Raw genomic sequence first — 72,089 nt, 5'->3', positions numbered from 1 at the left:
TATCAAGGTTCAATATGAACAATCCTCTTACATTGGGTGCATGACCATAAAAGATATTACTCATAGAAATAGAATAACCATTATTCTCTGACTTAAATGAGTAACCGACTCGCAATAAACAAGATCCAGATATAATGTTCAAGCTTAATGCACACACTAAATAACAATTATTTAAGTTCATAACAAATCCTGATGGTAACTGAAGTGAAACTGTGCCGACGGTGATTGCATCAACCTTGGAACCATTTCCCACGCGCATCGTCACTTTATACTTTGCCAACCTTCGCTTATTCTGCAATTCCTGTGTCGAGTTGCAAATATGAGCAACAGAACCAGTATCGAATACCCAGGCACTACTACGAGAGATGGTTAAGTACACATCAATAACATGTATATCGAATATACCTGATTTTTCCTTGGCCGTCTTCTTATCAGCGAGATACTCGGGGCAGTTGCGCTTCCAGTGACCCAGTCCCTTACAATAATAACACTCTATTTCAGGCTTAGGCCCAACCTTGGGTTTCTTCGTCGGATTGGCAACAGGCTTGCCGCTCTTCTTGGAGTTACCCTTCTTGCCTTTGCCGTTTCTCTTGAAATCAGTGGTCTTATTGACCATCAACACTTGATGCTCTTCCCAGAGTTCTGACTCTGCGAGTTTCAGCATCGCGAATAATTCGCCAGGTGACTTGTTCATCCCTTGCATGTTATAGTTCAACACAACGCTCGTGCAGCTAGGTGACAGTGATTGAAGAATTATGTTAGTGATAGCCTCTTGTGGGATTTCAATCTCCAGCTCAGTTAGACGGTTTGAGTACCCAGACATTTTGAGCACATGTTCACTGACAGACGAATTCTCCTCCATCTTGCAAGCATAGAATTTATCGGAGGTCTCATACCTCTCGATCCGGGTGTTCTTCTGAAAGATAAACTTCAACTCATGGAATATCGCAAATGCTCCATGACGGTCAAAGCGACGTTGAACTCCTGGCTCTAAGCCATACAAGACTGCACATTTAACTACTGAGTAGTCCTCCTTACGTGTTAACCAAGCGTTCTTAACATCTTGGTCAGCCATAGTGGGTGGTTCATCTCCTAGCGCAGCATTAAGGACATAATCCTTCTTTCCAGCTTGCAGGAGCAACTTAAGATTACGAGCCCAGTCTACAAAGTTGCTTCCATCATCTTTCAACTTAGCTTTCTCTAGGAACGTATTAAAGTTCAGGTTGACTGTTGTTGGGTAACGTAGCATAAATTCAAAATTTTCCTACGCATGTTCAGATCTTCCTATGGAGAGACCAGCAACGAGAGAGGGGTAAGAGCATCTTCATACCTTTGAAGATCGCTAAGCGGAAGCGTTTGTTAGAACGCGGTTGATGGAGTCGTACTCGTGGCGATTCCGATCTAGTGCCGAACAACGGCACCTCCGCGTTCAACACACGTGCAGCCCGGTGACGTCTCCCGCACCTTGATCCAGCAAGGAGGAGGGAGAGGTTGGGGAAGAAGACCAGCAACACGACGGCATGGTGTTGGTGGAGATACGAGGTCTCCCGGCAGGGCTTCGCCAAGCGCCGGTAGAGAGGAGGAGGAAGAAGTGCAGGGCTGCGCCGAGGGAGAGGAAAAACCGTGTCCTCCAAAGGCCAAAAGTGCCCACTATATATAGGGGAAGGGGAGAGGGGGTGCCACCCCTAGGGTTCCCACCCTAAGGGGTGCGGCAGCCCTCCCAGATGGGGTTTGTGGCGGCCAGATGAGGGAGGAGGGGTGGCGCACCCCTCTGGTGGGCCTAAGGCCCACCTAAGTTAGGGTTCCCCCCTCTCCCCTTTTTTCTGGTGCACATGGGCTGGGTGGGGGGCGCACCAGCCCACTTAGGGGCTAGTTCCCTTCCCCACTTAGCCCATCTAGCCTCCCGTGGTCGTCACCCCCTTTCGGTGGCCCCCCGGGACCACCTCCGGTGGTCCCGGTGGTCCCGGTACGTTACCGGTGATGCCCGAAACACTTCCGGTGTCCGAAACCATCCATCCTATATATCAATCTTTACCTCCGGACCATTCCGGAGCTCCTCGTGACGTCCGGGATCTCATCCGGGACTCCGAACAACTTTCGGTAATCTCGTATAACAATTCCCTATAACCCTAGCGTCATCGAACCTTAAGTGTGTAGACCCTACGGGTTCGGGAGACAGGCAGACATGACCCAGACACCTCTCTGGCCAATAACCATCAGCGGGGTCTGGATACCCATGGTGGCTCCCACTAGCTCCACGATGATGTCATCGGATGAACCACGATGTCAAGGATTCAATCAATCCCGTATACGATTCCCTTTGTCTGTCGGTATAGAACTTGCCCGAGATTCGATCGTGGGTATACCTATACCTTGTTCAATCTCGTTACCGGTAAGTCTCTTTACTCGTTCCGTAGCACGTCATCGTGTGATTAACTCCTTAGTCACATTGAGCTCATGATGATGTTCTACCGAGTGGGCCCAGAGATACCTCTCCGTCACACGGAGTGACAAATCCCGATCTCGATTCGTGCCAACCCAACAGACACTTTCGGAGGTACCCGTAGTGCACCTTTATAGTCACCCAGTTACGTTGTGACGTTTGATACACCCAAAGCACTCCTATGGTATCCGGGAGTTGCACAATCTCACGGTCGAAGGAAAAGATACTTGACATTAGAAAAGCATTAGCATACGAACAATACGATCTAGTGCTAGGCTTAGGATTGGGTCTTGTCCACCACATCATTCTCCCAATGATGTGATCCCGTTATCAATGACATCCAATGTCCATGATCAGGAAACCATGATCATCTATTGACTAACGAGCTAGCCAACTAGAGGCTTGCTAGGGACACATTGTGATCTATTCATTCACACATGTATTACTGTTTCCTGTTAATACAATTATAACATGAACGATAGACGATTATCATGAACAAGGAAATATGATAATAACCATTTTATTATTGCCTCTAGGGCATATTTCCAACAACTGTCGCGTGAGCCATTGATCTACAACACTAATATTTCAAAGTGGACTTAGACTATGTTCAAGATAATTAGAGTTTAACTAAGCAAATTACTTGCTAAACTCCCACTCATAAAGTACATCTCTCTAGTCATTTGAGTGGTACATGATCCAAATTCACTAACTCAAATCTGATCATCACGTGAGTTGAGAATATTTCAGTGGTAAGCATCTCTATGCTAATCATATCAACTATACGACTCATGCTCGACCTTTCGGTCTCATGTGTTCCGAGGACATGTCTGCACATGCTAGGCTCGTCAAGCTTACCCCGAGTGTTCCGCGTCTGCAACTGTTTTGGACTCGTTGTATGTGAACGTTGAGTCTATCACACACGATCATCACGTGGTATCTCAAAACGACGAACTGTAGCAACGGTGCATAGTCGGGGAGAACACAATTTCGTCTTGAAATTTTAGTGAGAGATCACCTTATAATGCTACCGTCTTTCTAAGAAAAATAAGGTGCATAAAAGGATTAACATCATATGCAATTCATAAGTGACATGATATGGCCATCATCTTGTGCTTCTTGATCTCCATCACCAAAGCACCGGCATGATCTTCTTGTCACCGGCGCCACAGCATGATCTCCATCATCATGATCTCCATCAACGTGTCGCCATCTAGGTTGTCGTGCTAGTTATGCTATTACTACTAAAGCTACGACCTAGCAATATAGTAAACGCATCTGCAAACACAAATGTTAGTTTAAGGACAACCATATGGGTCCTGCCGATTGCCGTAGCATCGATGTGCAAGTCGATATTAACTATTACAACATGATCATCTCATACATCCAATATATCACATCACGTCATTGGCCATATCATATCACAAGCATACCTTGCAAAAACAAGTTAGACGTCCTATAATTTGTTGCTGCATGTTTCATGTGGCTGCTATGGGTATCTAGTATGATCACATATTACTTTCGCAAAAACCACAACGGAGATGTGAAAATTGCTATTTAACCTCTCCAAGGACCGCCTCGGTCAACACTTTCACGTTACTTGTAGACCCCTGAGATGAGATTTGTACTACAAGTCCTCAATTAGGGAACTTATTGTGCACCAATTATTTTATTTAAAACCTATTATCAAAATGTCTTCCGAAAACCACAATATTATTATTTTAAAATTTATTTTATTATTTTATTTAAATGCCTTTCTGTGAGGCCAGAAATGGTCTCTTATGAAGGAAAGTTATTTTTATTGCTTTCAAAATATTTAGGAAAATTTAAGGAAACTCAGTGGATATATTTATTCCATATATATGAGTTTCAACACATGGTCATGTTCAAAATATTGGGCAAACCCCTCTAAAACCATTCCTGCCTATTTTAATCTTTTGGAATATTTCTATAAGAAATATTCTCAATAAATTCGAGTAAAATTCCAGCATGTCACCTATGATATGTTTGATGATCTTGCCAAGTTTCATCTCAATCCAAGTTGATTTGAGTCCCCTAATTATACTAGAACCCTATCTGTCTAGATTCAAATTTGAGCAACCCTACATTGTAAAGTGTCTCCAATTGTGCTAAAATTTGGTGGGCATGTTCTAATACTCCAATAATGCATCCGAACCAAGTGGTGCATCAAGGAGAATAGAAGAACTTGTCCCAAAACACTCAAAACCCTCTCTATTGATTTCTCACTTTGGGAAATAAAGTTTCCCCAAATGAGCCCAAACTTTTTGTGCATGCCTTAATGCTCAAATAATGCCCCACACCAAATATTGGATTTGTGGGAATTGATTTGGATGGATTGGTAAGCAGAATGCCATTTCTGCCCATTTCATGGGTTTTCCAAGTCTACATTGGAATCTTTGTCCACCAAATCCCAAATTTGGTGTCCAAGCTTATTTTCATCTATTTGATCCTGTTAAGTTTCATATCCATTGAAGTCCATATGATTGCTCTGCCACTTATCAAACACCTTGTGTGCATTCACTTTATTGGCTACTTCGGCCTCTTCCACTTTAACCCTTGAGCTCAACTTTCTACCACAGCTTCATATAGTTACATTTTACCTCGAGTAACATTTCCATGGCCACTTGTCAATTATTGGAGAGAGGCTCTATGTAACTATCTCTCATTATATGCTTGGAATCACTATTTTTTCCCCTCTTGCCTCACATCTGCTTAAGCCAAAGCCCTCGTATGTTTCCAGAGGGTACCTAACATCCCAAAGCATTGTCTCAAGCCAAGAGATAGCATGCTCATGTGGAGAAAACGAGCAGCACAACCTCAAGTTGATTTATGGCTAAAAGGTAGCTTTGTATAGCAAGTGCTGGCTACACTTCTTTGCTTGAGCTGAAATTTTGAAGTGGTGTAGTCCTTCCATACCTGATGCTCTAGGGCATAGTTTGACCACAATCCCTGGCTGTGAAAACCACTTTTATCAGCCCCTAGTTTCCTGCTGGAATGTTTACCTCAGTCAAAATCAATTCAAATTTGCTCCACTTCGGGCCAAACATCACCAATGCATTGTGGCATGCATGCCTTGCATGTTGGACACATTGTCCTGGCCAAGGAGTGGCCCACGACATCAAGTAGGGCGGTGACCACCTCCCTGGAGTGTAGAAATGGTGCTCTACACTTTGTCTCATTCCTCTAGTCCATCTCTAGCTGGTCCGAGATGTCCCAGTGTGTCTCAGAGCTTCCTCTTTACCATTCAAACTATCCCCCTCACTAGCTAGCTTCCAAGGTTCCTCTGGAACATGGGGCACCCATGCCCACGGGTGCACCCGAGAGCTTCCAAGCTCTCTTCCTCCCTCCAACTCTCTTATTCCCATTTCTCCGAGTCCCTCTTCCTTACCCTTCCTTGTGAGCATCCCATGCTCCTTTTTGAGCCTATGCTCTCTCCCCAAGCCCCCCTCCTCCTCCTGCCATGCCACGGCCGAAGCCCACCAGGGGTCTTCGCTCAAGACAGGCCAACGAGGAGGGTTTCTCTTTGCCTCTAGCTTCCCCTAGGCTTCTCCTAGTTGGCGCTGCTCTTTCCGAGAACCTCCGGTTCCCTCCCTTCGCTGCTGGTGCCAAAACCTGGGAGATCGACGGTCTTCCTGCAGCCGCCGTCCCCCGCCCCCTTGCAGCCTCTCTGCGGGTGCTCTATTTGGTAATGGGCGCGGTGTGGTCTCGTGAGCCCGCCGGTGCTCTCGCCAGGGCAAGGGATGGCCGGAGGCGCAGCTCCCGCGTAGCTACCTTCCTCCCTCGCGGTTCCTCGATGCCGGCGTGAGGAAGGGGATGACCCTGCGAGCGGGGCCCCCTTGTCAGCCACTCCAGCCGGCCTAACTAGATTAAGTGGCCGCGCCCGGCTGGCGGGCGTGTTCCTCGCACGGAGGCGCAAGCCGGGCAATACGCCTTCGGCAAAGTCAGCGCTCGCGGCTGGAGCCGTTGGGCCGGCCCATTTGCCTATCTAGCGCCGCGCGCGCAGTATTGCCTTAGTAAGAACATTTTTCCATTATTCTTTTATCACGAGATTCATAAATCCACATATATTTCATTTTAACTCCAAATTAATTGATTCGAACTCCTGCAGGTTCCTAAAATCAAGGCCTATCCAAATATGTGCCTTGCACATTTTTCCAAGCAACATTTCTGTGGTGTTTTTATTTAAATCCAATTATGGATGATTTAGACCCCACTTTGTGAAATTCCTAGCAGATTCAAATCAACTCCAATTGGAGTGATACCAAATTCTAGAGCCATCTAATATCATGCCCTATTTTTAGAGCCTTGGTTAACATTTTTTATCAGGGTTACTCTATTGTATTAAATAAATAGCTTCCTATTGCTATTTATTCCATATTAGAAATTTTCTAGAATATTCATTTCAACTCCAAATCGAGTGAAACAACTTCCTAAATATTTCTAAAGTTGTTCTCTGTTAAATGAGTTCCTCCACTCATTTTTATCATAATATTTTCTGTGGGCTTCATAAAGAATCCCCTACTCCTCCTTTCCTCCATTCAGAAATCCCTGATGATCCAAACCTCTTATGGAAAGCTTCAGGTATTTTTCTTATGAGTAGAGAGGTCCAAGAAAAATATAACTTCTATTTTTGTAGAACTTTTATTTCTGCCTGCTGTGTGGCTTACCGTGGTTGTTTGCGACGATAGTTGGCGGGTAGACGGATTACTCGAAGTTGGAGTGAAAGACTTCGAAAACCGAGGACTTATGTGAGCAAAGGCAAGAAGCCTTTTGACCATGACTAAGCATATGTTATATTGCATGTTAAGATAGCAAGTATTTCCGTTGCATATGATCATAAGTGCCGGTAAATCATTTGATATGATGTTACTGATGGCTCCTCCGGAGCACATGCATTGAGCTTGATCCTACCCTTTTGAGGATCACGTTATTATCATGATGACAAGTAATACTAGAAAAATAGCATGAGCATCTTGTTGACATAAATCAAAGATTTATGAAAACCCCGTCGGGTGCCACTAATGCCCGAGGGTGATGATGAGTTAGGTGGCCACTTTTGGTGAAGTGGTGCACCCCATATTTGTGTGAGTATGGTTTCGGAAATGGGATTAAATTTATGATGTGTCGACCGTCCCAACCTTACCAGTACGACCACATTACCCCTTATGGGACGGGGCTATGTTAATTACTCTGGTCGGTGCTAGCAAAGATCCACATTACTAGTGGCGGGAGTGATGTGTGGTCACTCTTGTGATGGGGTCGTGCCAGGTAGGGCGACTATGCCATTTTTATGAGTTGCATGCACACCGTTGGTCCCTTCATGGTTGATATTGTCCAGAGTCGGTGCTCGTAAGACGTACAACATGTGGGCCGGGTACCAACCGAGTGGACCTCTTTGTCTAGTATCGTCAGGGGAAAGGCATTGATCGGGTACTTACCTCGGGTATGTTATATACCGCGAGTCGTGGATGACATGGAAGTTTCCCGGATCTCGTGGGTCCAGCGTACTACCTCTACAGAGTGTAAAACTATTCGAATAGCCGTGTCCACGGTCAAGGACGGTTTGGTGATCCTGCTTAAACTACGTCCAGTTGTTTCCGCATAAACCAAGTGTGTGTGTGTGTGGTGATAAAAAGGTGTTGTTATGAAAGTAATGATATGACCAAGTTTGGTGACTTGGCATATAGGGTGAACTCGGATGGTTGAGCCCTCGACACATATATTGATATCTTTAACCTGTTCTTCAAAAGTAATTATTTAACTTGTTGCACATTCCATGTTCAAACCACCATGATGAGTTCCACCAAAGATGCATATTATTATTCTTCACTTTCATTGTTCATATCATGGGCTGTTTGCGAGTACAATCAAAAGTACTCTTTGGCTTGCCACTGGTTATTTCATTAACCAGGTATGAAAGAGCAGAATATGGTGAAGAGTAACTCGGTGATGTTCTTGCGAGCTAGGACGCTTCCTAGTCAGAATGCTTGTAGGTTAAGGCTGATGGCATGGGTTCAGGATTTCAACCAATAAGACCGCTATTTGTCCAGTTTGGTGTGTTGGCCTTTAAGGCCCTATATATGTAAGATTCGACCGCAATGGTCATTTAATGTATCGAACGGTATGTATGGATATAAGACTCTTATTATTCAGTTTCTGTGTGTTCGGTGAGCATTGATCTCTGGGATTGCTGAGCACGATCATTCTGCGATCTCGACTCGTAAGTCGGGGTCCCCACAATTTGTTGTTGCATGTTTTACGTGGCTGCCATGGTTATCTAGTATGATCGCATATTACTTACGCAAAAACCACAATGGAGATGTGCAAATTGCTATTTAACCTCTCCAAGGGCTGCCTCGGTCAAAACCAATTCAACTGAAGTTGAAGAAACAGGCAGCCGCCGGTCATCTTTATGCAACGAGGTTGCATGTCAATCGATGAAACCTGTCTCTCGTAATTGTACGAGTTATGTCGGTCCGGGCTGCTTCAATCCAACAATACCGCTGAATCGAGAAAATACTAAGGAGGGCAGCAAATCGAACATCACCATCCACAAAACCTTTTGTGTTCTACTCGAGATAACATCTACGCATGAACCTAGCTCATGATGCCACTGTTGGGGAACATTGCATGGGAAACAAAAATTTTCCTACGCACATGAAGACCTATGATGGTGATGTCCATCTACGAGAGGAGATTTGGATCTACGTACCCTAGTAGATCGCACAACGGGAAGCGTTAAGAAATGCGGTTGATGTAGTGGAACGTCTTCACGTCCCTCGAACCGTCCCACGAACCGTCCCGCGACCCGTCCCACAAACCGTCCCGCGACCCGTCCCACAATCTATTCCGCTGAACGGACAACACCTCCGCGTTCAGCACACGTAGAACTCGACGATGATCTCGGCCTTCTTGATCCAGCAAGCAAGATGGAGAAGTAGATGAGTTCTCCGACAGCGTGACAGTGCTCCGGTGGGGTGATTATCTACTCCTGCAAGGCTCCGCCCGAGCTGTACAGAAATCCGATCTAGAGGTAAAACTACGTCATATAGGTTTGAGTTGCACATGGCAAAGTTGTGTCTCAAATCAGTGGAGGGGGAGGGCTAGCCTTGAGGCACAAGGCCTCAAGGGTGCGCCGGCCAAGGGAGGAGGAGGACTCCTCCAATTCGGTTTGGGAAGGAGGAGTCCTCCCCTTCCTTCCCACCTCCCTCTTTCCCTTTTTCTTTTATTTTCGTTTGGTATTTTCTTATGTGGCGCCATGGGCACCTTGGGCTAACTCCACCATCCCACTAAGGACTTGTGGGGCCACCCTAGTGCCTTAGGCTCACTCCCGGGTGGGTGGGGCCCTCCTGGTGAACTCCCGGAACCCATTCGTCACTCCCGGTACACTACCAGAATTGCCCGAAACTTTCCGATGACCAAACAAAACCATCCTATATATCAATATTCGTTTCCGGACCATTCAGGAAACCCTCGTGATGTCCGTGATCTCATCCGGGACTCCGAACAACATTCGGTAACCACAAATATAACTCAACTATACTAAAACATCACCGAAGCTTAAGTGTGCAGACCCTGCGGGTTCGAGAACTATGTAGACATGACCCGAGGCACTCCTCGATCAATATCCAATAGCGGGACCTGGATTCCCATATTGGATCCTACATATTCTCCAAATATCTTATCGGTTGAACCTCAGTGTCAAGGATTCATATAATCCCGTATGTCATTCCATTTGTCCTTCGGTATGTTACTTGCCCGAGATTCGATCGTCGGTATCCGCATACCTATTTCAATCTCGTTACCGGCAAGTCTCTTTACTCATTTCGAAATAAAATATCATGTGACTTACACTTAGTCACATTGCTTGCAAGGCTTGTGTGTGATGTTGTATTACCGAGTGGGCCCCGAGATACCTCTCCATCACACGGAGTGCCAAATCCCAGTCTTGATCCATACTAACTCAACAGACACCTTCGGAGATACCTGTAGAGCACCTTTGTAGTTACCCAGTTACGTTGCGACGTTTGATGCACACAAAGTAATCCTCCAGTGTCAGTGAGTTATATGATCTCATGGTCATAGGAATAAATACTTGACACAGAAAACAATAGCAACTAAATGACACGATCAATATGCTACGTTCATAGTTTGGGTCTAGTCCATCACATGATTCTCCTAATGATGTGATCCAGTTATCAAGCAACAACACTTGCACATAGTCAGAAAACCTTGACTATCCTTGATCAACTGGCTAGCCAACTAGAGGCTTTCTAGGGACATTGTTTTGTCTATGTATCCCCACATGTATCTACGTTTTCATTCAATACAATTATAGCATGGATAATAAATTATTATCTTTAAACAGGAAATATAGTAATTACTATTTATCACTGCCTCTAGGGCATATTTCCAACAAGGGGTAGAGCTGGTGTCCATCGCGGGTTGTTGTGGCTACCATTCCGTTGGAGAAAATCCCCAAAATGTGGCGAAGCTCCTGAGGGGAGATAGGCGCATGATTTAGTTCGGCATCTGGGACATACCTCAGGAGCTTAATCGGTCTCCCAAACAACACTACAGGGTTGCTGGCATCAGGCTCCACTTCTCTCTGCCTCGGGTCAAGACGAGGCAGCTCTTCACGAGCTGCAAGCACGTCGAGGGTGACCTGGTTGTACAGTGCCTTTTGCGCTCTCAGGTAGAGCACGAGGTGCAACAGGGCGGGGTCAGTCTCATGGTCTCCGCTCAGGACTTGGAGCGTCCTACCATAACCTTCACTGCTAGGATAGTAGTAGAACAAGCGTCAGTTAACTCTTGGCGACAGGTGCCTGAGTTCAACTAATGCCTCTTGAGCTGCCAGCTAGATGGCTTCGGGCTCATAGGAAGTTGTCCTTCCGGTGAACCGATGGGGATGCTCTTGGGTGACACTCATGCCCTAGATGTGTACCGTGGCCCAGAAGTAATAGATGGCATCACTTGTGTGCTCTTGATACACAACATACTCTGGAGGCTCTTCCATGGAAAAGGCACGAGGCGTTAGGTTGGCCAAAATGGCTACAAAACCTCCTTGGTCTGCAGTAGTGGTCTCATTGTGAACAATGGGGCGTGGCATCTTGTGACGTGTTGTGCTGTGCAATCGCTCCCTTTATGGAAAAGGAAAACAGAGTCTTCCCTCGCAAGATCGCGAAAAAGGACAACTTGGTCGTCGGTCTGTGGCGTGTGACCACAGGGCTAGCGTGATAGGTTGGGCACGGACTTCTAAAAGGTGTTGGCTAACACTATTTGCGCTACTGGTTTGGGAAGGCTTGTCTAGGTGGTTACCTAGGGTTTTATTGACCCGGCTAAGATAGGATTAGCCAATGGTCACCCTGGCTCTAATACCAAGGTTGTGAGCACCAGATTTTCGGGGATTTTAATTTCCCTTCAAAATGTCCCTTGTGCATGCCAGCCCCAGGAATACTGTTAGCCGGTGCACAAATCCTTGATACATTTATCCAAGAAAAAAAATACAAACTTAAAGTACCAGACCGAGGTGGTCCATAAAGTACATCAAAAGGTTTCTAATGGTTGATGACGGAAGTGGTTCGCAGATCTCCAACGTCTACGGGACTCCATTTCCCACAGGAACAACTGACCTAGATAATTCCTATCTCACACGGCTGCTGTCCTTGGTGCCTATGTTCGAGGTTTATCGTCGAGTTCCTCCTCATCAAGAATGCAATCTGGCCAAGACAATAGCAAGGAACAAGCCAGTGAGTACTTTGAATGTACTCACAAACCTCATGAAACAAACATAAATTGGCAGGGTTAATAAACACTGATAATAATATCACAATACTTCGTCAACCATGATGTACTTCTCAAGTATTAGTAATGAAAATATAATCATACTGAGAAAGTAATAAACAATCAATAAGAGTAAGATTAACAGACCTGATATAAAACATTCCTCCATCGGGCATCTCAGCGACACCACATACAAGGTTTATTTGAAATAATAAACATGCCACAGTTGGGCATCTAAGCGACACCAAATACAGGCCTTATATGAAATAATAAACATGCAACAGTGGAGCGTCTAAGCGACACCACAAAAAGGGCTTATATAAAATGATTATAAATAATGAATATCCAGGAGGTAGAACCGTCCGAGGCATATTCAACCATCATAATCATAAGGGTTAGTCCACAGAAAATAATGTTTATGACCATCCAACACATTTACTCATTAGTCTCATAATTCCTTTAACAACCTCCGAAGACAAAAACTCCGACCAACACTTGACTAGTCAACCAATCGTCCTTGACCATGGACACGACTACTCGAATAGTTTTGATTCTGCGGAGGGTGTACTCTTTACCCACAGCCCACGGGTTTCAATATTCACTTGGACTAATCGAACATACGGTATTTTAGAAGTAAACACTGAGAACCATTACACACCCATTTTTCTCCCGCGAAGACCGATATCACTCGGACTATGCTGCGAGAGAAGAACCATAAGGTGGGGAGGCTGCAATCTCGACTAGCATGGGATCAAATTTATACCGCGCACTACAAGGGAAGAGTTATTCCCTCTTGGTCCCAGACCGGAAACACCCATGCCCCCTCACCGGATGACTGGATTTAGTCCAGTGCCCCGGATACCTTCATCCCGGCCTCTCTACTTGGTGTGTACATGGTAATAGGTTTACGACCTACTGAACCATACTGCCTTTCAGGAAGACCTCTGCACGCATGAAGGGTTAACATTACACACTGACAAGACTCGATCTACGGTCGACTCAGGAGGTTTAAATTATTCCCTGCATGATTAGCACAACCAAAATGTTTAATCACCACAGACAGAGTCACTACCTGTCGTACCCCAACATGCCTCGCTGACCACTCTCATCACACGAAATGTCAGTCCCAAGGTCATGTCTCCACATGACATCGCCTCTCATCGGATCCTATCTGGTAGGCATGTGTCGTATGAAGATGTGACTATTGTCCATGCATCTCAATCATGTAACAATTGTACTTCCAAAGCATGAAGCCACATGCATGATTGTCACATGAAATAACACCACTTGTTTAACATAACCATAATGTTATTATCATCAAGCAACCGACACACAACCAAGATACATGTAGGTTCAAAATGCTTGCCTTCCAAGTGTAGAGAGGTAAGCTACACCAAATCTTTTGAAGTTTTTGCTCCTCTCTCCAAAGCCTAGTTTGAAAAATATTCTAATTACACACAATTTAAAAATAGTACAGAAAATTATTTTTGAAAATTTTCAAAATAAATACTAAAATAAATGAGATGAAATTGGAAATAGGTGACAAAAAGAATCAACTCGTTTGGACTATTATTTCAGAAACTAGAGCGAGTCAAAGTTCTGTTTTAAAAATAAATCAGCAAAACAAACGTTTTGGTTCAAATACCCTTTCGCAAGGGGGAAACATACCAAGCCAACTATGCCTTCCCTAAAGGGAATCACACTCACAAGGTTGTGTGGTAGAGGGAACCGCCCCACTTACAGACAGATGGGACCCATCTATCGGGTTCTCCTTCCTCTCCCTGCGCACGCTGACAAAGAGAAGGGGAGTGCACTCCAGCGGCGATTGTCGGTGACACGATGCACCATTTGCAACATTCCGTCTATGCATCTAATTGGAAGGGTGAGACGCATCCATTTTTGAGGCTTGGGGACGCGGCGGAGCTTGAGGGCGAGCAGCCTTTCCTCCATGGCGGAGGATAGCTTCGGCTTAGTTTGGATTCGGGATAGGGTGGTTGTAGGTAGGTTACGAGAAGTGGGGTAGCTCCGTGGGGTTGAGGAGGGGCCGAGGGCTGGCTCAGGTGGGGCTATGATTCTTCGGCTTGGCCGAATCGATCCGAGGCGCGGCGGCAGTTGAGGTCATCGAAGCTGGAGAAGATGTAGGTCATGTTCCGAATTGGGTGGAGGGTTGGTCTCCTACGGCTGTGCAAATGAGTCTGCCATTGCTAGGAGGGATAAGGGGTGCCTACTTATAGGGCCTCGAGGTCGGTCCAAGGCGATGGCGATAAGATCTCTGGCCGAACACCATTGGAGCTTCAGGGACATGTGGCGACACAGGGGGTGAGTCAAGCGGGGTATGGCTGGCGGTCTTGATTGGCTGACGTGAAAACTTCGGTCGCACGGGAGAGCTGGCGAGCAGGGGTGGCTTGGGTGGTGCTACACTCGCTGGCTCAGCCGTTGCTGTTATCGATGACCAACACGGCTGTAGGAGGTGCAGCAATCGCCAACAGTGTCAGCAATGAGGAGCTGCAGGCTACCACTGCACTGGTGACGGTGGGAACAGGGCAGGTGAGCGCGGTGTCTACCGCACAACACGTGCAAAACGCGTGCTCCGGGCGTGCTCTGGGTTTGCACTGCACGAGCCCGACCGAATGCCACTATAGGCTAGAGGTCTTCTCTTGAGGTGCAACTTAACAGGATGGCTAGGCTGGTTATCCAAGCTCTACTAGACATGCTGGTTTGGCAGGTAAAGAACTTTCACAATGCAGTTTAAAAGGCATGCTAGATCAAGTCATGCACCTAGAGTGTTTGGTAAAATGCTAGGGGCCTCTAGGTATTCTTGATAGCCACCAAACTTTCCAGGCTGAGGTCTCCTTTGAAGCTAACAAGGATGGCAAGGTTAAGTTTTGCAAAGCAGAAACATTCTAGTGCAGTATTCGCAAAAGAGCATTCTTGGACAGAAACAGAATGATGCTGCAGCATGGTCTCAACCAATGCCACTTGAGCTGAATCTCTGGACTTAAGAGTTTTGCAGGATTCTCTGCAAGTAGTAAAATTTTCAAAAGCTTTGGGTAAGAAAAAAATATGGTTGCAGTGCCAATTGCAAATCTGGTCTCGAACAGAAAATAAGAAGTGGTGCTCAAAATTTTCAAAGCACAAAGTTTTTTTTGCATAAAAGTGATTTATATAAACTCCTTGACAATTCCAAATTTTTGTAATTTTTTTGAAGAGTTTTAACTCGGGGTTGTAGTACAAATATCAAGTGGGATCAAAAATGGAAAAAGATATAATGCGCTTACTCATTCCAAAACACTTGGTTAGATTATTTCACAAAATTGATTCAGAAACATACTAGGTCATTTACAAGTTTTTGTGGATTTTTTAAAAGAAATTATCAAATGGTTGCAGTTCAAATATGGCCATAGAAGTAATTTTTTGAATAAATGATCCCTAAAGAAAGTATTGACGAAAATGCCTTCATTTTATTTGGAATTAATTGGAAAAATATTTTAGGCAACACTCAAGTCAAATATCATATTTCAAAAACTCCTACTTAAGAAAGAAATCTTTTTTATAAAATAAAACAAAGAAGTGGTCTTAAAGCAGCAGAAGACCCAAAAATAAAATTTTAAATTACCTTGGATAATTTTAAATACATAAAAAGCATGACCAAAATTTTGGGGTGTTACAAATGTCTAGAAGGAAGAATGTGGTGTCGTTGCCATGTCTGTGCCCGAAGCACAACCTCATGGTTCAAAGGGTGTCAAAGGAATTGCCGCCAAATATGAGCCTTGGGTATTCGCTAAGGACGTGTCCCAATGCTTCTACGTAACTGACCCAGCAAAGCCGAGCCATGTTGTCGTCACGAGATCCAGGAGATGCATCATCGGGATGAACGAAGTGGCCAACGAGGATGACTATGATCAGTTTGGCGTGGACCCAAAAGAACAGGAGAACTATGATGACAATGAAAATTACAGCACTAGAGGGAGCAGAACTACCTTGCCTAAGAGAGGATGTCCTTTCTTACGAATCAGTCATAATGCGGGCCGGAAGTATTCAAGCAAGATTAAAAAGACCCAAACGGTCGTTGAGAGGATTGTCAAATGACGTCATACTACATGATTTGTGTACTTAATTATTCATGTTGTCCTTTTCCATACTTTTATTATTGTGTAATACTTCACACATTAATTTGTGTACTTCATTGGTGTGTACCACCTAAATTGTATTATTATATACTTCGACCGACAATTCTTAAGAAATATGCATTTTCGCAAGCCATCAGTCGATTGGAGCAGACCTAACAATACAACACCAATTACTGTTGGTGTTGACCACATAATTGGCGCCAGCACTAACACCAACTCGCACTTGAGCTACACTGCGCTATGAGAACCACCCATTTTCCCATCCCCCCACCGTCACCGAACAATACTCTCTGGCGTTCCTCGCCGAGTCGCGCCCCCACCTAGCACCTGTCGCGTCGCGCACCGTGCTGCCCAGCCATTCCCCTGGACCACCTACTCATCATAGAGCATCTCCCTCCTTTGACTAGTCAGGCCACACTCTCATTCGGTTGGCCTGTCCAGCCTGCCCATCTGCCCCGCACCCCCAGCCCATCGTGTGGTCTTCACGGGCGACCCCACCCCCCTCGCGCTCTCTCGATTTGTATGGTACAAAACATCCTCAAACCACTTGATGAAATGTGTTATTTTTTGCATCGTATCTTATTGCGAATTGTCTCACATTATGTTTTTTTATGCAGGGAATGTCAAGAAAGTTTCCAATGTTCTAGCGAAACGTGGATTCAATTTTGTATCTTCGAATTTTTAGCACTCAATATGTCCATTTTTATCAATGTTCATGCCGATTTTTCCATATTTTGGTAGATCACTCATATTTTAGCTCTGCTAATTAGAAAGGATTTACCAAACCTTACGGATGCACGATAACTGCCACTAGTCCATACCTTAAAAAAAGGCAACATTTATAGAAAATGCATGGTAAGAGTTACGACTCTAGCATGTTTTTGACATATATACATTCTCTTACACAAGTCAAGTGTGGGTTATTGCATTGCTTACTATGTTACTATTTTGTTCAAGGACAGAAGCTCCCAACATGTGTTGTGCCTCTGGTGATGGATGATCACGAGGGTGATATGATAATTATTTCCGCCGACAAGATATATTTTAGAGGTACATACTTTATTGCACCAGATGGACAAATTGAAATAAAGGAATGGAGGATACTACTGAGTGACTGCGACTTCAAGTTTGGAGATTGGTGGATCTCCGTACTCCACTATGGAGATGCAAGGGTTTTTCTATTCTTCAAGATTGTTCCTAAAGGAGAAAAGTTATGTTCTAGTAGTTACGACGATTAATGTATGCATATCGTATGTTGTACATAAACATACATGTTGTCATATCTTATTGTAATCAATGTGGGACGTGTCGTGGGTACGAGCATGACAGTAGAGGTTATGGGTACATAAGGAGAGTGCAGAGTTCTAGCTACGGCGATATTGTACACACAAATGTATGAGTTCAGGCCCCTCTCATGGAGATAACAGCCTTACGTATCAGTGCTCGGGAGCTTCTGTCGTGTGGAATGTGTAGGTTACAAAGGGCGTGAACCCTTGGGCTAGAGGAGAGGGGTGGATTATATAGAGTACAGTGCCCCTCATCAATAACTGGCAACCAAGGGTTCGATCACGGTAATAAAGGTGAATGTTACTGATAACTTTTGGACTCCCTGGAGTGTCTTCTAATGTTCTGCGGTTGACTAACTTCTGGTTCTTTCGACTGGATGTTCTGTCGAGTGACTCATGCGCCATGGTGATTTCAGTCGGAGTCTTCCTTGTAGTCTTTAAGTCCGCGAATGTAGTGTCCTTAGGTAGGGCTTGTATGTCAATCCTAAGACCCTACCCTAGGTACATGTCCCCATCATTAGGCCCCAAATGGATGAGGTTCGAGTGAAAAGGGGTTGATGCATATTTTGATAGGACACATAGATCCCGAATGCACTTTAGGGCTTCACAGAAGTATGCGTCGATTGAAGTCTTCATCATTCACCCTGATCGATTCTGTCTTGAAATGCGTTCGAGTGAACTTGAGTAGAGAAACTGATTAGAGCAATAAGTAGGGTCCCTTGCTGCGACGGGTTGCTTTGTCAGGTCCGGACTTCACGGGATACGAAAATTTGGTAAGCGTGCGTCGTGCGATGATGAAGGAACAACCGTAGCAAGTGGGGGCATGACGCCTCGATCTTTGCTCCGCCTTTAGCGCCACATACTGAGCTTCCTCTAATATCGGGAGACACACGGATCACGCGACCACATAGGTCAGCGACTCACTCGGACAGTTATAAAACGGGACGGTGCTAGGGCTGGAACATACTCCTCCACCATTCCTCTCTTTTCCTCCACCCCTCTCTTCTCCACACGCGCCGCTCAGCTCCGCCTCGACAACCGCCGCCGCGATGATGAAAGGGAAGACGTAGAAGATCGAGTGCGCCAAGAAGGGTGCCAAGGGGTATAAGCTGTCGACGCCCGGTCTTCGGCACCGCCGTGGTGGATCTAAGGAGATTTCATTCGGTCGACCGTCACGCAGGAGGACGTCAAGAACCTCATCGCTGATGGGCTGATAGCCGATAGGTCGTGGAGATTACCGGAGGGAGAGACAGAGCCGGAGCAACGCGAAGGTCAGCAGGTCCTCCTTCTCTCCCATGTCAAGTGAGGTTTTTCTCTGCCTCCCCAGCTGTTCTTCCATGTGTTCTTGAATTTGTTTGGCGCACAACTTCATCATTTCCCTCCGAATGCCATTCCATACATCTCTGCGTTCATAACATTCTCCGTATGTGTCGGGAAAACGACACCCATAGGAAACTCTAAGGATCCCTTGATCGTTCGGCGGAGGGAGAGAGGTGGCGCCAAGAGCGGAACTAGCGATCAACACCGGCAAGGTCGTTTACCCAGGTTCGACCAGCTTAGCGCATAAAACCCAACTCCTACTTTGTTTGTATTGGGTGCTTACTATAGGGTTATTTTCTATAGTAATTTAGCTGGTGATCAAAGAGTCTTCCCAAAAGGTCCAACCCCTAGAAATGAGCTTTGGGCCTCCTTTTATAGGCAAAGGGCTCACCAAAGTGTGCTCACGGGTTGCATAGTGAATAGGGTTCACAACTTATCTTTCTAGTGTGGTGTCAAGGCAGTAAATGCCCTGTCTGGCCCCCCTGACCTGCATCAAGGTGGCTTCGACACGTACCCAAGTGTATTGACACCTCGGCTTTGTGCTGGAGCATGGGGGATGCGGTGGAGCGGTGGCGTTCGGTGGCATTATGGCAGGAGGGACACCTCGCGGGCGAAGAGAGCCTGCCGACCTGGCATCTTTTCCTGTGGCCTAACCCATCTTCCCATCAAGGAAGGCTTGCCGGGGACTTGGACATCTTCCTGGCAAGGAGGTCTTGCCGGGGGACTGGGAGTCTTCTCGACAAGGAGGGCTTGCCGAGGCCTCGTGAGTCTTCCCGGCAAGGAGGGCTTGCCGGGGCCTTGTAGCCTGGGCTGGCTCTACAGACCTTTGGTGGAGTGTGGTCTTGGTGAGCCTGGGGATTATCTTCCCGTCGGCTCTCTCAGTTTATTATCGCCGAGGGTGCTACTGGTGCCTGATACGTCTCCATGGTATCTACTTTTCCAAACTCTTTTGTCCTTGTTTTGGACTCTAATTTGCATGATTAGAATGGAACTAACCTGGACTGACGCTGTTTTCAGCAGAATTGCCTTGGTGTTGTTTTTTGTGCAGAAATGAAAGTTCTCCAAACGTCCTGAAAATTTCGGGGAATATTATTGGAAAATATGAAAAATATCTGCGCAAAGATCCACCTGAGGGGGTGAGCCAGTGGGCCACAAGCCATGTAACCGCCACCACCCCCCCGGTGGTGGTGGGCAAGCTTGTGGGGCCCACAAGGCTCTCCCGCCCCCAATCTCAGCTCTATAAGTTCACTTTCCTCCCAGAAAAAATAAAAAGAGAATATTTCGTCGCGTTTGCGATACGGAGGCGCCGCCACAACCTGTTCTTCAACTGGAGGGCATATCTGGAGTCCGTTTTGGGCTCCGGAGAGGGGAAATCGTCGCCATCGTCATCATCAACCTTCTTCCCTCTCCAATTCCATGAAGCTCTTCGTCGTTCGTGAGTAATCTATTCGTAGGCTCGCTGGGCGGTGATGAGTAGGATGAGATCTATCATGTAATCGAGTTAGTTTTGACGGGGATTGATCCCTAGTATCCACTATGTTCTGAGATTGATGTTGCTACTACTTTGCCATGCTTAGTGCTTGTCACTAGGGCCCGAGTGCCATGATTTCAGATTTGCAAGTTGTAGTTACCTACTATGTGTTATGATCCGGCAACCCCGGAGTGACAATAACCAGAACCACTCCCGATGATGACCATAGTTTGCGGAGTTCATGTGTTCACCAAGTGCTAATGCGTTGGTCCGGTTCTTTATTAAAAGGAGAACCTTAATATCTCGTAGTTTCCTGTTGGACCCCGCTGCCACGGGAGGGATGGACAATAGATGTCATGCAAGTTCTTTTCCCTAAGCACGTATGACGGCACACGGAATGCATGCCTACATCACATTGAAGAACGAGAGCTAGCCACATTTCTCTCAGTGTTATAAGTGTTGCATGATGAATATCATCCAAACAAATCACCGACCCATTGCCTACGAGTTTGTCCTACTGCTGCTCTTACTTGTCTTGCTCTGCTGCTGTTACTTGTTTTGCTCTGCTGCTACTGCTGTTACTTGCTACTGCTGTCACTACTGCTGTTCCTTGCCACTGCTATTTCTCGTTACACTGCTGCTACCTGCTACAATCTTGATTTGCTCTACGTTGACGGGAAAAGACAATTTCCGTCAATGGGTAACTTGGCGCCATTGATACGACAGTTTGAAATAGTATGCCGTCAACAAATCGTTTCTAACACCATTGTTATCATACTACTTTGTTGTTACTACTTTGCTTGCAGATACTAATCTTTCAGGTGTGGTTGAATCTGACACATTCAGCTGCTAATACTCGAGAGTATTCTCTCACCTCCTGTTTTGCGATCAACAAATTTGGGTCGAATACTCTACCCACGAAAACTGCTGCGATCCCACGTGGTGGTGGGCTGTCAACAACATTCTTCTAGTTTCGATTGCCGGAGAGTGATAGCAGCATTTTTCTGGTGCCGTTGCAGGGGAAGGTCTGCTGTCACAGAATCGACATTCGTCTAGCTATTGCCAGAGAGTGCCAGTCAGCATTTTTCTGGCGCCGTTGCTGGGGAGGTATTCCTATATTTTCTGAGTTACTTGGGATTTATATCTGCTGACCACTATGAAGAATCTGAAGGATCCGAAAACCAAAGTCTTGCCCTCAATTACGAGGGGAGGTAAGGAATTGCCATCTAGCTCTGCACTTGATTCACCTTCAGTTATGAGTAAGTTTGCGACATCACCTCCTGCTAGAAATCTTGATATGTCGCCTGTGCTTGATGATGCTTATGATGCTACTGCTAGAGATTCTATGCTTGATACTACTTTGCCTGATACTGCCAGAGATGCTATGCTTGATACTACTAGAGATGCTATGCTTGATACTGATTTGCCTGATGATGCTAGATATGCTATTTTGCCTGATGATGCTATGCTTGATACTGCTAGAGATACTACTTTGCCTGATGTTCCACTAGGGGTATTCCTTGATGCTCATATTGCTAGAGTTACTGCCAATGCTCGTGATGCTTCTAAAACTGTCGATACTTTTGATATAGAACCTGCTTTTGCTAATGCTAGATCTAGCTCTCCTTTATATGAATTTACTGATGTACCTGAGGGTTATGTTATGGAGGGAGAGATAGCTGAGGATTTTCTTGTGTGTAAGGATGCCTATGACGCTGAGAAATTACTTCTCAAGTGGAAGGAAAAATCTCTAAAAGCTAGGATGAAATACGACCCGAAGTTTGCCACTTCACCTATCTTTATCACCGATAAGGATTATGAATTATCAGTCGATCCTGAGATAATCTCTCTAGTCGAATCTGATCCTTTTCACGATTATGACTCTGAGACAGTCGTAGCCCATCTTGCCAAACTACACGATATAGCCACCCTTTTCACTAATGAGGAGAAGATCCGCCATTACTATATCCTTAAGCTGTTTCCTTTCTCTCTAAAGGATAATGCTAAAGCCTGGTTCACTTCTCTTGCTGCTCGATGTGTGAGTAGTCCCCAGGATATGGTCTATTACTTCTGTGAGAAATATTTCCCTGCCCATAAGAAGCAAGCTGCCTTGCAGGAAATATACAACTTTGCTCAACTCCAAGAAGAGAGTCTCCCACAAGCTTGGGGGAGGCTCGTCCAGCTACAAAATGCTTTGCCTGATCACCCTCTTAAGAAGAACGAGATACTTGATATCCTCTATAACGGACTTACCGATGCCTCTAGAGACCACCTAGATAGTTGTGACGGCTGTGTTTTTAGGGAACGAACTGTCGAACAAGCTGAGACCCTACTGAATAACATCTTGATCAACGATAATACTTGCACTATTCCCGAACCGCCTCCTAACACTACTGGATATCAGTTTTTTGCCATCTGCCAAATCTTTGCCGTCAGCTAGCTGATGGCAAAGAGTATCTTTGCCGTCAGCTGCCAAAAAGCAGACGGCAAAGAATTGGCTGATGGCATAGAAGATCTGTGCCATCAGCCACTTCTTTGCCGTCAGCCACAGACGGCAAAGGGTCGCACAGCAGACGGCAAAGCTGTAGGGGGGCCACCTGACCGCGGGGACGTTAGGTCAAACTGGATTCCCTTCTTTGCCGTCTGCTAGCGGACGACAAAGAGGCCAGAGGCAGACGGCAAATAGTTTAGACTCTTTGTCGTCCGCCAGCTGACGACCAAGCCCTAACGTCTACTAACGGCCATCCCGCCCCCACCATGGCCTCTCTCTCTCTCACACACACCCCGACGCCCACCGCCACCACCACTGCCCCCAGCCGCCGCACTGCCCCCACCGCTGCCACCACTGCCCCCCACCGCCGCCACCACTGCCCCCGCCGCCGCATTACCCCCCACCGCCGCCACCACTGCCCCCCACCGCCGCCACCACTGCCCCCCGCCGCAGCACTGCACCCCACCGCCACCACCACTGCCCCCCGCCACCACCACTGCCCCCGACGACGCCCCACTGCCCCGTCGCGCCCATCCTCCCCGCCGCCCCACCGCCCCAGCTGCCCCCACCGGTGAGTCCCCCCATTTTTTATTTTGTTCTTCCTTATTTTTATTGATGTTAAATTAGTTAGGTTAGTTTTTTAGTTTATTAGGTTAGTTAGGCTAGTTAGTTAGGTTGTTAAATTAGTTAGGTTAGTTAGTTAGCTTGGTTAGTTAGGTGGAGGAGGAGAAGAGGAGAAGAGGAGGAGGAGGACAAGAAGAAGAAGAGGAGGAGGAGAGGAGAAGAAAGAGGAAAAATGATAAGAAGGAAGAAGAAGAAGAGGAGAAGAAAAAAATAAGAAGGAGAAGAAGAAGAAGAAGAAGAAGAAGAAGAAGAGAAGAAAAAATAAGAAGGAAAAGAAGTAAAGAAGAAGAGAAGAAGAAGAGAAGAAGAAGAGAAGAAGAGAATAAGAAAAAATAAGAAGGAGAAGAAGAGAAAAAAGAAGAAGAAGTAGAAGAAGAGGATAAAGAAAAATAGAAATAGAAATAAGAGGAGGAGGAAGAAGAAGAGGAGAAGAGGAGGAGGAGGAGAAGAAGAAGAAGAAGAAGAAGAAGAAGAGAAGAGGAGAAGAAAGAGGAAAAATGAAAAGAAAAAGAAGAGAAGAAGAATGAGAAGGAGGAGGAGGAGAAGGAGCCCTATTTCTTCTCCTTCTTCTCCTTCTTCTCTCCTCCTTCTTATTTTTTAGCTTGTTTAGCTAATTATCCTCCAAAATGACATAATAAGCTAAAAACCTTGGTTAGCTCATGAATACTATATTCTTAGCTTGTTTTCCTAAAAAATGACATAATTAGAATATTTGTGTTGATCGGGTGGATTTACATGTGATAGTTGTCTCGTCGCCGTGAGGTATGTTGTGCGAAGACCTCCCCGTGCGTTGTACGAGCTCCGCACCTGCATTCGTGGGTCAGTACAAATTTCATCTCCTCCTCGCCCCTTCATTTACTGTGGCTTGGTTTCCGGATAAAACTTTCTAGATTTATCTAATTAAATTAATTTATCAGTATGCGTGACCAGTATGCGTCTCCCGTTCGAAAGGGCGACATCTATAAATATGCATGTCTTTGCATATTTATAGCCGCCATCCTTTCGAATTGTCCAACATTATCCATGGACAGCCCGAGTATGTGTAGATTGGGTTCATTTTCCCGTATGCTGTGCTCTGGATCCGATGCGGAATTTCGTCAGTGCCTCCCTGTTGTTCTCCGGATGCACATCCTCTCTGTTTATTGCGGAGACGTGTATCAGGAGAACAGCGGGGAGGTGCTGCCGAAATTTTGCGTTGGATCCGGAGCAGAGCATGGGAAAACGAACCCAATCTACACATACTCGGGTGGGATTAGGACCTATCTTTACCTATTAGCGTGTAGGTTGCCTGGACGTAATAAAAATGACGAACCTGATTAACCGATGAATATAAATGCTAAATTATATATAAATATATTTCTTCTGTCTTTAGTAGGTAGGCAATATGAGTGATTGTGCGTGTATGTATACCGGTCACCCTAGTCAGAAAGAGATGACGAAAGAATGGTTTGTAAAAACAAAGGAATTTGTGAAAGCCGCATTCCCAAATGGCCAGGAAAGAAACTATTGCCCCTGTCCTGGATGCAACAACTATAAAAAGACTACAGAGGCTGTAATGATTAAACACCTGCAGAGGAGGGGGTTTTAAGCCTAATTATATGGTGTGGACATTTCATGGTGAGTCTATACAATGCACAAGAGCTGAGGTGGTCCGTCGTCGCACCAACGAGCATGGCACCGGGATCGAAGACATGGTGCAAGACTTTGATGATGCTCGGGATTCGGAAGATGAGATGGAGGAATCTGCAAATGTCTTTTATGAAATGTTGGAGTCTTCAAAACGTCCTCTCCATGAGCACACTGAGCTCTGTCAGCTGGATGCAATTGCACAAGTAATGGTTCTGAAGGCTCAGTTCAACTTGGGAAGAGAATACTACGACGCGATGATGACACTACTTGGACGCTTCCTACCAAAAGGCCATGTCATGCTTGCAAACCTGTACAAGTCGGACAAAATTCTTCGTCTACTTAAGATGCCCTATGAGAAGATAGATGCATGTGAGAAAGGATGTGTCTTATTTAGGAAGGAGTATGCACACTTAGACTATTGTCCCAATTGCGTGTCTTGCAGGTATCTTGTGGTAGACAACGGTATGGGTGAGAAGAGGCAGACCAAAATCGCAGTTAGTGTTCTTCGGTATATGCCAATCGTACCAATACTTCAACATATTTTCATGGTCGAAGAGACAACCCGACAGATGACATGGCACAAATTGGGCAAAAGAACCAAACTAGATGCGAATGGGAATAAGATGGTGGTACACACATCGGATGGGGAAGCATGGAAACATTTCGATGGATTGCATCAGGATAAAGCGACAGATCCAAGGAATCCTCAAGTCTGCATCGCCACGGATGGTTTTAATCCCTTCGGCATGACGGCAACCAAATATAGTTGTTGGCCTGTATTTGTCATTCCACTCAATCTCCCCCCCGGACAGATTATGCAAAGAAAGAACATATTTCTGATGTTGATAATTCCAGGGCCCAATTATCCGGGGAATAATATGAATGTGTACTTGCAGCCGCTTAAGGATGAATTGGAAGAAGCTTGGGGTAATGGGGTCAAGACATACGATGCCGCTAGAAAACAAAACTTCAAAATGCATGTGTGGTACATGTACTCTATGCATGACTTGCCGGCATATGCACTATTCTCTGGATGGTGTGTGCATGGAAGGTTCCCGTGCCCCCAATGCAAGATAGCTCTTCAGTTTCATTGGTTGCAGGAGGGTCGGAAGTATTCTTGCTTTGACTTGCATAGACAGTTCCTGGATCCTGACCATCAGTTCAAAAAAGACAAGAAGAACTTAACCAAAGGTAAAGTAGTCAAAAACTTGGCACCACCTGTGTTGACAGGCCAACAAATCCTGGATCAGTCAAACACCCTCGAGCCTGATCCAAAGCGTCCAGGGTATTTCAAGGGGTATAATTCAAAACAGGCCTGGAGTCACAAGCCATGCTTCTGGGATCTTCCTTACTTCAAAGACCTCCTTCTTCCACACAATATCGACATGATGCACACTGAAAAGAATATAGGAGAGGCTCTTTTTGGTACATTGTTCGACATAGATGGGAACACAGAGGATAATAATAAGGCTAGAGTCGATCAAGAGACCCTATGTCATAGACCGTTACAAAACATACGAGAAGGCAAAGGAAAGCAGAAGTGGTCGAAGCCAAAGGCCTGGTTCAATCTTGGAAGGCCAGCTATGACAGAAATTACCTTGTGGGTCAAAATGCACTTCATGTTCCCCGATGGGTATGCAGCGAATCTAAAGAGGGGAGCGAGTCTTGAAAAATTAACAATCTTTGGTCTCAAGAGTCATGATTGGCACATATGGCTAGAGCGGGTAATGCCGATGATGTTACGTGGCTTTATTCCTGAGGATGAATGGCTAGTACTGGCGGAGCTGAGCTATTTCTTCTGTTTTCTTTGTGCGAAAGAATTGTCGCCTGGCGTGGTAGAAGACATGGAGGCGTTTGCACCGAAGTTGTTGTGCAAGTTAGAGAAGATCTTTCCACCGGGCTTCTTTAATCCAATGCAGCATTTGATTTTACATCTACCGACCGAGGCAAGATTGGGTGGGCCCGTGCAAGATTGTTGGTGCTATGCAACTGAGAGGATGCAGAAGACCCTTCGAGCTAAATGTAAAAATAAGTGTAGAATTGAAGCATCGATGGCTGAGGCATTCATTACTGAGGAGGTGGCAAAATTTGTGACAGCACACTATGAAGCCAAAAATCATCATTTGCATAATCCGAAGCCTATTATATAGGTGTGAGGATGGATATGAGGAGGAGGCGGTCAAGGTTCTCGAGGCCGAGTGTAGGCGGTTACTACAGAAGTTACGCCACGAGGCTCGGCCGCAGGCTATTCGAGACTACTACGCCACGCGTGGTATTAAGAAGCAGAAGAAGGATTCCCACGGAAAGTTCCGAAAGAAGGAGCAATACATGAAGGTAATTACCTATTCTTATGTCCTTCTACGTAGTTTTTTTGATTTTATTCATAGGCGTAGCGCTCAAAATTATTTCTAATAACTTACAGGTGCCCCCGAGATGGTGTGCGGATAAGATGGATTGTTGGGAGGCGTTGGTTGATGAGTGGTGCACAGGAAGCTCGCGAGCCGTCCACGAGAATGCGAAGGATCGGCGTAGCCAAATGGTTGGTGTGCCACACCATCAAGGCAGCGCCAACTTACTTTAGTTCAGACCAAATTGGGTATGTGATTTTCTTCATGATTCATGCAATTCATTCTTCATGCTAATATTTTGTTCCTCTCTTTTAGGCGCATCACAATAAGACGGAGATGCCACACTTGTACGACCTTTATGGCATGGCCCATATTGCCTCGTACAAGAAGGCGAAGGCATTCTCTGAGTCTGAGCTGGATGATCCAAATAACTTCACCAACATATCATCCCACCACAAGCTCGTGACATACAGGGACACGGGGAAGGCTACGAAAGGGGATGACTTTAACCCTAGCTAGGAACCTTTGGATCCAGAGCTGGTGATGATATTTGGTGGCGGGAGGCCCCATGGCTCGATAGCCATTGGAGATGGGATAATACTTGTCCACTCACTCTCCCAGAGATCAAGGCGCGCCAGTCGAGCAGCTGTCTTGGGATAACGCGTCGTCCACGCCCAGTCGATCTTGCCATCGAGGTTAGTTGTATGGACTAAGAAAACTTTCATCCATTTCATTGTGTGTGTCACCATAGATCATTACCGTGGTAACGAGGAATGGTGTTTCAGGCTGAGATTCAGAAAGAGAGATTGGCAAACCAGACTGCTCTTGAGAAAGAGAGATTGGCAAACCAGGCTGCTCTTGAGAAAGAGAGATTGGCAAGCCAGGCTGCTCTTCTGGTTGCTCTTGATGAGAGGGACCAGACCACGGCACGCTTGAAGGAGGAGGAGAGGGCCCAGAATGATGCGGGTCAACGGGCCCTGTACGAGCTTTCTGTGTAATGTCTGTTTCATATTAGCCAAATCATGTGTGTAATGTATGTTTCATTACTAACTAATACGACCCACTCTTTAGGGTATGTGCGAGAAAAGCGGTCAAGCCCCTCCGCCGATGCCCTTCTTCTCTTCGGTTGACACGGTGAGTTTCATTATAAACAAGTATTAATAATTGAGTGTCATCATGCTAAGTGAGACATTGCAAAATATCTATTCTGCAGAATAACTCCCAAGCGGCATCGCACGACCCTTCTCTAGGTGTATCTCCTCCTTGATGACCACTACGGTAAGTTTCTCTTCTCCTCTTTCATGTTCTCCTTGCCTTAATTTCCCCGACAATGACATAATTAGCCCATTTAGCTCAAAAATGCCATAATAACCTCAAAATGGCATAAGAACCTTGGTTAGCTCATTAATATTATATACTTAGCTTGTTTTCCTCTAAAATGGGATAATTAGCCCATATAGATCCAAAAAGACATAGTAAGCTAATTGAGCTCCAAGAAGAGGAGAAGAGGACAATAAATAGGAAAAATGAAAATAAAGAAGAAGAAGAAGAAGAAGAAGAAGAAGAAGAGAAGAAGGAGAAGGAGGAGGAGGAGGTGGAGAAGGAGGAGAAGGCCAAGGACATTCTAGTCCTTCTCCTCCTCCTCCTCCTTCTCCTCCTTCTTGATTTCTTCTTCTTCTTCTCCTCCTCCTCTTTCTTCTCCTCTTTCATATTCTCCTTGCCTTAATTTCCCCAAGAATGACATAATTAGCCCATTTAGCTCCAAAATGCCATAATAACCTCAAAATGGAACAAGAACCTTGGTTAGCTCATTAATATTATATACTTAGCTTGTTTTCCTATAAAATGGGATAATTAGCCCATTTAGCTCCAAAAAGACATAGTTAGCTAATTGAGCTCCAAGTAGAGGACCAGAGGAGAAGAAATAGGAAAAATGAAAAGAAAGAAGAAGAAGAAGAAGAAGAAGAGAAGAAGGAGAAGGAGGAGGATGAGGAGGAGAAGGAGGAGAAGGCCAAGGACCTTCTAGTCCTTCTCCTCCTCCTCCTCCTTCTCCTCCTTATTCTTTATTTCTTCTTCTCCTCCTCCTCCTCTTTCTTCTCCTATTTCATATTCTCCTTCCCTTAAATTCCCCAACAATGACATAATTAGCCCATTTAGCTCCAAAAAGACATTATAAGCTCAAAATGGCATAAGAACCTTGGCTAGCTCATTAATACTATATACTTAGCTTGTTTTCCTCTAAAATGGGATAATTCGCCCATTTAGCTCCAAAAAGACATAGTTAGCTAATTTAGCTCCAAGTAGAAGAGAAGAGGAGAAACGAAAAGGATGAACAAAAAGAAGAAGAGAAAGAGAAGAGAAGGAGAAGGAGAAGGAGGAGGAGAAGAAGGAGGAGGAGGAGAAGGCCAAGGACCTTCTAGTCCTTCTCCTCCTCCCCCTTCTCATCCTTCTTCTTTATTTCTTCGTCTTCTCCTCCTCCTCCTATTTCTTCTCCTCTTTCATATTCTCCTTGCCTTAATTTCCCCAACAATGACATAATTAGCCCATTTAGCTCCAAAATGCCATAATAACCTCAAAATGGCATAAGAACCTTGGTTAGCTCATTAATATTATATACTTAGCTTGTTTTCCTCTAAAATGGGATAATTAGCCCATTTAGCGCCAAAAACACATAGTTAGATAATTTAGCTCCAAGAAGAGGAGAAGAGGAGAAGAAATAGGAAAAATGAAAAGGAAGAAGAAGAAGAGAAGGAGGAGGAGGAGGAGGAGGAGGAGAAGTAGGAGAACGCCAAGGACCTTCTAGTCCTTCTCCTCCCCCTCCTCCTTCTCCTCCTTCTTCTTTATTTCTTCTTGTTCTTCTCCTCCTCCTCTTTATTCTCCTATTTCATATTCTCCTTGCCTTAATTTCTCCAACAATGACATAATTAGCCAATTTAGCTCCAAAAAGACATTATAAGCTCAAAATGGCATAAGAACCTTGGTTAGCTCATTAATATTATATACTTAACTTGTTTTTCTCTATAATGACATAATTAGCCCATTTAGCTCCAAAAAGACATAGTTAGCTAATTTAGCTCCAAGAAGAGGAGAAGAGGAGAAATGAAAAGGAAGAACAAAAAGAAGAAGAGAAAGAGAAGAGAAGGAGAAGGAGAAGGAGGAGGAGAAGAAGAAGAAGAGAAGAAGGAGAAGGAGGAGAAGGAGCCCTCCTTATTCTCCTTCTTCTTCCCTCCTTCTTCTCCTCTTCTTCTTCAATTTAGCTTATTTTCTCCAACAAATACATACTTAGCCAATTATCATCCAAAATGACATAATTAGCTTAGTTAGGTAAAAACATCATAAGAACCTTGGTTAGCTCAATAAAATGACTAATTAAGCTCCTAAAAGACATAATAAGCTCAAAATGGCATAAGAACCTTGGTTAGCTCATTAACATTATATACTTAACTTGTTTTCCTCTAGAATGACATAATTAGCCCATTTAGCTGCAAAAAGACATAGTTAGCTAATTTAGCTCCAGGAAGAGGCGAAGAGGAGAAATGAAAAGAAGGAAGAAGAAGAAGAAGAAGAAGAAGAAGAGAATAAGAAGAGAAGGAGAAGGAGAAGGAGAAGAAGAAGGAGGAGGAGGAGAAGAATAAAAGAAGAAGGTGAAGGAGGAGAAGAAGGAGAAGGACCCCACCTTATTCTCCTTCTTCTTCTCTCCTCCTTCTTCTCCTCCTTCTTCTCCTTCTTCTTCTCTTCTTCTCCTCCTTCATCTCCTTCTCCTTCCCCCCCTCCTCCTCCTCCTCCTTCTTGTTTTTCTTCTCCTTGTTCTCTTCTTGCTTCTTCTCTTGCTTCTTCAATTTAGCTTATTTGTCATATATATGTTGTTGTTGTTGTTCTTTTTCTGACTTTCTTATTCCCATTTTGCAGATTGGATGTAGTACATGCATGGAAGCTGGAATTGATGGAGTGCTTTAGTTCTAGTTTTCATTTGAGTTGATGAACAATGTGGAATTATATGTATATGTATATATGGATGAACAATATATATGGAACTATATGTATATGTGTTGTGACCTATATATGTGCTATGAATATGGATGAAACTTTGTGCTATGAATATGTGTTGTGACCAATATATGTGCTATGAATTATATGTGCTATGTATATGTGTTGTGACCTATATATGTGCTATGTATATGTATATGTGCTGTGAAATAAACAAAAAAACAAAACTGTGACAATATGGGCTCTTTGCCGTCTGCCACCAGATGGCAAAGGCCTTTGCCATCAGCTGACCGATGGCAAAGGTGCCACGTGGCGCCCAGCTGTGCAACCTGGGCAGCAGCAGCTGGCCATATAGTATCTTTGTCGTCTGCTTCCAGGGGGCAGGCGGCAAAGAAGAGAGCACAGAGGAGGGGGAAGGAGGGGTAGGCAGACGGCAAAGAGTGGAGGGTGGGAGGAGGTGGAGGCAGACGACAAAGAAGAGGGGGGAGGCAGACGACAAAGAGTGGGGGGGAGGAGGTGGAGGCAGACGGCAAAGAAGTGGGGGGGGGGGCAGACGGCAAAGAGTGGGGGGGGGGGGAGGAGGTGGAGGCAGACGGCAAAGAAGAGGGGGAGGCAGACAGCAAAGCCTCCGTTAGCCCCTAACGGAGGCAACGCTTGCCGGCTGCCGTCTCGACATATTTGCCGACTGCTCTTATGAAAAGCTGACGGCAAAGCTCTTTGCCGTCCGCTTCGGTGAGGCAGATGACAAAGAAGCTACAATGCCGTCGTAGGCTGACGCAGAAATTTTGCCGACAGTGGGATTCTTTGCCGTCTGTGATTTACTCTTTGCCGTCCATGATGGCAGACGGCAAAGAAGCTAATTCCTATAGTGTAAGCCAACTCCGACGAAAAGAGGTATTCTATTCCTCAGTCCCGAAGATATGCAAGAAGCCAAGAAATATATGCAAGAGAAAGGCATTAGATCTGAAGATGTCAAAAATCTACCTCCTATCGAAGAGATCCATGGTCTCGATAACCCGATACATGTAGTAGAAGTGAATTCTCTGCGTAGGTTTGACGAGAGTGATATTCCTTTTGACAAACCTGCTAGCCTATGCTTTGATGAATTTGACAACTTTGTTGCCAAACAACAGAGTTTCAGTGATTATGTTAGCAGACATTTGGAACAAAGTACTCGTATGCTTAGCCATTTAAGTGCTTGTGTAGACAGAAATGTCAATGATCTGAAGTTGCTGAGTAAACATGCCTCTATGATTACTACTCAGGTAGAACAAGTATTTAAAGCTCAGAATGACTTGCTCAACGAATTAAATGACAACTCTGTCAGAGTCATTACTAGAGGAGGCAAAATGACTCAGGAACCTTTGTATCCTGAAGGTCATCCTAAGAGAATTGATCAAGATTCTCAAGGAATCAATGCTGATACACCCAGTCATCCTAAGGAGAAGAAGGAGGATGATAGAAACCTACATGCCAGTTCACCAAATACTATCACACCTGAAGAACCTAATGATATTTCTGTGTCTGATGCGGAAACACAATCTGGTGATGAACATGAACCTGGTGACAATATGGATAGTGATGTTCATAATAATGCTCAACCTAGCAATGATGAGATGTGGAGATTGAACCTACGGTTAATCCTGATAACCCACAACCTAAGAGATACGATAAGAATGACTTCACTTCTAGGAAGCATGGTAAAGAAAGGGAGCCATGGGTTCAGAGATCTGTGGCCTTTCCTGCTAAGCCATCCAAGAAAAGGGATGATGAGGATTCGGAGCGCTTCGTTGAGATGATAAGACCCATCTTTCTGCAGATGTGGTTAACTGATATGCTCAAGATGTCTCCGTATGCCAAGTACATGAAAGATATCGTGACTAATAAACGGAAGATACCAGATCTTGAGATCTCCACCATGCTTGCCAATTACACTTTCGAAGGTGGAACTCCTAAGAAACTTGGTGATCCCGGAGTGCCCACTATACCTTGCTCCATTAAAGGAAACTACGTAAGAACTTCCTTATGTGACCTTGGAGCCGGTGTTAGTGTTATGACGCTCTCTCTTTATCGTAGACTTGAGTTGGATAAGTTGACACCCACTAAAATTTCTCTGCAAATGGCCGACAAATCAACTGCTTTCCCTATCGGCATTTGCGAGGATGTGCCTTTTGTGGTTGCTGACACCACCATCTTACCAGACTTTGTTATCTTGGATATTCCCGAGGACGATGCCATGGCTGTCATCCTCGGAACACCCTTTTTAAACACTGCAGGTGCTGTTATAGATTGCAACAAAGGCAATGTCACTTTCCATGTCAACGGTAAGGAGCACAGAGTGCACTTTCCAAAGACACGATATCAAATACATTGCATCAATGCTATCGAAAAGACTTCATCAATTCTTATTGGGAGCTTTGAATGCCCTATTCCTCGTGTCAAGATGAAGTATGATTTTCTTGTTGGGGAGATACATATCCCCATTGAGGTGACTTAGTGGCTATTCAAAAATTCTCCGTTCTCTCTTGCGATTCGAGAAGGTTTTGTCATGAGGACTTGATCAACCCCATTGACGGATTTCTTTCGATGACCATGAAATGGATGAATGAAAGAGTCACATACCTCTGTTTTGAGCTTTCGTTTTCTGTTTCTTAGAAGAAAAATGATGGATTTAGTTTAGTTTTTCCTGTTTTCCGTTTTAGCGTCCCGGTAAAAGTTCTCCGATGGTCCTGAAAATTTAGTATGATTTTTTATGGAATATTTGAAAAATATTGGGCCCGAGAGCCGGCCTGGGGGCGAGACCAGTTGGCCACAAGTCCTGCCACCGCCACCCCCCTGGTGGCGGCTAGCAAGCTTGTGGGGCCCACAGGGACCCCCTCCATTCATTCCAGCTCTCATCCTCTTCTTCCACCTCCAGAAAAAATTGTTTCGCAGCTCATACCCATGTTCTTGCTCATTTGGCTGTGATTTTTGATCTCCTTGCTCAAAGCACCATTCTCCGAACTGTTTTGGGGAAATTACTCCTTGGTGAGTGACTCCTCCATTGGTCCAATTAGTTTTTGCTCTAGTGCTTTATCCTTCGCGGATTCTTGCTACCTTGGTGACCCTGTTCTTGAGCTAGAAATGTTGATTTTAGCTGGTCCCAAGTAGTTTTAGCGCGTGATACGGTCTCTAGGCACTAGTAGGAGTAGTTGCTACAAATTGGGTTGATCTTTATTCACTTTTCTTGCAAAGTCTCTAAAAATTTCAGAATTTTTCAGAGCTAGAAAAAGAAAAAGATGAGGAGGTTCATGAGAGTCTCTTCAAGCCGTGACCCCAAGGAGGATGAGAAGAACCACCCCAACTACGTAGTCCCTCGAGTCATAGAAGTTCGAGCGTGCGAGTGGCCAAGTGATGTATTTTTGCGCGCCGCTGGGCTTTTTGAAGACTTTTATTACTTGGTGGAGAACGCAGGTCTTGCTGCGTTCGTTGCAGATAAGTGCTCACAATACCACCTCGTCACCAATATTTTTGTTCAAAGCTTCAACTTTTATCCGAGGAAGAATCCTCCCATGGTTGAGTTCATGATATGCGATGTTCCCTAGTGCATGACACTACAGGATTTTTGCAATGTATGCAAATTACCTTATGTTGGGAATATCCGTGACCCTCGTCCACGGGACATGGAGGATTTCATTGGTGCTATTGCTGTTGGAGAGGAGAGAGGACTGTCTGCGCTAGAATTGCTAGCATACATTTTCCTGTGCTTCGGTACTACTCACTATTTGTGGGAAAATGTTTGATTGGCCGTGGGGAGGCTGGATCACTTAGTTCTCCAGACCTTGTGTTTTTGCACGAAGGCCTTTATAACGATAAGACTTATAGCCTAGGTGCTATAGTGGCCCAACGGTTGAACACCAACCGTTCCAAGGGTGTCGTCTATGGAGGTATCTATGCTACCCGTCTTGCCAGACACTTTTTGATACCCATTAGATTGGGAGAGGAAGGAGAGATGCTTCTCCCTAAGAAATATCTGGATTATGACTGCATGGTTCGCCATGATTTTCTGGATAGCGATGCTAGTAGACGGATGATTTATAACCTGCTATTTAGTCAGGGTACTCGAGAGACTATTACTTTGCCTGCTCCTTCTTTGTTCCATCTTCATGCAGGCAGGTACACTATTATGCCCTCGGACATCTACGCATATTTGGTCTTGGCCCAACCACAGGTGCCCGTGCCCGAGCCGCCAGTCGATTACCAGATGCCAGTTTATCAGTGGGAGCTAGAGGAGCTCACACAGCAGTGGCATCCACAGTCTGCTCCGGAGTATCCCGGAGCTGGTGATTTCCCACCATGGGAGTAGACCAAGCTAGGCCAAAAGGCTCAGCTTGGGGGAGTACGTGTTCTCACCGACTTTACATTCATGCTTATGCTTTCACTTTGTTAGCCGGTGTTTACACTTTGCCACTGTATTATCCATGCTAGTTTATTTTTGTTTTCTTGTTTTGTGTCCTTTTGAGAAAACCCAAAAAGTTTTTTCTTTCTTCTTTTTGTTTGTTGGGAGCTTTCCCGTGTAAATAGTTTTCTTTTTCTTCAGGTCAAGGTAGAAGATATTGGTTACAATGTTTAGTAGCTCTTGCATGCATACCTGTTTAGTCTTCAAAGAGTCATATTACTTTGTCTTCTCCTTTGTGTTTGCCTGCAGATTCAGCTTAGTCTAATGCACGAGCACTCTTATTATTGTTCACATCGTTCGATCGTGCAAGTGAAAGGTAATAATGATGATATATGATGAAGTGACTGACACTGAAAAGCTGGTATTAACTCTATCTATTTTGTTTTTGTAAATATGACTAGCTTGTCGACCCAGATTCAACTTTGTTGTGAGAGAATCATGTTTTCAATGACAACTTAGAGATCATAGTTTCTGATGCGATGCTTATTTAGCTGAGAGTTTATAATGGTTTGTGTTGCATGCCAACATAGATTTTGAGATGACTATGATGCAGTATGATAGGATGGTATTCTCCTTTGAATGATTCAAGTGGCTTGACTTGGCGCATGTTCAAGCATGTAGTTGAAACAAAATCAACATAGCCTCTATGATGTTCGTGTTCATGGTGATTTATATCATGTTCATGCTTGCATTTAATGTTAGTCAAACTCATTGCATCTTGATGACTGTTGTCGCTCTCTAGTTGGTCGCTTCCCAGTCTTTTGCTGGCCTTCACTTGTACTAAGCGGAATACTGCTTGTGCATCAACTTCCATAAACCAAAAAGTTTTTTCATGAGAGTCCACCATACCTACCTATTTGCGGTATTTACATGCCGTTCCAAGTAAATTTGCATGTGCCACTCTCTAATCCTTCAAGAAATAATCTGTTTTGCATGCCGGAACCGCTCATGTGGTGACAGGGGGCTATTGGTATCTTCCATGCTAGGAGTGTTATCCCCGACATGTGTTTATTCACTGTCATTCACGAGAAAAGGGGCCGGTAATTGTAATTCCTAGTTCCACGCTTAAATCGAAAACATAACTGTAAAACAAGACTCCCTCCGGATTGATGTTAGTATGGACGGTACCCGAGGATTCGGCTAGCCGTGGAGTGTGATTGATTGGTGATGCGGGAGTTAAAACTTTACTTTTCTGCTTTGGAACCGCCTATAGCATGAGTAGCATGGAAAATATTGAGAACTCTTGGTCATTGCGTTGACAATAAAAGCATGCCACCCAAAATTATTATCTCTGTTTTCAAAGCTTGAGCTCTGGCACCTCTGCAAATCAATGCTTCCCTCTGCGAAGGGCCTGTCTATTTATTTTCCTGTCGAGTCATCCTCTTCTTATATAAGCACCAATTAGAGAGCACCTCTGTCATTTTTATGCTTTGCTTTTGATTGATATTGAGTATGACTATGATTGGATCTTTGTTGCTATGAATTACAATGTTTAGTCAGCCCTTTATCTTTGAAAATGCTCTACATTTATGTTTTGCGGTCTTAGAAAGAGTTAGCGAGATACCACCTATTCATATTGCTTCATGCTTGTTTTGATTGAAGTGTTGGTACTTGAGACTCATTATTATTTGCTCGTTAGCTGATTATGCCATTGATTTTAGTTTACCTTGAGACCTTTGTGTCACTTGCTTATGTGGTTAAATTGTGATCTTGCTGGAATTCTGGTTATGAGTTAGACATAGTTGCAACAACAAGATCAAACAGAGTTTGTCGAAGTTTTTCTTTCTCTCTCAGTTTGTCAACTGAGTTGCTTGAGGACAAGCAAGGTTTTAAGCTTGGGGGAGTTGATACCTCTCCATCGTATCTACTTTTCGAAACTCTTTTGCCCATGTTTTGGACTCTAATTTGCTTGATTTGAATGGAACTAACCTGGACTGACGCTATTTTCAGCAGAATTGCCTTGGTGTTGTTTTTCGTGCAAAAATGAAAGTTCTCCAAACGTCCTGAAAATTTACGGGGAATATTTTTGGAAAATATGAAAAAAATTGCGCAAAGATCCACCTGAGGTGGTGGGCCAGTGGGTCACAAGCCGTGTAGCCGCCACCACCCCCCCCGGAGATTTCATCCCGTTTGCGATACGAAGGCGCCACCACAACCTGTTCTTCATATGGAGGGCAGATCTGGAGTCCATTTTCAGCTCCGGATAGGGGAAATCGTCGCCATTGTCATCATCAACCTTCTTCCCTATCCAATTCCATGAAGCTCTTCGCCGTTCGTGAACAATCTACTCGTAGGCTCGCTGGGCGGTGATGAGTAGGATGAGATCTATCATGTAATCGAGTTAGTTTTGATGGGGATTGAGCCCTAGTATCCACTATGTTCTGAGATTGATGTCGCTACTACTTTGCCATGCTTAATGCTTGTCACTAGGGCCCGAGTGCCATGATTTCAGATCTGAAATTATTATGTTGTCACCAATATATGTGTGTTTTAGATCCGATCTTGCAAGTTGTAGTTACCTACTATGTGTTATGATTCGGCAACCCTGGAGTGACAATAACTGGAACCACTCCCGGTGATGACCATAGTTTGAGGAGTTCATGTGTTCACCAAGTTCTAATGCGTTGGTCCGGTTCTTTATTAAAAGGAGAACCTTAATATCCCGTAGTTTCCTTTTGGACCCCGCTGCCACGGGAGGGATTAGACAATAGATGTCATGCAAGTTCTTTTCCCTAAGCACGTATGACGACACACGGAATGCATGCCTACATCACATTGACGAACAAGAGCTAGCCACATATCTCTCCGTGTTATAACTGTTGCATGATGAATATTATCCAAACAAATCACCGACCCATTGCCTACGAGTTTGTTCTACTGCTGCTGTTACTTGTCTTGCTCTGCTGCTATTATTTGTTTTGCTCTGCTGCTACTGTTGCTACTGCTGTTACTTGCTACTGTTGCTACTTGCTACTGCTGTGACTACTGCTGTTCCTTGCCACTACTATTACTCGTTACACTGCTGCTACCAATCTTGATTCGCTCGACGTTGACGGGAAAAGACAATTTCCGTCAACGGGCAACTTGGCGCCATTGATACGATAGTTAGGAATAGTCTGCCGTCAACAGATCGTTTCTGACACCGTTGTTATCATACTACTTTGATGTTAATACTTTGCTTGCAGATACTAATCTTTCAGGTGTGGTTGAATCTGACACATTCAGCTGCTAATACTCGAGAGTATTCTGTCACCTCCTATTTGGCGATCAACAAATTAGGGTCGAATACTCTACCCTCGAAAACTGCTGCGATCCCACGCGCTGGTGGGCCGTCAACAACATTCTTCTAGTTTCGATTGCCGGAGAGTGCTAGCAGCATTCTTCTGGTGCCATTGCAGGGGAAGGTCTACTATCACAGAATCATCATTCGTCTAGCTATTGTGAGAGAGTGCCAGTCAGTGCCCGTGCACAAGTCTGGGGCACAAAGGACCCTAGTCTCTAGTGCACCGATAGGAGCCCCTCGGCCTGGGCCAGACACGCATGTGAGGCGTTGTTGGACCAAGCCCAAAGTGGTGCACGGTCTTCTGTGATAGGGCGCTTTGTAGCTTGGAGCCATTGCGAGTGGCCCTTCCCCACGTCGCGCATCGAGCACGCGAGGTGGAGGGGCGTGCTCACAATGGCCTTCTCATCTCCCGAAGCATTACTACCACCCGTGAGGCATGCGCAATAACGGTCAGACAAGTGGCGTTCATGGCCTTCAAGGTCACGGTTGTGGCACGGCCCGTCCCTGCGTGCATTGGTGCAGCAGGGTGGTTCCCTGTTCGCCCGTGTGTGGGGACCCTGACTTACGAGTCAAGATCGCCGTGCTCAGTGATCCCAGAGATCAATGCTCACCGACCACAGATACCGAATAAAAGTGTCTTACATCCAAGTACCGATTATTACATCACAAGACTGGATGGTTAGGTTCACAAGGCAGGGCCTAAGGCCAAATTACTCAAATACAACTAGAAACAGAAATCATAGGGGCTAAGCGGGTGCCCATGCCATCAAGCCTACACCGACAGGCATTCTGACTTGGAAGCGTCCTAGTTCGTAGGGGCGTCTCCGAGGACATACTCATCTCCAAACTCCGGTCCTTCCATGTATGGTCAATAACATAACGAGTGGAAAGCCAATGGGTACTTCGAATGTACTCGCAAACAGCCCATGATATGAAAAATGAAAGTGAAGAATAACAATAATATGCATCTTTGGTGGAACTCATCATGGTGGTTTGATCATGAATATGCATCAAGTTAAAGAATTACTTTTGAAGAACATGTTACAGATATCAATATATCTGTCGAGGGCTGAACCATCCGGGCTCACCCTACGTGCCAAGTCACCAAACTTGGTCATACCATTACTTTCATAACGACTCCTTTTTCGACAGTATCAACCATGCAGGGACCAACGATGTGCCTGGAACTCATAGAAATGGCATAATCGTCCTACCTGGCACGACCCCATAACGAGAGTGACCACACATCACTCTCGCCACTTGTAATGTGGCTCTTTGCTAGCACCGACCAGAGTAGTCAACATAGCCCCGTCCCATAAGGGGTAATGTGGTCGTACTGGTAAGGTTGGGATGGTTGACACATCATAAATCTAATCCATTTCCGAAACCGTACTCACAAAAATACTGGGTGCACCACTTCACCAAAAGTGGCCACCTTACTCATCATCACCCTCGAACATTAGTGGCACCCGACTGGGTTTTCATAAACCTTTGATTTATCTCAACAACATGCTCATGCTATTATTCTAGTATTACTTGTCATCATGATAATAGCGTGACCCTCAAGAAGGGCTACGATCAAGCTCAATGCATGTGCTCAAGAGGAGCCAACGGTAACATCATATCAAATGATATACCGGCGCTTATGATCATATGCAACGAAAATACTTGCTATCTTATCATGCAATATAACCTATGCTCAATCATGGTCAAAGGGCTGCTTGCCTTGGTCAGCTAGGTATCCGGGGTCTTCGAGGTCTTCCCCTCCGATTCCCTCGTCACACGGATTTTCCATCGTCAATAAAACAATAAATAAGAAATAGCTCAGACAGAAACAAATCACAAGGTTATTTTAAAAATGTTTTTATTACTGATAAATCTAAGTTGTCATTTTGAAAAATATTTGCCTCAAACTCTCTTGAAGGAACATTTTTAAAATTAACCAAACAGAAGCAAAACTATTCCAATTTAGTCATTTTTATTATTGTAAAACAAAATAGTTGTTGAAAAATTCGTCCAATTAGACCATTAAATACTACATATTTTTAGAAGAATAAAGTGGAAAAATTATATTTTTACACTCGGTAATTCTTTATAAAAATCTTAGAAATCAGGTTTTTAAAATAAAAGAAACACGGGCTAAGTCCCTGGCCTGGCTCGCCCTAGAAATGGGTGGCCCATGGCAAGCCGACAGCCTACCCAGGCGCGCGCGCCGTCAGGTTTGAACCTGACGTGCGGGGCCCTACGGTCAGTGGCTGTAGACAGTGCGGGGGAGGAGGCTGGGCCACCGACAGGTGGGGCACACTTGTCGGGTTCGTCTCCTACCTCTGGCCAGAGAGGAGGAGAAGCACGCCGGCGAGGCTGCCGACGCTCTGAAGCACCAACAAGGACTAGAATGGGTTCGCCATGACGTTGCCTACCTAATGGTGGTTGGAACAACGTCGGAGAGAGAGGGGTTCGCCGGCGACGAGGAGGCCGTGGCGGAAGAGTTTCGGGAGGTGGTCGAGAAGGTGACTAGAGACACGGAAATGATCGGGCGAGTTGGGGGAAAGCTTCCTGGGGTTGAGGGGGTCACTTTGGTGGGTCGAGGGGCGTAGGAGCCGTCGTGTAGCCGGAGATTGACCGGAGCTCCAAGGCGGAGGGGCCTCGGTCGATCTCGAGCACTGGGGCTCTGCTGGTTTGCTGGGGTGGCTAGGGAGGTGCTAGTGGTCGTGGTGAAGCTATCTGAGGGGTGTTGGAGCGAGGGGGAAGGCTATTTATAGGCTCGCGACGGGGAGCCAGTTCGGGAGCGCCTGTGACTCACAGTGGCGCACCTGGGGGTTTAGGGAGGAGCTGGGGTCGAAACCACGGTCTCAGGACATAGTTTTGGAATGCCAGAACCATCCGCCGCAGAGGGAGAGAGGGAGGTGTCGAGCATCCGTGGCCACGCAAACTTGACATAGAGGGATTGTCGGGGAAGAGGTTGGACACCTCGGGGGAGGCTGGAATTGGACGAGAGCGTTTCCCCCACCTTGGTGGCTTCCTGTAGCGCGCCCAGAGCGCAGTTTTGGCATGCCACGGCATGCTAGTGCGCTCTAAGGCACTTTCGACGCGTCTAGCATGTCCTGGCACCGGCTGGGAGTGTGGCTAGCCGTTTGGGTATCGTGGGAGCTTCGGCTGGTCAAGGGAGACAAGAAATACTGGTGCTGTCAGTCTTGAACTGAAGCCTAAATTAGATTTTTTGGCCATTCTACTTTGAACCAGAGAGGGGCCAGTTGACTGGGTTACATACAGATACTGGCCACCTAATCTATGAGTTGGGAGCAAAGGGGTTGGGTTTAGCTGTGGCTAAGATGGCTTTTCCCATCTGTGAGAAGGTGCTCGACAGTGGTTTGAGGGGGTTGCAGCCCAGCACTGGTGCTGCAACTTAACATGTTTCGGTTTGGTGCTAAAACATGGGGTTTCACCAAGTTTGAGCTCCATTGGGCAAGTTTAGCTTTGTAAACTTGAAAACACTTCAATTTGACCAGATCTGCGCCTTCCAAAGAGAGTGTGGGCAAACTAAGTCCCACAAATCCTGTTTTTTGGTGTGGAACCCTCATTTGAGGTATTAAGCACTCCTGCAAAGTTTCAACATCATTGGATAAACTTTGCTATGTGGAGTTGCTCTAACATCAATCTGGACAAAAGGGGGTTTTAGGGTTATTTGGTGTCCTTAATCACCTTGGATCAAAGTGAAACTTTATGTGGACACCAAATATGGCTTAGGGATACTACTGGAATTTTCTAGGATTTTATTGAGAATATTTCCTTTGGAAATATTTCAAAAGGTCAAAATAGACAAAAATGTTTTCGAGGGTTTTATCCAAATAATTATAATATGAAACAGGGTTTAAAATATTATTTATGAGAAATATATGTCCTTGTGATCATCTCCAAATTTAATCAGATTTTTCTAAGGCGGAAAAGTATTTTTCCATGTGGGAATACCAATTCTGGCCTCAGAAATGGACATGCAATTTAGTTAGGAAAATAATTATAAAAATAATTATTTTGTGGTTTTGGAATATAAAGATAAGTTATAATTAGATCACCAACTTTGAGTAGAAGCACTTCTTGCCATCAAGGGCATGTAGTGCAACTCAAGGTAGGGTTTTACCTTGATCAGAAGCAAGTAAAGGTTTTTGGAAATAAGCAATATGGTGAAATAAGGGTTTTATCATCACATGATCAAACACACAAGCATTCAATGACAATCATGGCACTCACAACATTAGTCTTGAAAAAGTTTTAACAAGCTCAGATTTTCACAATACAGGGAAGTGGTAGTAAAACAGGGTGTGACACCGTGATCAGGGTTGTTGGGTGAGAGGGGTGGTTGTTTCTGGAGTGAGGAGAGCTAGCCCCCACACCTTGCCCTATAAATTAGGAGGTTTGCGAGGGGGTTTTTGTCATCCATCCAACTCGTGAAACAGTGAGCATCCCCGGCTTGCTTCTGCAGTGTCTTCTTCGGCTTCAGGTGGCGCTTGATGACGAGATGATGTATATACTTCTCACCCCTCCTTGGATACCCCAAGTGGAAGGTGGAGATGTAGTTAGCAGCAAATTTTCCTCACATAGAGACTGCAAGGTTTATCGAACCAGTAGGACTCTTAGGATCAACAAGTAGGTGTCTCCCACCCGTGTCAAGCAGAATATGTGGACCTGCAAACACAACAAATAACTTTGCTCCCAATGAGTACATAGAGGTTGTCAATCTCTCCGACCTTGTAGTTTGCAAAGGATCAAAACACAATCGGGACGGTAATAGTGATTGCAACGAAAAAGTAAATAAAAGCGGTAAATGATGGAGGTGTAAACAATGATGGTGATATGGACCAGAGTCACATGATGTTCACTAGTGATGTCTCTCTCCCAAAACACAATAAACAACTATGCTAGGGTAAACAAATCGCAGTTGGGCAATTGAGAGAATTATGATTGCACCGCAATGCTAATTATGCTCCTTGATAGTTAGAGGTTCAATAGTAATGGGCAGTACGCCAAGACAAGTAGACCATTTATTCATCAGCATCTACTTACTAATCATCCACCTTGAGATATCTATCCAGAACATCTCTCCGGTATTAAGTTGCGAGCCCCACCCAAAGTGTAAACTCAAAGCAACGGGCAACTCCATTAATGAACTATGCGTAAGTTAAACAATCCTTGCAACCGTGTTCACAAGCACCATTGTTTTCTCCCTGGTGGCAACAAGAACATCCCCTAGTCTCATGTTCCTGTCACTCAAGCTAGACATCGAGCGGCCAGAACCCACAATCATGCATAACGCTCCCTCTTGGAGTGACGATCTACTACTTGGCCAAAGCAATAAAAAGCAACAAAGAACATGCAAGAATCACTAAGGAACATAATATAAGAGGATAATCAAATATATAACTCATAACAATCTCAACATAATCTCATTATCCATCGGATCCCAACAAACCGAGCATAGGAAAAGCAAGAGAATTACATAGATGCCTTGATCATGTAGGGCAGCTCCCAAGGACTAACCATTGAAGCACAAGATTGGACAGAATACATCACATAGCTACTGATCATGGACTCATGGTCCAAGGAGGACTACTCACGGCACGTACGAGAAGCGTCCATGGCGGTGGAGAAGCTCTTGGAGGTAAATCCTTCCTTCGGCAGGGTGCCGGGAAGAGGTCTCATGATGCTCCCAATCTTGGAAGCGCTGCAGCGGCGGAACGATGGAGAAATTCGCGATTCCAGAAAGTCTGGAGGGTTTTCTCATGGATCTCTAAATATAGGCCAAATGAGGGCACCGGAGGAAGTGGGACCAACCCAGGCGACCTCCTGGCGCGGCCTAGAGCCTGGCTGCGCCAGCAGGCCTCCTAGGAGGCCCCTGGTCGTCCTTCGGTGATCCCGAAGCTTCTGTTTCGCTGATTTTTTTATATATTTTTGCTGGATTGTTTCGGCCTTCAAATTTTTTGGTAAAACCCCTACAAAATAGAAATCAGCAGACAAAAACTGGCACTAGGTGCACTGAGTTAGTAGGTTAGTCCAAATATGTGTAAAATGATATAAAAGTGTAGCAAAACATAGAACAATGTCACCCAAAAGATCATGGAACAAGAAAAAATTATAGATACGTTTGGGACGTATCAGCGCTCGCCCCTAACCCTGGCTAGGAGACGAGGGCGGCCACCATCGGCCGCCAGAGCGGCAAGAGGATCCCATTCTGATCATGCCACAGCTTCAGGGGCCGCAGCTGCGGAGGGCGGCCCGAGCGCCCGAGGTGGCGGAGGGGCGTGGGGCCGCAGTCGCCACACAGGCCGTGGCCGGGGAAGGCAGAGTGCTACTCTAGCACCCCTGTCTTCTCCCCCAGCGCCAGCTTCTCCTTCATGGGGTGGGCAATCGGACCGGAGGGTGCTGGAGTTTGTTGTGGAGCTGCACGGCGTTCCTCGAGGCCATCTGCACCTCCCTCGCCCCTTTTCCACGGCGATGGAGGTCGCCAAGCCTCCAGTCTTATGGTTGCGTGCATACGGTTGCTCCCATGGTGTTATGCAGGTGCACGTGGAGTACCCGAAACTCCGCTCCATGTTGCTCGGGCGGGGCTGGAAAGCCTTCGCCCGCATCCACAGCCTCGAAGATGGGCATATCCTCCGCTTCAAGCTAGTGGAGGATAATATGCTATCCATCAAGTTTTATGGGTGCTCAGGTGTGCGTCTTGGCTATTGCGAAGATAGATCGAGCGGCACCAAATGTCCCTCCTCGAGCAATAGCGGCAAGGAGGATAGCGGTGGCAGTGGCGCTCTTGACAGGTCAGGATCTCGGGGCGTCAAGTCGGAGCAAGACTCCTCGAGCTCTAAATGACATCCGGCCATACCACCAAGGCCAGCTCACAACTCTCCCCCGCCCGACGGGGTTACCTTGCTGGAGCCGGCATCGACGCCTCGTCTTTGAGGAGGTGCGATCGTGGGCTCCGGCTTCTTCATCCATTCCGGTCGCCCTGTCCTCCGACCCCGATCTCCTCTCCGCGGTGCTGATCTAGGAGGAACCAGCCTAGGTTGCGTCGGGGGCCGTCCTGCATTTTTTCTTCTTGAACTTCTGTCCGACAAGCATGTCCCTCACCAAAAGACAGTATCATAGGTTAGAGTAGTAAAAATCATCCATGTAATATGTTTGAGTTTGCCTCAAACAGATGAATAAAATGTTGTTTCCTTTGTGTCTGATCCCCCTCTTTGTATGATACATCCTTTGCGCTTTCCGGAAGCTTGCCGGCATGACTGGTCCTGCCGCTAGTGCTTTGAGGAACGGATCCTCTGCAGTTCGTCGGAGGGGTCGTTACCGGCAAGGCTCCTTGCCGCTCTCAGTGCAACCATTAGATCGTCGAGCGCAGCTCGAGGCAAAATAAGGCGTTGCATGGCTGTTTGGTCTGTTGAATAAGTTCGAAACAGTTTCAAGGCGCTCTGTGGCCATTCAGGTTGTTGAACCAGTTCAAAACAGAGCCAAGGTCCACTGATACTAACAAGGTTCCATCTGCGCACACGTTTCAAAAAAAAGGTTGGGCTTTCCAGAATGGAAACAACCTATCTACTCAAAAATTTCATCTAGAATCTCTATCACTTATCTGTTGTGCCGCGACACTTCTTCCCGTGGCGGTTTTGTCATTTGTCGGGGCCTCAAATCCCCAGCAAGAAGGATGTTACACTCCCTCGGCAACTTCCCCACCGTCATGGTTCTTGCCGATAGTCCTTCACTATCATATAGGAAAGGGGTTGCCGGAGTATAACTCATTTCTCACTTTTGCACGCCGTGCTAGCGGAGTCTCCAAGCGCAACTTCGGTGGTGATGCGATGCTTCCAAAGGGGGAAAAACCTTTCTGCTGGAGTGCGTGCCTGGGCTTCGGGCCCTGTTGGCGCATCCTCGATAGCTATGCATCACTCCGCGGAGGTGCGTCGACCGGAGTATGCGTCGAAGGCCTCGCCGAAGCCCCCACGCACACCCTCGACAGCAACGCACTATCTTGGAGCGGCGCATCAACCTGATGCCCTCGAGCACAGGGTCTCCGCCTCCTTCGCATGCGCTTGCGTAGCAGCACGCTCGCGCAGGCATTAGCTGGCCATGGGAAAGTGGAGCGACCACCGCTGCATCCCACTTCGGGGAACCGAAGTGGTGCGCTCAACGTCCCAAGATCTGGTGCGAAGCTTGCTCGAATCCATGAAAAAAGCTCTTAGCCCCCTCCCCCTACCTGCCGCGCCAAAGATGTCGGGAAAACGACACCTATGGGAAACTCTAAGGATCCCTTGATCGTTCGGCGGAGGGAGAGAGGTGGCTCGAACAGTGGAACTAGCGATCAACACCGACAAGGTCGTTTAACCAGGTTCGGGCCGCTTGGCGCGTAAAACTCAACTCCTGCTTTGTTTGTATTGGGTGCTTACTGTAGGGCTATTTGCTACATTAATTTAGCTGGTGATCAAAGAGTCTAACCCCAAAAGGTCCAACCCCTAGAAATGAGCTTTGGGCCTCCTTTTATAGGCAAAGGGGTCACTAACAGTGTGCTCACGGGTTGCATAGTGAACAGGGTTCATAGCTTATCTTTCTACTTTGGTGTCAAGGCAGTAAATGCCCTGTCTGGCCCCCCTGACCTGCATCAAGGTGGCTTCGCCACGTACCCAAGTGTATTGACACCTGGGCTTTGTGCTGGCGCATGGGGGATGCGGTGGAGCGGTGGCGGTTGGTGGCACTATGGTAGGAGGGACACCTCGTGGGCGAAGAGAGCCTGCCGGCCTGGCGTCCTTTCCTGTGGCCTAACCCATCTTCCTGGCAAGGAAGGCTTGTCGGGGCCTTGGACATCTTCCCGACAAGGAGGGCTTGCCGGGGGCTTGGGAGTCTTCTCAGCAAGGCGGGCTTGCCGGGGCCTAGTAGCCTGGGCTGGCTCTTCACACCTTTGGTGGAGTGTGGACTTGGTGAGCCTGGGGCTTATCTTCCCGTCGGCTCTCTCAGTGCACTATCGCCGAGGGTGCTACTGGTGCCCGTGCACAAGTCTGGGGCACAGGGGACCCTAGTCTCTAGTGCACCGATAGGAGCGCCCAGGCATGGGCCAGACACGCACGTGAGGCGTCGTTGGACCAGGCCCAAAGTGGTGCACGGGCTTCTGTGATAGGGCGCTTGGTAGCTTGGATTCGTTGCGAGTGGCAGTTCCCCATGTCACGCATCGAGCACGCGAGGTGGAGGGGAGTGCGCACAGTGGCCTTCTCACCTCCCGAAGCATTACTACAACGCGTGAGGCATGCGAAGTAACGGTCAGGCAAGTGGCGTTCATGGCCTTCAAGGTGGCGGTTGCGGCACGGTCCGTCCCTGCATGCATTGGTGCAGCAGGGTGGTTCCCTGTTCGCCCGTGTGTGGGGATCCCGACTTACGAGTTGAGATCGCCGTGCTCAGTGATCCCAGAGATCAATGCTCACCGAACACAGATACGAATAAAAGACTCTTACATCCAAGTTCCGATTATTACATCACAAGACCGGATGGTCAGGTTCACAAGGCAGGGCCTAAGGCCAAATCACTCAAATACAACTAGAAGCGGAAATCACAAGGGCTAAGCGGGTGCCCATGCCATCAAGCCTACACTGATCAGCATTCTGACTTGGAAGCGTCCTAGTTCGCAGGGGCGTCTCCGAAGACATACTCATCTCCAAACTCCGGTCCTTCCATGTATGGTCAATAACATAACAAGTGGCAAGCCAATGAGTATTCCGAACGTACTCGCAAACAACCCATGATATGAATAAAGAAAGTGAAGAATAACAATAATATGCATCTTTGGTGGAACTCATCATGGTAGTTTGATCATCAATATTCATCAAGTTAAAGAATTACTTTTGAAGAACAGGTTACAAATATCAATATATCTGTCGAGGGTTGAACCATCCGGGCTCACCCTAGGTGACAACTCACCAAACTTGGTCATACCATTACTTTCATAACAACTGCTTTTTCGACCGGGCCGCAACATTTGAGTCAACTGAAAAGGCTGCAAAGCAGCCTAAGTCTGCCTCGACAAAACCTCGAAAAGCTCTGTCGTGTATGAAGATCGTTGTGCCTGTCGCCTCAATGTGAGTGTTCATTTTCCTTCTTCTGCTATTGTGGAACTTCATGTCTTTACTGAATGAGTGGAATTTGCTTGCCAAAGTTGCTACCTCGGTGACGTCGCCTCCACGAGATGAAGGGGAGAACATGGAAGTGGACATTGCTAATGCGTCCACCTCTCAGTGAGTCATAACAAATCTTCACCCTACTATATTTTTCGAAATGATTCGTCGATTGAATTTGTTAGCATTGTCGATTGGCAGCTACGGACGTCATCCACGTGGACGATGATGAGGAGCCTTGCAGGTCGACTATTGCATTGTCTCAAGAACTTGGCGACTCTTCGCGAGCCACATCTTGACTTGAGGTTCCGTTGTCGAGTGTCCTACCTGTAGCTTCAACTCTTGTGGTCTCGGCGCCATTTGGGCAACTTCAAACCACTCTTGTGACCTCAGCTGCGGCTCCAACTCATTTGATGCCCGTGTTTTCTCTGCACCGCGTCCCAGAGGACCAGACTGGTCCTAGTAAAGAGGCCATGATCCAGGCTGAGCAAATGATGTTGTGAGTGAAGGAGGCCAACGAGGCCAGCAAGTTGGCTTATGATGCCAGCTCAACGCTTCATGCCAATGCCCGAGTAAGTGCGATTGTAAGTTCATTCTGATTGAATTCATGTCCATCTTGACTCTACACCCACTGGGTGTTTTCTTTTGGTGTATACTTGTTTGTTTTCCCCTCGAGTAAGATCATGTCTTAGTCGAGTGGTTTCTAGTCTAGTTGGGGCACGCTGAGTGCACCCACTGGGTGTAGTCCCCTAGGCCGTTTGTAGAATGGCGATGACGTCGACATGGGTCTTAGATTTGTTTTGATAGTCACTTGGCACTCGACAGGTCGGACCTCGTCGAGTGATAGTAGGTCCGATGGGGGCACGCTGAGTGCACCCACTAGGTGTAATCCCTGAGATGGCTGTCGAGTGCTTGCGTTGGCGGGGGTCTGATAGAGACAATTTTGCATGTTTGCTCTCTCTCTCTTTTTGTTACTAAGACAGGTCAGACCTGGTCGAGTGGTGTTGTATCCAGTGGGGGCACACTAAGTGCACCAAGTGGGTGTAGTCCCCGAGACTACTATCGATCATTTACGATTGGCAGTGGTCTTAATAGCTTGGACTCGGGGCCCTTTTTCGTACTTGGAGTACACTTGTCACTCGGTCTGGCAAGTGAGTTCTTTTTATTAGTGTCTCCAACTCTGAATGCTCGTCATAGGGATGAAAAGGTCTGAACTGGCAAGACTTATCCTGCAGGTTCCATGGACATCATTTCCATCAACCATGATATGACGCTTTGTAGGGGTGTGGGATGGGGTGGCGGGCCGCCCTCCAACCGACTGAACTTGCTCTTTTCCACTCGGGAGTGGAGAAATATTAGTGTCGATTAAACTACTTCTTTGCTGATTTCAGAAAGCTTGCGAGCTCGGGACTAAGTCAGTCGACCTAGAGAAGGAGAAAAACCAGCTTCAGTTGGATCTGGAGGTGACCAAGAACGACCTGACGCACGCGCAGGCCAAGCTGAAGACCCTGGGAGGTATTCCTTGTCGATTCGTTGAACTATCACTTGCATATTTTATTCTTTTAACTGAGTGTCCACACTCGAACAGATGTGCGTGATGAGAACAGCCGACTCCAAGCGCGACTCAACAATGTTATTTCTTTAGATACTGTGAAGAAGGCGCTTGAAGATGAAGATGAGGAACTTGCTGAAGCGCAGAAGGTGGCAAAGGAGCAAACTGAGGCCGTTGAGAAGAAGCTTGCTGTAGCTAGTAAGTTGGAAGAGGAAAACACCAAATTCAAGCAAGAACGGGCCGATTGGATGAAAAGGGTTGAACAGTTGACCAAGAGAAGGAGCAGTCTGGAGAACTATTTGGGGGGACTTTGCGAAGAAGATGTTCGGCATGCTTGAAGGTAACTTTTCTTCCATCATGTGAATTTCCTTAATTTCCTCAGAACAATGGCAAGACCAACCTTTCATTTCCCCTTCTTATGGAATTCTGCCAAGATTTTGACAAGGAAACTAAAGAGATAGAGCCAAATCTAGACCCACCAAGTTACCCGTCGGAGATGATGTGGCCATGAACATGTTTTTCCTTGACGCTCGTCTCACTAGTGTTCAACGGTATGTGACCCGACTGAAAGCTGCACTGGTGAAGGTCGACAAAGAACTGTGGCAAGAAGATACCCTCGAGACCGACCTCGAGTCGATGATGACCCGCCTCAATGAGATTCCTAGTCGAGTGCACGCATGGAAAAAATCTGTTGTTCGCTGTGGAGCTGACGTGGCGCTTTCTCTCGTCCGGGTCCATTGCAAGGAGGCCAAGGAGGACAAGCTGAAGGCTCTCGAAGTGGCCAACACAAAGAAACTTCAAGTCAAAAACTTCATTGAGACCTTCATCGAAGCAGCCACTCGGATCGCCTATGGGAAAGATGTGGACACTTCGTCGAGTCCGTGAGCCGCAGTGGTGCTTGAGAAAAACTTTGCTTGCAGTCAAACCTTTATTTGCCTCGGTATGCCGAGTGATGGTGTAATCATTTAAAACTAGGTTCATGCCTTAAGCCTGACTACTTCCGTTCGCGTGGACAACTTTTATACATGCTAAAGATCTTGGATTTATCTGCATTTTGCTTTCCAATTCTTTGTTTCGCCTAGTCTGTTTGGTTTCCAAGTGATATTGATGCTCATTACTCGGAAGGATTTTTTACTTAGACGAAAAATGATTCGCAACTAATATTCTGAATGAAAGTGTTGCCTGTTGCTCGGCACGGTTTTTAACTTAGGCGAAACTGGTTCATGGCTAAGTTCCCGAGTGAGAGGAGTGCTCGCCACTTGGGAGAGTTTGTTTGTTTTAAAAAAATAGGTGAAGATTGGTTCGCGGCTAAGTTTTCGGGTCAATGGGATGCTATTCACTCGGCAAATTTTTTCACTTAGGCTAAAAAACCTGTTCACGACTAAGTTTCAGAGCGAGAGGGTTGCTCATTACTCGGAGTGTTATTTCAACTTAGACGAAGACTTGTTCGCAGCTAAGCTCCCAAGTGAGAGGATTGCTCACCACTCGGAGTGTTATTTAAACTTGCGTGAATACTTGTTCGCAGCTAAGCTCCCGACTGAGAGCAATGTTCGTCACTCGGAGTATTTTTTAACTTAGGCGAAGACTGGTTCGCAGCTAAGCCCCCGAGTGAGACAAATGTTCGTCACTCAGAGTATTTTTAAAACTTAGGCGAATATTGGTTTGCAAACAAGGCCCTGAGTGAGAGAATGTTCGTCACTAGGAGTATTTGTTAAACTTAGGTGAAGACTGGTTTGCAGTTAATCCCCCGAGTGAGAGGAATGTTCGTCAGTCGGAGTAGTTTTTAAACTTAGGCGAATATTGGTTCGCAGCTAAGCCCCCGAGTGAGAGGAATGTTCGTCACTCGGAGTATTTTTTAAACTTAGGCGAAGACTCGTTCGCAGCTAAGGCCCCGAGTGAGAAGAATGTTCGTCTCTCGAAGTATTTTGTAAACTTAGGCGAAGATTTATTCGGAGCTAAGCCCCTGAGTGAGAAGAATGTTCGTCACTCAAAGTATTTTTTAAACTATGGTGAACACTGGTTCGCAGCTAAGTCCCCGATTGAGAGGAATGTTCGTCACTCGGAGTATTTTCTAAACTTAGGTGAAGACTAGTTCACAGCTAAGCCACCGAGTGAGAGGAATGTTTGTTACTCAAAGTATTTTTTAAACTTAGGACAAGACTGGATCACACCTAAGCCCCCGAGTGATAAGAATGTTCGTCACTCGGTGTATTTTTTAAACTTAGGTGGAGACTGGTTCGCAGGTAAGCCCCCGGGTGAGAGGAATGTTCGTCACTCGGAGTATTTTCTTTAAACTTAAGATTGTGCGATCGGAATCGACAAAAGACTGCAGGAGTCATACCTTTGATAAACAACATTGTCTAGAGTACTCTTATTACATCAAACAACTCACTCGTCAAGTATAAAATTGTCGAAGTAAATCTGCGTTCCACGTGCGTGGTTCGTCCATATTCTTCTTGAGGTTGAAGAGATGGTAGGCTATATTGTTTAGCCCTTTGGTGGCGATGGAAGGACCTTCCCATGCGGTGGCGAGCTTGTGAGGCCGTTGTTGATCCACTCGGAGCACAAGATCACTGCTACTTCTTGAGATTGTGTTGGTTTTTTCTTGAAGAGGAAAGGGTGATGCAGCAAAGTAGATAAGTATTTCCCTCGGTTTGTTGAGATCCAAGGTATCAATCCAGTAGGAGGAACAAGCAAGGCCCCATCTTAGCACCTACACAAACAATCAAACAATTGCACCCAACGCAAAAAAGGGGTTGTCAATCCCTTCACGGTTATTTGCAAGGATGAGATCTGATAGAGATAGATAAAAGATTGCTAGAACTAAAAGTAAAACAAATGTAAATAAATGGCAGCAATATATTTTTGGTATTTTTGGTTTATAGATCTGAAAGTATAGTATGGAAAATAGACCAGGGGGGCATAGGTTTCACTAGTGGCTTCTCTCATGAAGGAAAATAATATGGTGGATGAACAAATTACTGTCGAGCAATTCATAGAAAAGCGAATAATTACACAGATATCCAAGGCAAATATTATGCCTATAGGCATCACGTCCATGTCAAGTAGACCAAAACGATTCTGCATCTACTACTATTACTCCACACATCGACCGACTCCTTCCTACATCTAGAGTACTAAGTTCATGAAGAATAGAGTAACGCATTAGGTAAGATGACATGATGTAGAGGGGTAAAGTCAAGCAATATGATGAAAACCCGATCTTTTTATCCTCGAAGGCAACAATGCAATATGTGCCTCGCTACCCCTACTTGTTACTTGGTGAGGACACCGCAAGATTGAACCCAAAACTAATCACTTCTCCCATTGCAAGGATTACTAATCTAGTTGGCCAAACCGAACCAATAACTCAAAGAGACTTGCTAAGATATGGAATCATGCAGATAAGAATTCATACAAGATTCAAATAATATTCATAGATAATCTCAACATAAAGCCACAATTCATCAGATCTCGAGAAACACACAGCAAAAGAGTATTACATCGGATAGATCTCCATGAAGATCATGAAGAACATGGTATTGAAGACAAAGAGAGAGAAGAAGCAATCTAGCTACTAGCTATGGACCCGTAGGTCTGTGGTGAACTACTCATGCATCATGGGAGGGACAACGGAGTTCATGTAGATGCCCTCTGTGATCGATTCCCTCTCCGCTAGATTACAGAAAAAGGCTCCCAGATTGGATCTCACGGGAACAGAGGCTCCCGGCGGCGGAAAAGTACGTTTTTGTGTCGTTGTAGTAATGGAGGAATATTTGGGAATTTATAGGCCAAGGATTAGGGTTAGGAGATCTGCAGGGGGCACAAGAAAGGGGGGCGCTCCACCCCCTAGGGCGCGCCCTGCAGGCTTGTTATATCCCGACAGGTCTCCTACCACTTCTCCAAGTGTGGCTGGTTTCTTCTGGTCCAAGAACAATCATTCCGGATATTTTACTCCTTTTGGACTCTGTTTAATATTCCTTATCTACAATACTCAAAAACATGGAAAAAACAGAAACTGGCACTAGGCTCTAGATTAATAGGTTAGTCCCAAAAATAATATAATATAGCATATAAATACATATAAAACATCCAGAACACATAATATAATAGCATGGAAGAGTAAAAAATTATAGATACGTTAGATACGTATCAAGCATCCCCAAGCCTAATTCCTGCTCGTCCTCGAGTAGGTAAACAATAATACAACTCCGATGAAAGTCAAGCAATTGTTTCACACTTTTTATTGTTCTCAAAGCTTTTCAACTCTCAGGCAATACATGGGCGTGAGCCATGGATATAACAATATAGGTGAAATAGAATATGGTGGTGGCTGCAAGAAAAAAGGAGAAGATAGTCTCACATCAACTAGGCGTAACAACAAGCTATGGAGATTCCCATCAATAGATATCAATGTGGGTGAGTAGGGATTTCCATGCAACAACTGCACTAGAGCTATAAGTGTATGAAAGCTCAAAAAGAAAACTAAGTGGTTGTGTAAAAGATGAAATTTCACTAGTTATATGAAAGTGACAAAATAGGAGACTCTCTATGAAGAACATGGTTCTACTTTGAAGCACAAGTGTGGGAAAGGATAGTAGCATTGTCCCTTCTCTCTTTCTCTCAATTTTTTTTGGTGGGCATCTTTGGCCTCTTTTTTTGTGGGCTTCGCTGGCCTCATTTATTTTTTTGTAAAGTCCGGAGACTCATCCAAACTTGTGAGGGAATCATAGCTTCCATCATCCTTTTCTCACACGGGACAATGCTCTAATAATGAAAATCATCACACTTCTACTTACTTATAACTCAAAGAATACAACTCGATATCTAGAACAAAATATGACTCTATAAGCAATATGGATGTAATGGTGCGTGTCATGAAAAAAGGGATGGTGATATTGCATGGCAATATCTCGGAATGGATATGAAAATTCCATAATAGGTATATATGGTGGTTGTTTTGAGGAAAGTATATGGTGGCTGTTTTGAGGAAGGCGGGTTTAATGTACCGACGAAAGTTGCAGCTTACTAGAGAGGCTAGCAAAGGTGGAAGGGTGAGAGTGCGTATAATCCAGGAAATCAACATTAGTCATAAAGAACTCACATACTTATTGCAAAAGCCCGTTAGTTATTGAAGCAAAGTATTAGATGCATGTTCCTAGGGGAAGTGTTGGTAGGAGTTAACCATCGCACGATCCCGACCTCCACACAAAGGTTCACAATCATTAAACAAATCATGCTCCGCCTTCATCACATAACGGTTCACCATACGTGCATGCTATGGGAATCACAAACTTTAACACGAGTGTTTCTTCCAATTCACAATTACTTACTAGCATGACTCTCATATTACCTTCTTCATAGCTACTACCTATATGGAAGGAATCAAACTTCTCATCATATTCAATGCACTAATATGAAAGTTTTTATTATATCCCTCTTGGATGCCCATTATATTAGGACTAAATTCATAACGTAAACCAATTACCATGATGTATAAAAGACTCTCAAAATAATATAACTTAGGTACGACAGTTTAATAATTTATATAAAATAAAACACCACCGTGCTCTAAAAGATATAAGTGAAGCACTAGAGCAACATTGCCTAGCTCAAAAGATATAAGTGAAGCACATAGAGTATTCTAATAAATTCACGATTCAGCGTGTCTCTCTAAAAAAATGTGTGGAGCAAGGATGATTGTGTCAAATTAAAAAGTAAAGGCTCGTATCATACAAGACGCTCCAAGCAAAACACATATCATGTGGTGAATAAAAATGTAGCCTCAAGTAAATTTACCGATGAAGTGAAAACGAAAGAGGGGATGCCTTCCGGGGCATCCCCAAGAATAGGCTATTTGGTATCCTTGAATATGGCTTGGGATGCCTTTGGAATCCCCAAGCTTAGGCTCTTGACACTCCTTATTCCATAGTCCATCAAATCTTTACCCAAAGCTTGAAAACTTCACAACACAAAACTCAACAGAAAACTCATGAGATCTGTTAGTATAAGAAAAATAAATCACCACTTTAGGTATTGTTGCGAACTCATGCGCCACGGTGATTCCAGTCGGAGTCTTCCTTGTAGTGTTTAAGTCCTCCAATGTAGTGTCCTTAGGTAGGGCATGTAGGTCAGGCCTAAGACCCTACCCTAGGTACATATCCCCATCAGGACGCAAACGTCGTTAAGTATATACTGACACAAAATTCCATTGTCGTGGTGTAACATCCCAATTTTCTTAAATTCGGATGTTAATAGATCATTCATATGCATCTCATATTTCTATGCATTATTGTGTTCTTCTGAAAATTCTATTCGTTATGTGACTGCGGGCAATTTATTGGAGTGGAGATAATATGACTTCTCCCCCGTCGAATTAAAGTGCATAATGTTTCGAATATTATTTGAAGTCACCAATTTGGTTTTTGCAAATTTTCTAAACTCCGAATTATTTTTAGTTGAGTTTTTCAATCTCGTTGTGTGACCTATTGCATAAAACTCATTTTCGAAAGTTTGCATTAGGTGGAACTAGGGTTCTCATAGATATATTATATGTATTGGTATATATATATATATATATATATATATTATATATTAGTTGTATATATTATTATGTTTTTTCCTAAGTATTCTTGTGTACATATATATTAGTACATATTTTCTAGTATTTGTTAGCTAGGAAATATATTTTACTTTTTTTTGCTTCTGTTTGTTCTTTTTCAAAAAAAAATTAAAATAAAATATAAACCAGCTGGCCAGGCCGAGCCAGCGCTCAGCCCAGCCAGCACCGCAGGTGCCCCTGGAGCCAGGCCACGAGGCCACATGCACCACGTACCCAGCATGCACCAAGCCGCGACCGAACCCCACCCTCCCCACGTCTCCTTCCTCCTCTCCTCTCTTTCCTTCTCTGCCCAGACCGAACCGACCCCTGCCTTCTTCTCCCACCGCGACCGAAGCTCCCTCTCCTTCCTTAGCTGCCACCCCTCCTCTACCCCCCCTCTCTCTGCCCAAGGGCCGCCGCGACCGAAGCCTTCTCCCCCGTCGTCACCTTCCCCTACCTCTCCCTTCTCTTTCCTTTTCCCAGCGCACCCGAGACCGAGCCCTCCTCCCTCGCAATTTCCTTCCCACTACTGCCTCCCTCTCCTCCCTTATTCTCTCCTTCCCTCTCTCCTGCCCAAGCCCCCCCACGACCGAAGCATCCTCCTCTCCTCTCTTTCCTTCTCTACAGAAACCGAAACCGAGCAGCTCTCCTCTCTCCCAGCCTATATATACCCCACCTCCCCGAGCCACCCGTTCCCAACCCTAGTCGCCGCCACCGCCGCCCGAGCCGCCGCCGCCCGAAGCCGCCGCCGCCACGAGCCTCGCCGGTGCAGGATGCTGCCACTCGGCCTCGCCCTGGGAGCCACCTCCCGAGCTCTCTCTCCACCGCCGCCTCCCCCTCGGAGGAGCACCCCGCCGCCGCCTCCCCGAAGCCTCCAACCCCGCCCCGGAGCTCCTCCCTCGCCGGCCAGCTCTCATCTCGCCGGTGCAAGCAGCAGCAGCAGCAGGTAGCCTCTCTTCTCTCTCTATATTGCATGCATTCCATCCTAGCCCTTAGATCCCATGCAATGGTCCAGATTAGATTCCCAGTACCCCTTCGGTTTATCTCAGAAAACCAGTAGGTTTTTCTTGCCACTTAAGTATTAACCAGCAGACTTGCTAGTCTTCGGCCGTTTGCCCGAAGCCATTCAACAAACGCCACCGCAGCCAATAGAAACTTGCCATGTATACTCTCTTTTAGCACTAGCAGTTTTAACTTTTTCTGTCTATATTACAAAAAACAGAAACTTTCAATTTTGTTTTGGCCACAACACTTTATCACTAAGTCCAATGACATTGATTCTTTATCCACTAGCTCACAAATTTCCTGTAGTTTTTAAAAACATATAGTTTGTCTATGTTTGAATTAGTTAAATATAAGTTAGAGCAGATTCAGTTTAAACACTGTTTTGCTTATTCCAGGAGTTTGAAAAATGATATTGAGTTGATTCTTTTTGCTACTGTTTTCTAGTGATAAAATCTTACTCTGGTAGAACTGTCAGAATTTTTAAAGTATTTGTACTGGTGTTTTAAACAGAAACAAGTTTCTGCCATACCGGCGCGCGATAAATTCTTTTGCGTAGTCTTTTGCAAATCATTGCATGTGATGTTATTTTTACTTGTGGCATGATTGAATTGCTTATGGTGTGCTTTGTGTTTGTATCGGTAGATCATCCGGAGTGCGAAGCGTGTTACTTAGAGACACTCGAGCAGGACAACTATCATCAAGGCAAGTCATCTTTGATCATGTTATTTTACCTATATTTTCAATGCATAGTAGATCACCTTCTTTGCCCAATTGCATGCTGCCTAGGTACTTGGAAACTTTAATGTAAGAGTAGTATAATGTGGTAGGAACGCAACAACCCCGACACTTGGCCCCGGGACGAGAATTTCTTAATGCTATGCTTAAGTAGACGGGTTACCGGTTGAGTGCATATCACGAGTGATGCGAGGTTGATATAATAATCAAGACCGAACTAAGAAAAGATTTTTAAGACCTCGGACGCAATGCAACACTGGGTGAAGGACGGTTGATCGGCTCCCTGGAAAACCCAGTGGATGCCCGGGATGCTGGAGAGGCCATGTCATCCTGCGGAAAGCTTCACCCAGGCTCAAAGAGACGGACGGATATTTTCAAGACTCAAGGCTTACCTGCACAACCACAAGTCATTATGGGCTCTGGCTTGGTTGGACAACGCGGCGACTCTGGACACGCGGTGCTAGCAGATGTAGACGAACAGTAGGAACGGATGGGCACCGACAGGGATTAAGAGGGACCCGTTGAAAGACCATGTTTTGATCATCCGGTCTTCAAACACCCTGAAGTGCGAGGACAAACCCGGAGGCGATCAAATCTTGTGGGGAACGTGTGCAAAACTCTGCAGAGTGCCCAACCTAATCGATTAGCCGTGTCCACGGTCATGGACAACTTGAGCCGAAGGCATTGAATTTCCCCTGAACTATCGACACAACTTAATAATGATGTGGGTGTTAACAACTATTCGGGTACGAGAACTGGTTGGCGGAACCATCTCGTTAACAACAAACATTGTAGTAAATTTTGCTTTCAACCCCTTTTGTTGTAGGATAAAACTGGCTTTATGCAAAACTTAGCTCCACCGGCCAAATATGCATGTAGAGATAGTTGATATTTATTTTACTCCCTCTCTTTGATGATTTGCCGGCATATTCAATATGCTGACCTACACGGCTGCAACGTATCTTGTTGCAGAGTACTTTTCCGACCAGGAGTGAGGCTACGATCTACGCTCAGCGACATGCCCTTGGAGTCGGATGGACTCGTCTACCTGATGCTTCCGCTTAGTCTTCGTTAGATAATCTCATGAGTTGGCCTTTAGCCACTTTATTGTAATCCTTTATTGTAATAAAGTACTCTTTATGAGATTTCGATTAATAAAGCTGTGTGATTGCACTCTTGAATATATACATTATGTACTGTGTGTGTACCAGCATGATCTTGGGATGGTACAGAAACACCAGAGGCTTGACTCGTTGAGTGAGGTCGCTACAGAAATGGTATTCAGAGCACACGCTAACCTTAGGACGTAACCTCTAGGAATGGAAAAGCCTTAGGAAGAAAACTATTTTCTATTATGTCTACAAATCTTCTATTTCCTCTTCTGATCATTTCTGACTTCTCTCCGATTTTCCAATGTTTAGATGGCCACCTTCGTCCCTGTTAAGTTCACGGAGTTTTGCCAGCCCGACACCACTATGCCGCTCGGAAAGGAGCTGGTGGAGATCACCAAGGATATGAGGATTGCTCTGCCGTCTATCACAGGGAAGCCAACTTCGTCTTACCCGGAGGATTCACGCTACAGGATCGAGGTGCACATTCCCGGAAGGACATTCCAGCCGCGCACTGAGCCGATGGATTTCAAGTTCATCGCACCCAACTGGATTCTCAGAAGGGACATGGCGATCCATTGTGCACTCGGACATATCAAGGATGAATACAAAGGCTGCCCTATTTCTCCAGACCTATTCGCTGTATCCCGGAGAAATGAAGACGGAAACATCATCTCAAGCAAGACCAATGACGCTCTCTTGTCTTATGCCCAGACCTTGGAGAAGCACAGTGGGACTCTGGAGTATCACGCGATCAAGGACGCCTGGAAGATCAAGCAACTGCCACTCCGCGAGCTTGAACTTGAAGATGCAGCCCGGGAAGCCCACTATGAGCATGAGCTGGAAGTGAAGGACTTTTTGGAGCGAATCGAGAAGCTGAAAACTCGAGTTGCATACCTAGAGGAGGAACTGGACATGGGCGAGAACCTTCATCCCGAAGGAGACGTAGCCCCCGTGATCAGCAACGACGAGGACTATGAAGAAAGCTCCACCGAAGGACCCAACACCATGCTATTCTGAGGAGGACACTTAGACTAGACCACCAAATTTACTTTATCGTTTTACGTTTTAGGCCGATGTTTAGGATTATCGAATTTTGTATCCCTCGTGTGAACCTTGTGATGATTGAATGAAATGTGTAGTGTGATACTTGTGTGTTGCATTCATATGGGTAGTGTAATTCCCTTTAGACCATTGTTCTATGCTAATCTCACCCCTCTACAAACATCAGATGCCTCCAAGACGCGCCACTGAGTCAAACTTCCCGCCGGAACTCACTCAGTTGATCCAGCAACAAAACACCCTGATGCAGCTGATCATCCAGAACCAGAACAACAACAACCGTTACCCACCCCAGGCCGACAATCTCACCCGTTTTCTGCGGTTGAGCCCTCCAACTTTCTCCAGCAGCATTGAGCCCATTGTGGCAGATGATTGGCTCAGCAAGATGGAGCGTGAACTTATCTCTGCTGGTCGTACTGAAGCCGAGAAGGTGCGTTTTGCCGCGCACCAACTTGAAGGCCCTGCAGCTGCTTGGTGGGAGAACTACACCACCACTTATCCCATTGCTGGAGTCACTTGGGAGCAATTCAAGCAAGCCTTCCGCACCGCACATGCCTCAGCTGGTGCAATGAGTCCGAAGAAGCGTGAGTTTCGCAACTTACGCCAGGGGAATCGCACTGTGGCTCAGTACGTTGATGATTTCAGCATGCTCACCCGTTATGCACCTGGAGACGTGGCCGATGATGCGGCCAAGCAGGAAAAGTTCTTGGAAGGACTGAATGATGAGCTGAGCATTCAGTTGATAGTAGCCACCTTCAACAACTACCAGGAGCTGGTTGATAAGGCCCTCATCTTGGAGGGGAAACATCAGCAAATGGAGAACCGCAAGCGAAAGTACGGGGTTGGAAAGTTCAACTCCGGCAAACAGCAGAAGCCTCGCTACACCCCTTATCCAGGGAATGCCGGGACTGGATCCGGTAAGTTTGGAGGACATGTTCAGCATAACCACCCCGTGCACAACCATGGAGGCCACAACCATGGAGGAAATGGGAATCACCGCAACAACAGCAACTTCAAGAATGGCGGTATTGGCACTCAGCTGCAATCAGCTCCAGCTCAGAAGGATCTGACTCACATCACTTGCTTCAAGTGTCAGAAGAAGGGACACTATGCCACTGATTGTCCCCAGAACAAGCAGGGAAATGGAAACGGCAACGGCAACTCTACAGCAAAGAAGCACAATCCTTTTCCTTGAGCTCAGGTGAACCACATTGATGTGGAAGAGGTCTATGATCACCCCGATACTGTGGTTGGTAAGTTTTTGCTAAATTCACATCCAGTATTGGTACTTTTTGATTCTGGTGCAACGCATTCATTCATATCAAGGGTAGTTGTGGAAAAGTATTGTTTGCCAACTAGAACCCTCAGCCAACCTATTAAGGTCAGTTCCCCAGGAGGCATGATGACAGCCGGGATAGGATGCCATGCTTTGAGTCTCAACATCGGGAACCATAATTTTCCCACCGACCTCATAGTATTAGAGTCCCAGGGATTGGATGTAATCCTAGGCATGGATTGGTTGGCCAAGTATGAAGGGAATATTGATTGTGCCCTTAAGTCTATTTTGCTCACCACCCCCGAGCAGAAGCGGATTAAGTACGTGTCTCAGCGCCCGACACGGAGTAAGCGAGTAAACTCTCTCACGGGAGTAGTCCAGGAGGAAGTACCGATCGTACAGGAGTACCCAGATGTATTTCCAGAGGAATTGCCGGGCATGCCACCTGATAGAGAGATTGGTTCTTGATTGAGCTATTACCCGGAACAGCCCCGATATCCAAGAGACCTTATCGGATGCCCGCAAATGACTTGATAGAAATCAAGAAGCAAACTAAGGAGTTATTGGACAACGAGTATATTCGCCCAAGTTCTTCACCTTGGGGAGCCCCAGTGCTCTTGGTTGAAAAGAAGGACAAGTCCTTGAGAATGGTTGTCGATTATCGTGCATTGAACGATGTGACCATCAAGAACAAGTACCCCTTGCCGATGACCAATGATCTGTTTGATCAGTTAGTTGGAGCTCGCATATTCTCAAAGATCGATCTTCGATCCGGGTATCATCAGTTGAAAATTCGTGAACAGGATATACCCAAGACAGCCTTCACCACTCGGTACGGCTTGTATGAGTACACGGTCATGTCATTTGGACTGACTAATGCTCCGGCATATTTTATGAATCTGATGAACAAGGTATTTATGGAGTACTTGGACAAGTTTGTCGTAGTGTTCATCGATGACATACTGATATTCTCCAAGAACGAAGAGGCACACAAGGAACATCTGCGTCTAGTTCTGGAGAAGCTCCGAGAGCATAAGCTATATGCAAAGTACAGCAAATGTGAGTTTTGGTTGAAGGAAGTCGGATTTCTCGGACACGTCATCTCAGGAGAAGGAATAGCAGTGGACCCTGCCAAGGTCGCAGCAGTCACCGAATGGGTAGCACCCACTTCAGTCAAGGAGATCCGCAGTTTCCTCGGACTTGCCGGATATTACCGGAGGTTCATTGAGAATTTCTCAAAGATTGCCAAGCCCATGACAGGGTTATTGAAGAAGGAATCCAAGTATATTTGGACTGAGGAATGTGAAACCAGTTTTCAAGAGCTGAAGAAACGTCTTGTTACAGCCCCAGTGCTGATATTGCCGAACATTCGGAAGGATTTCCAGGTTTACTGTGACGCTTCTCGTCAAGGACTCGGAGGAGTGCTCATGAAAGAAGGCAAAGTTGTAGCCTATGCGTCCAGACAGCTCAGACCTCATGAGTTGAATTATGCCACACATGACTTGGAACTAGCGGCCGTAGTGCACGCTCTCAAGACCTGGAGACATTTCCTGATCAGAAATAGTTGTGATGTTTACACTGATCACAAGAGCGTGAAATATATCTTCACGCAGAAGGAGTTGAACCTCAGACAGAGGCGATGGCTAGAGTTGATCAAGGACTATGACATGAGATTGCATTATCACCCAGGCAAGGCAAATGTTGTAGCCGATGCGTTGAGCCGCAAGAGTTATGTGAACACGCTCACCGCGGGAGGATTACCCCAGGAGTTAGTCGATGACCTCCTAGAGCTCAAATTGGAGATCGTTCCAAGAGGATTTGTTGCCACTCTGGAAGTTCATTCTACTTTGATGGAAAAGATCCGTGAAGCACAGAAAGCTGACAAGGAGATAGCTGAGATTAAGCAGAGAATGGAAGACGGGAAAGCTAAAGGTTTTCGTGAGGATGAACACGGAACTTTATGGTTTGAGGATCGCATCTATGTTCCCAATGATCCCGAACTCAGGAAGTTGATACTTCAGGAAGCTCATGATTCCCCGTACTCGATACACCCCGGTAACACCAAGATGTATCTGGATCTGAAAGAAAGTTTCTGGTGGACAGGATTGAAGAAAGACATTGCCGAGTTTGTAGCTATATGCGATGTTTGTCAGCGAGTAAAAGCTAAGCATCAGAAGCCAGCAGGTTTTCTCCAACCTCTGCCGATACCCGAATGGAAATGGGAAAAGCTTGGTATGGACTTCATCACAGGATTACCTTGAGCCCGTTCTGGCTATGATTCTATTTGGGTTGTGGTCGATCGTTTGACCAAGGTAGCTCACTTTATTCCAGTGAAAACTACCTACACGAGTGCCAAGCTGGCCAAGATTTATATGACGAGGATCGTATGTCTGCACGGAGTACCGAAGAGCATTGTGTCCGATAGAGGGACTCAGTTCACTTCAAAATTTTGGCACCAACTGCATGAAACCTTGGGAATGAGATTGGAGTTCAGCACAGCATTTCACCCGCAGACAGATGGACAGACCGAGAGAGTCAATCAAATTCTGGAAGACATGTTGAGAGCTTGCGCACTAGACTATGGGTCTAGTTGGGATGACAATTTACCGTATGCCGAGTTCTCATACAACAACAGCTTCCAGACCAGTCTGAAGATGGCCCCTTTCGAAGCTCTATACGGAAGGAGGTGCAGAACACCATTGATGTGGGATGGAGTTGGAGACCGACAACTTTTTGGTCCCGACCTTATCCGAGATTCTGAAGAGAAGGTCAAGCTTATTCGTGACCGACTCAAGAGAGCTCAGTCCAGGCAGAAGAGTTATGCGGACAGCAAACGCAAGGAAGTAACGTACGAAGTGGGAGACCGAGCATATCTTCGGGTGTCTCCACTTCGAGGAATCAAGAGATTCGGTGCGAAAGGAAAATTAGCACCACGTTTCATTGGCCCCTACAAAATTCTGGAGCGTAGAGGAGAAGTTGCATACAAATTGGAACTGCCGGAAGGGTTGTCCGGAGTTCATGATGTCTTCCATGTTTCCCAGTTGAAGAAATGCCACGCTGAGATGGCCGATGTTCAGTTGAGAGACATAGTGCCCCTAGAGGCCATACAGCTTGACAGTGATCTGACGTATGAGGAGAAACCCGTCCGGATTCTCGAGACTGCCAACAGAGTTACCCGCAGCAAGATCATCAAGTTCTCCAAGGTGTTGTGGAGCCACCACACCGAGGAAGAAGCCACCTGGGAACGAGAAGAGGATCTTCGTCGAGACCACCCGCACCTATTTTCTAGCCAACCCGAATCTCGAGGGCGAGATTCATCTTAAGGTGGGTAGGTTTGTAACATCCCAATTTTCTTAAATTCGTATATTAATAGATCATTCATATGCATCTCATATTTCTATGCATTATTGTGTTCTTCTGAAAATTCTATTCGTTATGTGACTGCGGGCAATTTATTAGAGTGGAGACAATATGACTTCTCCCCCGTCGAATTAAAGTGCATAATGTTTCGAATATTATTTGAAGTCACCAATTTGGTTTTTCCAAATTTTCTAAACTCCGAATTATTATTAGTTGAGTTTTTCAATCTCGTTGTGTGACCTATTGCTTAAAACTCATTTTTGAAAGTTTGCATTAGGTGGAACTAGGGTTCTCATAAATATATTATATGTATTGGTATATATATATATATATATTATATATATATTAGTTGTATATATTATTCTGTTTTTTCCTAAGTATTCTAGTGTACATATATATTAGTACATATTTTCTAGTATTTGTTAGCTAGGAAATATATTTTACTTTTTTTTGCTGCTGTTTGTTCTTTTTCAAAAAAAATAAATATATAAATCAGCTGGCCAGGCCGAGCCAGCGCTCAGCCCAGCCAGCACCGCAGGTGCCCCTGGAGCCAGGCCACGAGGCCACATGCACCACGTACTCAGCATGCACCAAGCCGCGACCGAAGCCCACCCTCCCCACGTCTCCTTCTTCCTCCTCTCCTCTCTTTCCTTCTTTGCCCAGACCGAACCGACCCCTGCCTTCTTCTCCCACCGGGACCAAAGCTCCCTCTCCTTCCTTAGCTGCCACCCCTCCTCTACCCCCCCCCTCTCTCTGCCCAAGGGCCGCCGCGACCGAAGCCTTCTCCCCCATCGTCACCTTCCCCTACCTCTCCCTTCTCTTTCCTTCTCCCAGCGCACCCGAGACCGAGCCCTCCTCCCTCGCGATTTCCTTCCCACTACTGCCTCCCTCTCCTCCCTTATTCTCTCCTTCCCTCTCTCCTGCCCTAGCCCCCCCGCGACCGAAGCTTCCTCCTCTCCTCTCTTTCCTTCTCTACAGAAACCGAAACCGAGCAGCTCTCCTCTCTCCCAGCGATCTCCTCCCAAAGCTCTCTCCTCCTTCCTTATGCCCACCCCCTCCTAAGCCTATATATACCCCACCTCCCCGAGCCACCCGTTCCCAACCCTAGTCGCCACCACCGCCGCCCGAAGCCGCTGCCGCCCGAAGCCGCCGCCGCCACGAGCCTCGCCTGTGCAGGCTGCTGCCACTCGGCCTCGCCCTGGGAGCCACCTCCCGAGCTCTCTTTCCACCGCCGCCTCCCCCTCGGAGGAGCACCCCGCCGCCGCCTCCCCGAAGCCTCCAACCCCGCCCCGGAGCTCCTCCCTCGCCGGCCAGCTCTCATCTCGCCGGTGCAAGCAGCAGCAGCAGCAGGTAGCCTCTCTTCTCTCTCTATATTGCATGCATTCCATCCTAGCCCTTAGATCCCATGCAATGGTCCAGATTAGATTCCCAATAACCCTTCGGTTTATCTCAGAAAACCAGTAGGTTTTTCTTGCCACTTAAGTATTAACCAGCAGACTTGCTAGTCTTCGGCCGTTTGCCCGAAGCCATTCAACAAACGCCTCCGCAGCCAATAGAAACTTGCCACGTATACTCTCTTTTAGCACTAGCAGTTTTAACTTTTTCTATCTATATTACAAAAAACAGAAACTTTCAATTTTGTTTTGGCCACAACTGTTTATCCCTAAGTCCAATGACATTGATTCTTTTTCCAATAGCTCACAAATTTCCTGTAGTTTTTTAAAAACATATATTTTGTCTATGTTTGAATTTTTGAAGTATAAGTTAGAGCAGATTTAGTTTAAACACTGTTTTGCTTATTCCAGGAGTTTGAAAAATGATATTGAGTTGATTCTTTTTGCTATTGTTTTCTAGTGATAAAATCTTACTCTGGTAGAACTGTCAGAATTTTTAAAGTATTTTTACTGGTGTTTTCAACAGAAACAGGTTTCTGCCATACCGGCGCGCGATAAATTCTTTTGCGTAGTCTTTTGCAAATCATTGCATGTGATGTTATTTTTACTTGTGGCATGATTGAATTGTTTATGGTGTGCTTTGTGTTTGTATCGGTAGATCATCCGGAGTGCGAAGCGTGTTACTTAGAGACGCTCGAGCAGGACAACTATCATCAAGGCAAGTCATCTTTGATCATGTTATTTTACCTTGTGGGGAACGTGTGCAAAACTCTGCAGAGTGCCCAACCTAATCGATTAGCCGTGTCCACGGTCATGGACAACTTGAGCCGAAGGCATTGAATTTCCCCTGAACTCTCGACACAACTTAATAATGATGTGGGTGTTAACAACTATTCGGGTACGAGAACTGGTTGCGGAACCATCTCGTTAACAACAAACATTGTAGTAAATTTTGCTTTCAACCCCTTTTGTTGTAGGATAAAACTGGCTTTATGCAAAACTTAGCTCCACCGGCCAAATATGCATGTAGAGATACTTGATATTTATTTTACTCCTTGTCTTTGATGATTTGCCGGCATATTCAATATGCTGACCTACACGGCTGCAACGTATCATGTTGCAGAGTACTTGACCGACCAGGAGTGAGGCAACGATCTACGCTCAGCGACATGCCCTTGGAGTCGGATGGACTCGTCTACCTGATGCTTCCGCTTAGTCTTCGTTAGATAATCTCATGAGTTGGCCTTCAACCACTTTATTGTAATCCTTTATTGTAATAAAGTACTCTTTATGAGATTTCGATTAATAAAGTTGTGTGATTGCACTCTTGAATATATACATTAGGTACTGTGTGTGTACCAGCATGATCTTGGGATGGTACACAAACACCAGAGGCTTGACTCGTTGAGTCGGGTCGCTACACGTGGGAGTAATTTTTTTTGCATTTATGTAATTATTAATGGTGTGCGAAAAACATACAATGCAAGTAATATTGTCTCTAGATTCTGACATGGGGAAATCTCGCACGCAATAGAAATGTATGATATTGTTTTCGTTGAGATAAAGACCATGTCATAGGTATTCTGAATACTACTGGCATCGGCACCAATGCGAGCAACATTTTTTACCTATGGCGCCATATTGGTGCCATCATGTGTACACGCCGGCAAAGCCATTTTTGCCATGCCATAGCTACGCTTTTTTGCACTAGTGTCCACTCCAACCATATGAATCTTGATTTCTAGCCTCCCCAAGTTGATTTCCACCCAATCAATCTCTTCTACCAAGAGAAATTCGATGAGAGAGCGATTGAGTGTTGAGGAGACTATATTTTGAAGCACAAGAGCAAGGAGTTCATCATCCATACCACATCTATTACCTTTTGGAGGGTGGTGTCTCCTAGATTGGTTAGGGTCACTCGGTATCCTCCAAATTGTGTGGAGTTGAACCGAAAAGTTTGTAAGGGCAAGGAGATCACCTAATTTGTGAAGATTTACCCTGAGTGAGGCTAGTCCTTCATGGGTGTAAGCCATGGTGGTATAGACAAGGTTGATTCTTCATTGACCATTCGTGGGTGGAGTCCTCCATGGACTCATGCAATAGTTAGCCTCTGTCGGTTGAAGTCTCCGTCAATGTGTACACATGATAACACCACTTATCGGAATCACACCAAAAATTTATGTGTCTTCATTGCTTTTGATTTTCCTATCCCCACCCTCTACTTACACTTGCATGTATTTACTTTCTGTTGCTATATTCGTAGACTTGCATGTGTAGGGTATGCTACACTTGGTAAAATTGCTAAAACTTGCCAACCAATAAAATTGGGAAAATGGTAAGTCTTTATTTGCTTCAGTAGTCTAATCACCCCCACCCTCTCTAGACATACTTTGGGTCCTAGAGTCGAGTACATGAATTGTTTTCCCATACTGGAACAAGATAAAAAATCTTAAAATTTCTACATAGTAAGTATATATGAGTCCCTCTGTTATATGGTAATTGTTTTATAATTTTACGAGTTACGAAAGTATGATAAAAAACTAGATCTTTAAAGATTGTTCTGTTTTTGACAGATTTATTTTGTGTCCATAGTTTGCTTTTTATAGTGTTTCCATAGCTTATCCTATGGTATATAAATTGTGAAAATTATACAATATAGTAGGCTTATCTGAGAACAATTATGAATCCTGTCTTTATAGTACCTAAGTGAAAGGTTTATTTTATTATACTAACCCATCTCAGGAGTTTCCTTAAGTTTTGTGCGACTGAAGTTTTAAAGTTTTGGCTGAGATACTGAAATGAGGAGAATAAGGAGTGTTAAGACCTTAAGCTTGGGGATGCCCAAGGCACCCCAAGGTAATATTAAATTAAAAATCAATCAACTAAGCATGGGGATGACCTAGAAGGCATCCGCTATTTCGTCTACAAGACTATTAGTATACCTCACTCGGAACTACATTTTAATTTGTCACATAATATTTGTTTTTCTTGGAGAATCATTTGATTTTGTTCGGCTTTGCTTGCTGTTACTTGTAATCATTTTTTCAACAAAAGTGCCAAAGTTTGCCTTGAGGATGTTTGAATTGCATCTTTGATGTGTGTTGTGTAGAAACATAAACTTTTGTTGTAGTGTACATATTTTCATATCTTACTATAATGTGGAAAGTTACTGAAGCTTTATATAGTACTGTCATGCAAATTCATTATGTCCTAATTTTTCGGAATGTACTGAGTTACATAAGTACACTTTTGGAATTAATTGCTATAGATTGTTCTGTTTAGATATATTGCTATCATTGTTTTGATATCTCCTTATTGTGGAGTTTTCATGACCTCTATTGGTGGATATAAATTGAGGAAATAATAGTATACAGTAGAAAATGTTTGATAAATTATTAAGCAACTTGTCTTGATAGTACATGATTTGGTGATCTATTCTTATGTGTACTAACCTATCTCACGACTTCGTGCTAAGTTTTGTGTGCATGAAGTTTTTGAGATTTGGGGGTAACCATGGTATGAAAGGAATTAATAAGAAACAAAAGCTCAAGCTTGGAGATGCCCAATGGTCCCCAAGTTAATGCTCCAAGAATTCGCAAGCATCTAAGCTTGGTGATGCCCCAATAGGCATCCTGATATTCCCCTAATGCAAGGAATCATCGTTACACTTTCCAAAGATGCAAGTGGTATGTATGGAGTGTCGAACCCACAAGGAGCTAAATGTAAAGTCAATATTATCTCATGTCCTATCTGCCATCGGTACGACTCTATGTACACCAAGTGTTTGTTTCTATCTAGTAACGAGAAATAAAATCGCATCATGGGAATAAAGAGGATAGCTTTGCATGATATTGGAGAACTAAAATATGAAAATATTTGCTGTTTTAAATAGAGTTAGAATATATTACAATATATTACAAATAGCGAGTGTAGAATAATGATGTTATAGTGTGAGGAATCATTCTAGGCAATTGATTACAAGATCGGTAATCATTCTTGCAATTTTATATGAGGGAGAGGCATGAGCTATCAAGCATCCGCAACTACTACAAATCATTAAGGTAAAGCCCAACCATAGCCTAAAGTATCAAGTCCTCTTTACTCCCATAGGTGCACAACTCTCTTACTCGGGTGTAAGTTTCTGTCACTCTCGCCACCACTATAAGAGATTCATGAACATATTGTAACACCCTACAGTGTGGATCTTTCATGTGCGCACCTTACAGAAAGCACCTTAGGACAACACTAGAATAATACATACACTCAAATCAATCTACTCAAACATCATAGGATAGCAATCAATCATTGATTAATACTATGTTGCACGAAACACCATGTTCAAGTAGTGGATTAGAGCGGGGTGTGGGATAGTGGACCGCTGAAAATACATGAGGAAGGCGATGGAGACGGTGATGTTGACGAAGAATATCACTACAGCGCTGGTTCCGTCGGCGGCAGTGCGGTGCCACCGGAAGAGAAGGGAAGAAAGACTCCCCCCCTTAGGCCTCCCCTCCATGGCCTCTCACAAGATGGGGACATGTTCTCCCCTTTGGTCCTTGGCCCCAATGGCCTCTCACATTACTGGAAATCAGTATTTTG

The sequence above is a fragment of the Hordeum vulgare genome, chromosome 5H (assembly GCF_904849725.1).
Source record: "Hordeum vulgare subsp. vulgare chromosome 5H, MorexV3_pseudomolecules_assembly, whole genome shotgun sequence".
Classification (NCBI taxonomy): domain Eukaryota; kingdom Viridiplantae; phylum Streptophyta; class Magnoliopsida; order Poales; family Poaceae; genus Hordeum; species Hordeum vulgare.
The sequence above is the reverse complement of the archived record's forward strand: the minus strand, read 5'-3'. Positions refer to the sequence as shown.